Genomic DNA, 60,948 nt, shown 5'->3' with positions numbered 1-60,948 from the left:
GAGAAGTTTTTTCACTGGTCCCCCGACTAAAACTTTTTAAACGTTTTTGGTTGCTCTTATTATCCTTGACTTAATTAGGCATATTCATTCTCCAATAAGTTGTCTTGTAGGAGTTATGAGTGTGTTTTGATTGGTTAAATCCAGGATCATAAAGGGTATAAGTGTCTAGACATATCCATTAGAGGTGGGAATTTTGCCCGAGATCTAAAAACCCGGTCCGGAACACCCGGATTCGATGAAAAAATGTTCATCCAGAAGCCCGACATAGGTAATGACCCCACCCGTCTACAGATAGTGGGCGGGCTTGGGCTTTATCCTGAAATTCCTTACCTGTGTGCTAAACCCGTTTACTTAGCGAGTAACATAAACTTATAAGTTAAGGCCAAGATATTAATATATAAAATAGGGGTTCCTTCCACCCAAAATCCTAAAACGCATTCTAACATCTCCATTCTTTTCATGTTGCCGCCAGATTAGGGAGAGACAGGGAGAAAGACATCATTGGTTAGAGAGAGATTGGGGACAAAAAGATAGTGAGAGATCTAGAGGTAACAACTAGTGGGGGTCTTTATTCACTCTTCACTTTAAGATTCATCATAGATTTCGCAACCCTTTATCTCTCTCAATCGTTCTTTAAATCTGTCACAAAAGAGATCATTTTGGGTTAGATTAGTTCATGTTTCACAATATAAATGGAAGTAATGGTGTCTATCTTCTCAAAGAATTGACTGTGCATTCGATGATTATGATGATGGTGATATTGAATTTGTAACTTTTATTTTTTTTCTTCAAGTGATAATGGTGATGATAATCTCATATTTACAACCTCCTTAAATTATAAATGTACTTTTTTTCAGATATGTAAAAAACAAATTCATATATGATGTTGTTAAATTCATATCTTTGTATCATTTTAGATTCATAATCCTAAAATCTATAAAAAGATTTATGTATGTGATGATGATTATTTAGATCTGTAACTTTGTATTTCTAGATTTTGATATTTATTTTATTTTTCAGACTTTTGATGACTTACACGAAGTTTGACTCGCCTATAGCCCGAAATACCCGCCATGGGCTAGTGCACATGGTTAGCTTTGTGCAAGAGGTTTAAGTTTTTTCCCGATCTGAGCCCACCCGTTCATTTTAGTGGGATCTGACTAAAGGTACTCGAAACACCTGAGGCCGAAAGATAGGAGCCCATGGGCGTCTAAGCCAGAACCATTTCCCACCCCTAATATCTAGTGGTACAGTTTATGACTCTAGACATATAATTTTTAATGAATTAAATTTTGCTTATTCAACTATGTCTAAAAACATTTATTTATCTTCTCCCTCTAAATCGTGTGCTTCATTAATATCTTCTCTAGTTATATCTACTTCAGTCTCTTCTCCTGCTTCATTTCTTAGCCATCCTCAAACTCTACAAGCACATTCCTAAACATCTTCACCATCATCACAAACTTCACGACAATCATCATTACAACCATTACCACAACCTTCACCAATTCCCCATTCCATTACTTCATCTTCTTCCTTTTCGCATGTCAATCTACCTATTAATCATTACCCAATGCAAACAAGAGCAAAATAAGGTATTTTTAATCCAACGGAGATGCTTCTTGCCACTAAGCATCTTATTTCACCAATTCTCTTAGCTCAAGATCTTCCCCTAACACCCACATGTTTTACTCGAGCTAATAAGAATCCAAAATAGTGAGCAGTAATGAGTGAAGAATTTATTAGCTTACAAAAGGCTGAGACTTGGTCTGTAATACCTCCTCAACCAAATCGGAATTTAGTGGGATGCAAGTGAGTGTATAAGATCAAACAAAATTCAGATGGTTCCATGGAGAGGTACAAGGAAAGACTTGTTGTCAAGGGTTTTCACCAACAACAGGAGATTGATTTCACATATACTTTTAGTCCAGTAGCTAAACCTACTTCTATTAACATCTCTTAAACTTTATTGTTCAATATGACGGGATATTAGGCAATTAGATGTCAGCAATTTTTTTCTTCGTGGCACCATGAAAGAAATAGTTTATATGTCTCAACCATCTGGTTTTGAGGATCTATTGATCCTCATTATGTGTGCAAACTCCATAAGTCTTTGTATGGTCTGAAGCAAGCTTCAAAAGCTTGGTATGAAAAAATAGTTGATTCCTTGCTTAGTCTGGGTTTTCAAAATCAAATGCCGATACATTCCTTTTCATATATAAAAATGACACCAGCTTGGCTTATATGCTAGTTCATGTTGATGAGTGATGACATTTTGGTAACAGGAAATTAATTCATCCATTCTTTGCAAGCAACTCATTTTTGAGTTACGCACCAAGTTTTCTATGTAAGATCTTGACCCCTTGCATTACTTTATGTGGCTAGAGGCTCATATAGATCAGAAGGGGATTACACTTCCTCAATCTAAGTATGTTTTGGATCTGTCAGAAAAAGCTCAGGTGACAGGCGTTGAGCCTTGTTCTACTCCCAGGGTCGGCCTTACCATTTGCGAGGCCCAAGCTGTTTGTAAATTTGGGACCCCTAATAGTTCCTTGTAATGCTTTATAAAAAAAGACTAAAGAAAAATGCACTTGTGAGGACTCGAACCTGGGTCAGTTGGGACGAGTCCAACTGTGCGGACCAATCCACTAACATCTCTTCTGTGCTAATTGATGTAAGGAAATAAGTAAATAACAGATAAAAATTTAACGAGAGGCCCTTCAAAATTGGGGGCCCAAAGCCACCGCTTTGGTGGCTTTGGGCCAGGGCCCCCCTGTCTACTCCCTTAGCTGCTAAAACCAAACTTCTTCTAACTGATGTTACTCATCTTTCTGATCTTACTAGTTTCAGAAGTATTGTGGCGCTCTTCAATACGTTATTTGGACCAGGCCAGATATTAACTTTGTTGTTAGTTAAGTGTGCCAATTTATGCACAAACCTATTGATGTTCATCTTAATGCATCTAAAAGGATTCTAAGGTATCTAAAGGACACTACTGATCATGGCCTTAGAATTTCAAAGTCATCCTCTTTCGGTGTTCAAATTTATTCTGATGTTGATTGGGTTGTCAGCCCATTTGATAGTGGTGTGGGTTTGCTACCTTCTTCAAGATCTGCACTACTCACACCCTTCACCACTTCTTTCATATTGTGATAATGTATCATTACACACCTTGCTTTAGAATTTCATTTTATAAGAGAAATAGTGTGCCACCGAAATGGTTAGTCTTCATTACATTTCGACTATTGATCAGCCTGCTACCACCCTCACTAAAGCTCTTCCTGATCCTCGAGTTGGATCTCTCAAGTTCAAACTGAAGGTTTGTTCTCACACTCCTTCAACTTGAAGGGGATTATAGCAGATAAGGTGCATGGTGGTTTTATAAGAGTGCTTTGTACTGAATCATAGTGAAATGGATGAGATCATAACCCAAAGTTCGTTATAGTTTGTTAAGGTTACTTAGGAGTTAGTTAGCATTTTCATTATAAATAGTTGTAATTTCATTTCAAGATCAACGAGAATTCAGTTTTCACTGAAGCTTGTGATCATCCAACTCAAAATCAATTGGTAATGAGTGAAGAAGATCTAGACATTATATTTTTGATTACTAGATCAACTTTCTCTCATGTGGGACTATTTTCTCAGAAGCTTTAATATTTTTAATCATTCTATGTCGACGTGGACTATCACTTTGTCCCTGAGCATGTTAGTACTGGGACTTTCAATGGGACTTTACTCTGCCAAATTCATCTCAACATGGATCAATTACCCAATCTTGGCAAAAGAGACTCAACAATAGTAATATGTCAAGTCACTTAAACATCATATTTACATTCAAATCGAGGAGATATGTCAATAAAGGAAATAAGTTTGTCAATAAAGGAAATAAGTTTATGGATTTATAATACTGTATAAATTCAATTTTTATAAATGCTCTCCCCTCGATATAGTATTATCAAAGAATTCTCTCTGTTTATCTAATGTTTAATCAAACACCCATCCACATTTTTGTACTTCGTTTTTGTTTAGACCGAACAGATCTTCCGAGATAAAATACCGAGGTTCTTCGTCTGTCGAAAAATTGTACCAACATAATAACTATACTTACGCACAACATCAATTTCAACTAATCGTTTTCATAACTTCAAACTTGGCCACTTGGGGCAATGTAGTTTAAATACCAAATGCTAAGGAATTCCTAAACAGAATCTAACATAAAAACAAGTGAAAGATCTAATTACTTAACATAGACCCAAAATAAGAAGCATATAAACATATAACTTAAATGGGGTTTGGGTATTTCAGTCCTTATACACCCCCAACATATTCAATTAGGTTTTTTACTGACAAGTTTGTTTGTGTGTTCAGAAATTCAGATCTCTGTGGATTATATTATGTAACCTAGATTTATGAGTTATATGAATCTTTATATTGGATACTTTTGTTTCAGCCGACATATCAGAAATTGAATCTAAATCTAATAAGTATTGAAAAACATATTGTACTTTCTACATTAAAATACTTAGTTATCAATAGCCATAACTTTAGCATGTGAAAGGGGCTGACAAAATAGCAGTCTTTTAGAGGACTTGTCTCAAATTTATTGAGTTTAGTGGAGCACCAAAAAGTCTATTTGCCTAGTGGTCCAACTAACATTTGATCCCAAGTTCATCGTGTCCTGTTACGTACGATCTTGCTGAAACATATAAAAGAAAAATATGTAGGAGTTTGAGAAATAAAATTATAAATGTCTAAATGCAGTTTGGGTAGACGTAAACTCAAATAGAATAAAACTGTTGTTTAAGGTATTTTTTGATGAAAGGACTTGTAATCTAGTCAACAATATACGTTTCATTTTTTTATGGAAGACAAGAACCAGACAAAGTACAACATGTCAATCTTTTCTTGTACTTGACATATTTTTCAGGTCTACTAGCTATATGATGGGCAGTTAATATATGATTGGTATTTGATAACTGCATAGAATTAAATAAGGTAAGAAACTGCAAACTTACAGTACAATGTTCTATATTGAGTTAGTATTTTCTTGAAATACACGTAAAAAAAACAACTGAGCATACGATTATTTATCAAAGACTGATTGGGTTCTATTATCAACGTGGATAGTATCAGTCCTAGAGCTTCCGTCTGAATTTAGAATCCCTTCAGACATGTAGAAATGTTGAATAAGTGTCATTGTTGATACTAGTTAGTATAACTACATATGTTTTGGTTATAGGAGTGTCATGTGGATTTTAACGCAATTGGCCTTTGCGTCGACCTTTATATAGTTGTGGCACCCTTTAGACAGCATGGGAGAGCGCCCCATATTTATAAGATTTGCTTGTCTTTGTTATGATATATAATTTTGTCTTATACGAAGAAAAAGTGAGGCGCAATAGACAGTAGTAGATGACAATTGTTTTTTATCGTCTGAAATCGACTCGTCTGATTCGTTTAAGTTTGAATAGAGATTAGTTGTATAGACGAGCCAGACAAAAACAAACATTATAAAATTTCACTTAAATCAATTTGAACCTTATTAAAGAAGCAAGGAGGGAAAATATGCCAAGAAAATGGGTAGAAGACAATAGATGGTCGGTTAAGATGTCTAAGCCGACTTCAGTGACACATCTCACTCCTATCATTTTACTTTTTTTTTGTTGAACTAATTCCTATCATTTTACTTAGTATTGAATCTAGAGAGAGGGAGAGAGAAAACAAGGATATAGATAGAGGGCTTCCTGTCGGTGTCTTCTGTAAAACAATGTCTCCCAACCCACTCTTACGTCAGAGAAACAAATATTTTACCCTAATAAACAAACAATGGTCTCACTGTTTTTATTGACCATCTTCTTTCTTTTTCTTCTCACATCACATGCAACCCTTCAAACTCTATCCACCCCAAACCCTAGTTTTTCTTGTCCCTCTTCTCATATTTTTATCTCCTTATCATTCAAAGTTTCACATATACACCTCTATTTTCAGAATTTTGCAACTTCTTCCCTACTCAAATACTGTGGTTGTTTCCAAATGACTTGCATGTCCATCATTTGCAAATCCTAGCTTATATTCCTTTTTTCTTGCTTTTTCATACATTTTTTCTTCTTACCATTGACTTAATTTCAAGAGTTTTCACCAAATATTCACAAATATAAAGGAAATATAAAGGAAATACTACACAGGAATTTCCTACAAACTTTTTGTTTTGGTGAAAAAGTATTACTCATTTTTTATAGTCTTCGGCTCTTTAAGTATTTTTTGTAATTTCCAAATGTTTGTAAGTGGTTTGAATTAGCGTTTGACTTCTTGGAAAAGGATTGAGAGTAGCTTGCAAAATTGCAAAAGGGTTGCAACGGCTAATGTTACAAAAGATATTGAGTTTTTAAGTAAAAATAAATTTTTTTTTTTTACCAAACAAATAAAAATATTGTTCTCTTAACCAAACAAAATATTATATTGGTCCAAAAACAACATTGGGCTCAACAGAGACGGAATTCGTATCGAGCCTTCCTTCTATGCCCGCCTGCATACAACATGAGGTGTGTCCTTCTAGCAACCCAGCTAGCCTAGCAACAAAGCCCATCGAAAGTTCCTCACCTAGCAAGCCCAACATGCCTAGCAGGCTCAGTAAGTCTGGCGTGTTCGTCCTAGCCCACTCTCCTAACATGACAACCCTAGTCTGACGTGCCAACCCACTCAGACTCCGCACGGTCAGGCCACCACGTGGCTAGGCAGTTGAGGAATGAGTCATCTCAATTCCTAGTATTTCGCTACACGTTGGGGTCATGGTAGAAGATCGAGTCTTGCGCTACTTTAAAGGAGTAATGGACCAGTTCTACTGACAACAAGAAGACTAAGGTGTCAGGCATCGTAGGGCTACGATGCCCTATCAAGAGATCAACGGCTACGAAGGCACTCTAGTGAGATCCTACTGTTGCAGATCTAACTGACCTACGCCACAAGGGTGGTTACTCTCCTCTAAACCCTATAAAAAGCCTCACTCTTAGAAAAGGACATCAAGCTCTCACTCGAAATCACTTACTCACTCTCAACTTAGCACTCCAGAAATCATTTACTCCGATCACTTCACTCATTCTCTACTAAAAGCTCCGACTAGAATTCATCTACTCCGATAACCTCTTATCTAGGTTAGTCTAAGGAGGAGGTTCCGGCCAGAAGTTTATATTATACCTCAGCAGATCTTGCTATAGGCTCTCTGTTCTTCTTCTATCTTGCTAGTCTACTCTGCCGTGATCAGAAGTCTACTCTGTCGTGACTAGAAGTCTACTCTGTCGTAATCAGAAGTCTACTCTGCCGACCGAGTAGTCCAGAAGCTACCCCAACTCATCACTCCGTAGATCCGCGCTTCGACCACTCTAAGAGTCGTGCCACCTCCGACGCTACAACGACAATACTATCATTAGTAACACTTTATTTTATCGAACTAAGTTACTCACTTGACCGTCTGAGGGTCCTTGGCCGGCACCATCTCCGGTGCCCTTGGACTTCACGGTTTTGTTTCTCTTGTGCAGATCTACAAGTTACTAGTACTCGTTTCCTACCTAGACGTTGGTCTACCAATACCCGTTTCCTACCCGGACGTTCGCCTACCCAGCTAGCCAACAACCAGAACTGACCTTCTGCTAGTTTGCCCGTCTATTTGACAGCCTAGTTGCTGGTGCCCACCCAAACGATCTCTCTAACCATGTGATTTTCTACCCGTCCACAAATATACTATCTATTTTTAACTTCAAAAACTTAAAAAACCTGATTCCTGAATTAACGTACTAATACTGAATTACATAGACCTCCATTCTTAATTACGTAGAGTATCATTCTCAATATTTAACAATTCTATATTCTATCAGATAAACTCTCAAACAAACTACGGTAATAATTGACTAGCTACAACTATGTGTACTTTGTTATGTATTTAAATCAATTTATACAACTTTTTCTTAAGTAAAAATAGCAATGAAGTCAATAGCGAGTAAAAGCTCAAAAGAAAATCAGGAACGTTATTATGCCCAAAAATAAAGGTCGACCATGCTCGAAAACTGTGGTTGGCTCCTACTGGTCCAATTGTTTTTTCTCTCCACATGCCTGGGCCAATAGAAACCGAACACATCAAACTTACGACCTGCGCTTTGCCCCATTCTCGGGCGAAATAACATTTCTCAAAGAAAATAGGATAAATTCACAATTTTAGATATTTCCTTAGTAAAGCTAGAGGGCCTCCTCATTTCACAAATGTCTTTTATCCTCCAAAAGAAGGGCATTTAAGTAATTGTACCAGAAATACCGGCGGCAATCTCAATCTATGAGAGAGGGTATTTTAGTAATCATAAGCACAAAGCAACATTCCCTCCCCTGGCTTTAAATACCACTTTTGAACCTTTTCATTTCCATTTTGTGCGTGCCTTTCATTCTCTCACTTCCACTCTTTCTCTCTCCAACTCCTCCCTCTCTTTCTCTATTTTTTCTTCATTTTCAATTCTTATTAGGTATTTTTTGAACTTGGGTTTTTTCTTATTCTTTGATTCCACCATTAAATTTTACCCCAAACTTTATTTGATCTCTGAAAGTTTAGAGTAATGGAAGAACACCAACAAGTTAGCTCATACTCAAATAGTCCTAATAAAACTGAACAAGTTAGGTCAAGATGGACTCCAAAACCTGAACAAATCCTGATTCTTGAATCAATCTTCAATAGTGGAATGGTAAATCCACCCAAAGATGAAACAGTAAGAATTAGAAAATTGCTTGAGAAATTTGGTTCTGTGGGTGATGCAAATGTTTTCTATTGGTTTCAAAATCGTAGGTCAAGATCAAGACGTCGCCAACGTCAGATTCAAGCTGGTCTTCTTACTAATGATCATAAATCTTCATCTGGAAATCATAATACTGGTTTAATTCAATCTCATCATTATTATAATGATACCCTTAATTGTTCATCTTCAAATGATTCATATTCTTCATCATCTTCATGTTTTGCTCCTACCCATTCTTATTCTCAATCCCCATTTCTTCTTAGTTCTTCTTCTACTTCTTCTTCACCATCATCTTGTGGAGGAGGATTAGGAATTTGTGATGATGGTAGTGGTAATTGTGTTGATGATTTCTTCTCAATCTCTCAACAAATGGGTCTTTCAGAAATTGGACAAAATTCAAGTTTTTGCAACTCTAATTCTTCAAATTTGAACTATCAAACTGCAGGTAAGTTGCATGGTTAATTAACTCTTTATCACTTCAAAAATTTCTCTTTTTGTTGCTACAGTGTTCTTATTACATGCAAACAGAGGATCTTCTTTTTTGTACTATTAGGCCTAAATCTTATAATTTTTTCCCTTTTTGATCTTCCAAATTTTGGGGACCACTTAGATTTTAATCTTCTTTTATTTTCTTATACTAATTGATACAAATTTGTACTTATAATTTGATCAATTATTTTGGGGACCACTTAATTTGTTCCTTTTAGTTTTCTTAAGTTATTTAGTCATCTAGAGTTGTATTCAGTCTAGGGTTTCCTTTTTTTCTATTCAATGAGAGTAGTAATACTTCCTAAAACCCTTTTCCTCTTAGGGTTTGTTTTGCTTGAGGAATTGTTGAACATATGGTTGTATGGTGTCGACTTGTTCTTGAATATGGTTTGGGTAGAAATTAGTTGTTTTTCTTCAATACCCATGTCTTCAATATCTGAAACTTATGTTTTATATTCAATGTTGAAGGTTTAAAATAAAAAGGAGGAGAAGAAACTCTATCGATTAAGTAGATTTTATATGGCATTGGTTTTCATTATTCCCCTAATTTTTGTTTGTTTGGTTTTGGTTCTGATCTTGTTATAAGTGGTTGTTTTGATGGCTTTGGTGTTTTTATGTGAAACCCAACTTCTCAATTTCAACTTAGCATGATAAAGTTTTTTATATCTGAATGAATGTTCATATCATCAAACTATTTCGGATATGATTTTTGGGAGGAGGAATACATGGAAAAATTGTTGTTATCCTTCATGATCTTGTTTAAAACAATCTTTCATCAAGTCCCAATCAATGGGAATTTGGATAAGGACAATAGAAAGCAAAAACAATTGATATGGTGGATTTTTATTAGTTGTCATTTGCTTATAGCCCCCTTCATGCCTTATTGGTTTTTTGAATGGAAGAGTAATTGCTGATTCTTACTGGATCATTGATCTTCTCTAGTTGGTTATATTTGGTTAGGTTTGGGTAGTTTCTTAAACACCCATTTTGTAGTAGTATTGGTACAGTGACCAGTATGATGTGTTTCTTGAACACCCATCTTCCACAAGAAGCTTATTAGGTTTCTAGGTGTTTCACGAACACCCATCTTCAAGTAGAATTTGTCGTGATGAGTTGTCTCCAATCACCAAGCACAATTTTTTGTTTTATATTATTAGATAGGTAATATTATTATCCATGTCTCGAAACCGAGACCTAAAAGGTGGAAACCAACTTAGTAACCACTCCAACCAAGGGTTGTTGACAACGTAATTCTAATATCATGTTTCTTAAACTCCCATTTGTTAGAAGAAGCTTATTTGAGTTTGAGTTCCACAAAGAACCATTTTCTAGTAGAATTTGTGTTTTTCGTGAACATTGTTCTCTTAATCAAATTTGATTAGGTTATTTGTGTAGCGAGAACCAATCTTCTAGTACGATTTGAGAAGGTTTGAGTTTTATGTTTCAACACCCAGCTTTTGGTAGGATGTGAGTAAGCTTAAACACATATTTGTTTGAAGAATTCAATTGGTTTGTAATAGTCTCGCCTAAGAGGGCATCTAGAGCCAAGGATATAGGTGGGAGTTCAAGCTTAGTAAGTCTTGAGGCCTGTTGGGTGGGCTCGTGGAGCCTCTACTAAGAACAAAACCCCGTACTTTTTAGTTTGAGCATGGGTGCCAAAAGCAGGGACAACATATATAGTTAATTTGTTGGGGCTTGGGTCGTCACAGGTGGTAACGGAGCCGAAGACTACTCGTCTATGAGGCTGAAAGTCATAGTCCCACATCGTAAGGAAGGGCATCCCGAGTTTGGGCTACAGATACGAGCCCAAGCTTGGTAACTGTTGAGGCCTTGTGGGTGGGCTTGTGGAGTCTTTGCTCCTGTACCCGATGGATTTGGGCTTGTGTGTCAAAAGCGAGGACAATATTGATAAATGCAAAAACTAGACTTTTTGTTGTCTGTCAAATACTACTGTTCTAATAGGATTCAATTAGGTTTGAGTTGTTTCTCAAATACCCATCTTCTTAATACTCTTAAGTGAACTACAAGTATTACCAACTTTTTCCATTCGAGATCATTAATGAATTTCTACTTGCTTGAACTTCATAATATCATTAATGATCTTTGATGTGCTAGAAGTTTACAAGTAAACATATTATTAAACCATTATGAAACATAAAAATGATGTATATAACGGATTAACCGAATCTATTAGTTTGAGAGGTTATTAACGATTACACAGTTACGTTTGGGGGTAAATTTAATAACTTCTTGACTATACCACCCAAAAGAAAACATTCCTACTAATAATTGTTAATAGTTAACAAGCTTTATTAATTTGAGAAGATATCATCAATTATACAGTTATATCAGGGGTGTTACTAAGATAAAATCAATTTAGGCGGTTAAGTTTGGCGGTAAATGAGTAAATCAATCAAATAAATTTAAAAAACGTAACATAAAAATCAAGCGGTATCTATGAGAAAGCAAGAAGAAAATGAAGATGAAAAAGATGAAGGAAGGAGATATGTTTTTGGTTTTAGTTTCTTTGGATGTTTTGCTAGAATTCCATTATGTCGGCCAAAATTTCCAATATGCTGGCGGAATTTTTTTAATTTCCAACAATTTTGGTAGAAAATTTCCTCATGTCTGTGCAAACTATGCATGAAATAGTTGTAAGTGTGATTCCATGCGCCTAATCTGAATTTGTGAAATATTTCGCAAATTTCCACCGAAATTTGTCAAAATTCATTCCTCGGTTTCAACATTTGCATATAATTTTTATCCGTGGCTACCTTATTAGTGTGCCACTATGTAACACGGGTAGCTGTTATAGTATTTCTTTTGTCATATCAGACACTCATGTCTGACACTGGGATACTAGGAGCATATAGTTTGAGACTTCATGTACTGGTTTGTACTTGCACACAATTGTGATGGCCACAAACCACAATTCGAAGTTAACGTCTTTTATGCATAATAATAGAATAACTAATATAACAAGAAATTATATGTTTATATGCGTATCAATTTGGACATTTTTCACTCACCTTGTTCGACCCCCTTTACCAGTATTGGATCCTGATACCTGTACCTTGGTCCATGTTGCACATTTCTCTGAATTTTACATAAACAGAGAACATAATCGATTTATTGACCTCCAAATATCATGATTGCAGGGTTCATAACTGTGTTTATCAATGGAGTTCCTACTGAAGTTACTAGTGGACCACTTGACATGAGAGCGATGTTTGGTCAGGATGCAATTTTGGTGCATTCTTCTGGAATGCCAGTTCCTTGTAATGAATATGGCTTCTCGTTGCAGGGTTTGCATATGGGTGAAAGCTATTTCCTGGTAAGCTTTAGATTTTAGCATTTCTTCCCATTCTTCGGTTCTTGATGCAAATTGTCATCGGTTACTGAATTCATCTCAAAACCTTTGATGCATAATATGGTTGTATTTAGTTTCCGTGGCGGATAATAAATCCATGATGGAGTTAGTATTCTAAAAATTGAGTTCTATTTCGGTTTTAAAAGTGCTCATAGAGATGATTATAAATGTGTGAAGAAGAACGCCGAACAATCAAAGTCACAAGTGCTCCAAAAACTGCAGCAAAATACCCAAGCCTAAAGTAGAAAGGGTATCTGCTTATAAAACATCTTCGTGTCAATACTATTCGAGAGTGAGGCAGCAGATAATCAGTCGGTCCTATGTATAAGTTTGATTTGAATAATGCCATACTGGTCATGTTTTTATGTCAATGTGGTCATATTTCTGAGAGACGATGCGCGGACAATCTTTACATGTTTATACTTCTTGGAAAGAAATAACTTAATGATTTTTATAATTGGCATTTTGCAGGTATCGGGATCGATTTAAGAATAAAGAAGTTCCAAGTTTTGAACACCTACAAATAAGAGATCTTTGGATTCCATTCATTAGAGTGGAGTTTTGGGATAGAGATCACCACTTCTTGGAAGTGATACTTATGCAGAAGGAAGAGTTGCTCAAAAGTCTGACGTTTCTTTTCCTTTTCTTGATTGGTTCTTAAATTTTTCCTTTTCTTTTTCCCCTCGTTTACATTTTGTAGTTTCATATTAAGTTTGGTTAATGAATATCGACATCTTCTTCAATACATGCTCAATAAGTTTCGAGGTGGGTGACACAAATATAACATGGCATCGAAGTTATGCCTATACGTGATAGGTTTAAAAACCATGTGTACTCGATGTCACTTGAGAAAGGAAAAGAGACACGATAGGTTCAAAAAACACCACAAATTTGAACAAAATGTGATTACAAAGAATAATATCGGTCTCTTGTTCATTTGTGATTGTTCTCATATATGTCTCAACCAACTCTCCACGGCATGTATTGGGCCAAAAGTCTCAAGTCTCAACCCCATCATCTCTACTTACAAGAGAACAAAAAGGAGCTCCATTGGCAATCGAAAGCGGCAGATAAATATGTTAAGACTAAAATTCTCTTTTTGATCTATTCGTTTCCAATATATTAGTTGAAAAATGTAATTTTCAGACAGATATCCTAGCTAAAAAATCTAGGAACACACAGGGTGAGCGGACGTGGAACGTGATTTTTCATCCCGTGCTATACTACTCTAATAACTCTATGTTGTTTTTGTTTATGCAATGATCATTTCAACGTAAAAAAAACTTCAAACTAATTGATAATGAATGGGCAGGACTCACAAACTATACTTTGGTTATAAGAATATCCTCTCTTTGAATGTGAAAGTTCCCAAGTGTTTTCTTTTGATCCATTTTACGGAGGGGAATCGGACTCGGGGAATCGGACTCTAAGTTGTGAGCGTGATGGTAAAGAAGATGAAAATTTAAATGACGACGGTGCTTTTTCGAGAAAAAGAAGTCATACTAGAGACATTTCAAATGAAAATTTAAATTAAAAAACCTAAACCATCTATAAGTTAAGCTCTTTCAACAAAAAAAAAAAAAAATCTATAAGTTAAGCAACACTGCTCTCTCTACTCTGGCAAACAAGAAAGAACAGAGAAAAACCATAAAATGTATAAAATCTGAAAAGATTTCGTTGGGTCTAGAAAAGTAAACCAACTAGTTTGCACTTATGTTCTCAACTTGTATCGTAACTAATGAGATAATATCTCTATACCAAATAGAAAAACAAAAACCCTAGTTTTGGGGCTTTTTGCCATTCACTTTTGATTTTAATTTTTTGAGTTTGAGGTTGACAAATTAGATTTTAATTATTAAAGTCATTTGTCGTAATTCAAACTTCAAAAATTAGGTCATTTGTTCGCGGAGATTGGCTTGATGCCTCGTGTACTCGATGTCTCTATGATCACGTCTATTACTTGCTTCATCAACTCTAGTGCACTAGTTACTCAGATATCATGAGACTATAGGTAACAAAAATTTCTCGTGAATTTAATGATTTATTTAGTACTACATTTTATGCTTAAGGAAAATAATATAGAAAAGTGATAATCACAATGCACACACTAATCACTCTGAGTAAGCATCCACTAACATGCCATTAAGAAATTGTTAAGTGCAACACATGGCATTACAAGCGTACTTTGCGCACTATAATCAAAATGCTACGACCTTTTCGGATTTAAGTAAAACATTAAACCCTCGAAAGATTGAGAACTAACAATTATATGTCATGCTTTCTTCATTTTAAAAATTAAAGAAAATAACGAATAGCCATGTATCTGATTGATTGTTCTTCGTTACAAATAAATAAATGAAAATTAAAAAGTATAAACCTAACTTAGCTAAGAATCCATTGCTAAAAAGACATTAAAATGAGAGCCATCGGAAGGGTGGTAATGATGGAAATTATAGAACCATCAAATTGGAACTTAACCCTGGATACCCTCTTTTACTTAAAAGGGATTGGGATTTGGGATTGACAAAAAGTTAAGGGATTAGGATCAGTTATACGGCTTAATTAATAGAACTTAAAACAAAAGCAATTGATAATTATTCAATCTTGGCCTAATCTAAATGCATATCTATTTTGGTTTTAAGTGAATCATCTTGAACCCATTTCTCTTTTTATAATTGTAAGTAGGGTTATTCCCGTTTGATCCCCGAGTTTATGACCAGTTTCCTGTCCAAACTCCTATTTTCATGCATGCGAAACACTTCATCTTCATCATATGATAATTTTCTTCCATCTCCCTCTTTGTTTCCTCTATCTATCCGTTTCTCCTATATTTATTTTCTCACTCTTAGTTATCATGTCTCTCTCTCATCTCTTCGCATTTTGTATTTGTTGTTGAAGACCCTCGTTAAGATCTAGCGAGGGATTTCAGCTGAATTAAGCAAATTTACTTTGCATAACAGACTCATTTTTTCTCTCCTTTTCCTTCTCATGTTTTCATCCTCCGTTCTATGTCTCATCTATAGAAGTAGAAGAAAGATTGAAAATTCAACACCAAACCTTCTTCTTCTTGTTCTTCTTCCTCTCCTCCCACCATCTCTCTCTCTTTCTCTGGCTAATTTTTCCGACGAGAAAAAAGGGAGGAAGGATTGGAAGGAAAACTTTTCAAAATAAAGGGTAAAAACGAAATAAAACATTGGTGGTTAAGTTTGACCAACGGAAACATAATCTCAGGGCAAAATTAGAATGCTAGATTTATATGGGGGCCACATTTTCCGATTAATCACAAATTTGGGGCTAATTTGGAATTAACCCTTTAGGATAACGAGTGCCCTCTTCTGCTAGACCTTCAAAGCTAAATAATGGAGTATGATTTTCATATTTTGAGAAGAAAAATTTAGGTTATGGACTTGTGAAACCACGTACAATGCACGATTAAGTCCGATGTTTGTTAACCTGTTAGTTGATACTAAAAGAGAGGAATATAAGTAACACCTGTCACGAACTAAAACACAAGGGATGGATAGTTTCTTGACATGACATAAAGAAACAAAAAAAATTATAATTTAGCAAATTTCTATGCCACAATTCTTTAGTTTATCTGGAAAGCGCGATGTGATTGATGTTTCCGACATTCGTCTATTTCACCTTTGCAGGTTGTAGAACACTTTAAGGAGATCTATATTAACTCTCAAGGACCTCCAAAGAGTAGCAAGTGGAAACCTTCAAATAATCCATATGTTAAATTGAATGTAGATGCATCTTTTAAAAATATTGAGAAATTGACAGGTATCAACTGTATTATGCACAACAATCGAGCATATAATTCATTGAAGCAAAAACAACCCATATTTCTATCAAATTGTAGTTTGTGCTAATATTTGCAAACCGGTGTAGACCTTATCCAGGGAGCTTAAGTGTGAAACAACCATGGATAATTTCTATAAATTTTACCAATGATATTCAAATCAAATTGACATAAGCTTAAAAGTGATGCAATATTTGGGAAGTTGATCAAGTGAGGTTAATGTGTGTGTATATATATAATAAAAAATGTTACTTAACCAGATTAAAAGTGACCAAACTAGCACTATATATATATTAAATCATTAATGTTACTTGATCCGACTAAAAGTGACCCGAACATTTCAACAAGACAAATTTTACACATGACGTCAACATGACATTATGGATCATGACTTTTGAGTTCAATTGGATTGGAAATATTATAAATCAGCATACCAACCAACACCTCCTCTTTGCAATTTGCATTAATACTACAAAAACTAAGCTATTAAGCTATAACTTTTGAGCTTAACCATTGTTCATGATGGAGAGGAAGGTTTTTGTATTTGGACTTGTAATGATATTATTGGGCCTCTCCTGTATCTTGTTGTCAGCTGTAAATGGTGCATCTACTCCTCTCTCTAGTAAGTTTGGCCTTTTATTTGCTAGTAATTATGCATGTCTTATAATCTTTTTGTATGACTGTCAATTTCATCTTATAGGAAGCTTTAAGTTGATGGATAAAGGCTTGTCTCCCCAAGATCTTGAGGTGCAGGTTATTAGATTTTTTGGAGATTGATCTTGATTTAATTGTCTTCCTTTATATAGATAATATGTTTGAGTGGTATCAATCAATCCCTATCTTTAAATCTTCTAATCTATCACAAAATTTCAATATAAGGATATTGACTAATCTGTCTCAATATGTTCGAACAATAAGATTTGAACCCTGATCCCTACTAAGAGCCACATACCGTCCAACTAAAATGATTTCGATTTTAGGCAAGTCTTTCGATTTTTGAATATCTTTTAATACAATTTTCGTGATAGTATCGTCTGTGCCGAAAAGTGAGGGTTGTACCTAATATAGATAAATAAACTGAATATATATACTTTTTGTTTTTATATTTTATTTTTGTATTACAAAATCTTGAAGGATTTGATGGAAGGAGATAAAAGGTGGATGTTATTGGAGTTGGAAAACAGTGGTGACTACAGAACAGGACCAAACACACATCATGACCCTCCTCCCAAAAGTTAGAGCCTCTTGCAGCCACTAATAGTTTTCTCGGCCGGAATTAATTGTCATGGTGAGCATGAGAGAATAAAAAACAAAGAAGAAACTGTTAATTTGTGATGTTCTTCTTGGTATCAGTTTGTATTGTTGGTGAGGATTCTACTCAATCAATAAAACTATGTTTAAGAAATGCTAAAACTACTTAGTAGCCCTCCTAATTGGTTGTCTATCATCAAAAAGAATTATGATGTATATAAATTATCGCAACAACGTTTCTTTCCTTTTATAAATGATGTATGTAAATTATCGCAACAATGTTTTTTTCTCCTTTTATAAATAACATGTTTGTTCACCATTTCTTGGGTGGTTGAACACGTATCTCGCAACCTAGAGGTCCCACGTTCGATCCTATTGAAATGGAAATTCAAGGTTTATTGAACTTGAGTGTAAACAAAGTAAAGGTAGATTAGATGGGCTTTAGGCCCCTTAAGATGGCTTTACAGATTGATAAATGCCTTTAAACACTCGGAATGTCTTGAATCGTAATATTCTGTAATGACTCTTGAAGTCCATGTAAAGAAAAAAATGTCTTTATTAAATAGAATAACTACTATATATATGCTCAAATTTCAAAATTATAAAAATGATAGTATCTTATCCGAGAAACAACAAAATCACTGAGAAAAAGAAACAAAAATCCAATGAAAAATGGCAACCTCCGGGTTCTCAATTCATAAAAATTAATGTTGATGCATCTTTTATTAATGTAACATCTAATGTGGAAATCAACTTAATAGCACACAACACACAGGACCGTGTGGTGGGGGGTGCGGGCCGTGTGCCCGCACAGAGCCCCCCACCACAAGGCCTACTTTTGGAAGTTCTTTTAGTCTTGTTGGTGATACTAAGCCAAAGATGAAAGACTTAAAACAAAAAAGTAATGTAGCTCAGTTGGTTAGGCAATTAGTTGTGTAGATTTAGTAAGTGGGAGGTCTTGAGTTTGGGCTCACCGTTTGTAGAATAATTTTTTTTTTTTTTTCTAAATTTTAAAACCTTAGGGCTAAACCTCACTCTCTCTCTCTCTCTCTCTCTCTCTCTCTCTCTCTCTAAATACTAACATCTAATAAGTTCATAAAAATATTGTGTTTTTTTAATGACAAAAAATCGATTTCATGGATTTCTTTTGACGGGAGCGTAATAAAATCCTTGCCTTCAGACTTTATCCTAGAAATTAATTTCTTTTCCTCAAATTCTAAATAATACTACTATAAAGACAAAAACTTATTCAAATAAAAAATAGGGTTAATTCCGTTTTGGCCCCCGATTTGTGACCAACTGGTCGTTTTGGCCCCCAATTGTGTCCGGCAGTTCGTTTTGGCCCCAAGGACCAAATTTTTTACCAAATTATCCTCGGGGGCCAAAACGGAAATATTTCTGAAAAAAATAATAAACATACAAAAGCCACATCACCTATCTCTTTTTCCTCCACTTCACCTTATCTCTCCTCCATCACACCACCTCCTCTCCACCTCACCTTTCTTCTCCGGCGGATGGTGACCGGCCGGAATAAAAATTCCGGCCGGTCACCTTCAACATAAAAAAAAAAAAAAAAAATTTCCTTCTTCTTTCTCTCTCCTCTTCTTCTTCTTTCTCTTTCTTCTCTTCTTCTTCTTTCTTCTCTTCTTCTTCTTTCTCCCTCCTCTTCTTCTTCTTTCTCTCTCTTCTTCTTTCTCTTTCTCCTCTTCTTCTTCTTTCTCTCTCTCTTCCTCTTCTTCTTCTCTCTCTCCCTCTCTATCTACCTACTGTCCGGCGAAGGGGAGGATCCCCTTCGCCGGACGTCTGGTTTCCAGACCTTCGTCTGGATCTGGAATACTCCAGATCCAGACGAATCTGGAAAAGTCCAGATTCGTCTGGAAACCAGACCTTCACGGTCTGGTTTCCAGGCCTTCAAGTCTGGTTTCCAGACCGTGAAGGTCTGGTTTCCAGACCGTGAAGGTCTGGAAACCAGACGTCCGGCGAAGGGGATCCTCCCCTTCGCCGGACAGTAGGTAGATAGAGAGGGAGAGAGAGAAGAAGAAGAGGAAGAGAGAGAGAAAGAAGAAGAGGAAGAGAGAGAGAAAGAAGAAGAAGAGGAGGGAGAAAGAAGAAGAGAGAGAAAGAAGAAGAGAGAGAAAGGGAGTTTTTTTTTTTTTTGGTAAAGTTGGCCGGCCGGAATTTTTTTATTCCGGCCGGCAAGTTTTTGCCGGAGAAGATGGGTGAGGTGGACAGAGGTGAGGTGGACAGAGGTGAGGGTGTAATTGTTTGATGAGGTGGACAAGGAAAAAATAAATAAATAAATTACAGAAATGCCATGGGGTTAGAATTGGTAGATTGAAAAGAATTTGGGGCCAATTAGGAAATTTTTGGGGCCAAAACGAACTGCCGGACACAATTGGGGGCCAAAACGGCCAGTTGGTCACAAATCGGGGGCCAAAACGGAATTAACCCTAAAAAATAAATTGGTTGGAGAAATGTTTGGCTGATTTGTAACAGTGACATTAGTCCATTTGATTTATAATTTTATGACACAAATTACTCAAAAATGGTTAGTTATTATCTCACGTGTAGAACAATGTGAGTTCGTTCAAAGCACTCCCAATCAAAATTTTGTACTGGGCCTCTAAATTGTCAGGCACGGCCCTGACAACACAGAATCCAAATTCATTGAAGCGCAAGTGAAAACATCGAGGGCGAGAAACAGTGAAGAAAGTGAAGCTATGACAATATTACATGGTCTAGAATGGGCGAAAGAACAAAATCTAAAGTCAATAATCATCGAAAGCGACAACATCAATCTTATTAAACATTTCAACAATAAGAAGCATTCAGTCCACTGGCAATCTCTGATCCATATCAGAAAATCGCGCGAAATCAGAAGAAACTTCGAAACGGTGCAATTCAAGAACTCAACTCCTAACGCTTTTATTAATTAATGAAAAGCTTGTTCAACAAAAAAAAAAAAAAAAAAGAAAAAAAAGTCTACCGCCAAAATAGAGAGGGGCTAACGGTTAACGTCGAAAGGCGAGGAGGTTGAAAGATCCGCGGGAAACAAACAAAGGTCAGTTTAGTGAGAGAGAGACAGAGAGACGATCCGATCATGTTCAGGAAGCAGAGAGACGATTGCTGAGGAAGAGGGAGACATCGACTATGTCTGTAATGATTTTGAACTTTTATACTTCCATTTTCACATCTGCATTTTTGGATTTTAGGGCTTACTCTACCAATCATGCATTTCATTCGCACATTGTAAATATTTTAGGGCTATTGTCTTCCAGCTTAAGGTGGCTTATTGATTTAATTTTCAGAAGTTCTAATTTCATTTGGTTTAACAACAATTGGCTTCCATTAAATCTTTTTTAGGGTTTAATCTGCATTTCAGGGTTTACTTTCTTTTTTTCTTCTTTAACTATAATCCCACATTGGTTGTGGAAGGGGCAGGGAGTGATTTTATAAGTGCGGGAAAACCGTTACTCTTGAGTCTTGATCTAGCTTTTGGGGGGGGGGGGGGGGGGGTGCTCAAAACCACCCAACAAAACTGATCCTAGATATTATGTTGTTGCCATGAGATCCTTTGGTCTACTGAGACTATTGTCACATATCCCATTGGAAGTTTCTTATTTCGTTCTAACTTCTAACCGAAAACGCCATGCCCGGGTCCTTGGTAGCATACTCTAGACTATATTCTTCTTCCCTCTGAACAACTAATCCGCCCATTCCAACATTACTTTCTTCATTGAAATGTTGAGTTGTAACGCGTATGTATCTTTCCATCAGAGAGACCAGGGTTCAAATTTCACCATTACCAAAAAGAAAGAAGTCTTCATCAATAAAACTTGATCTGCTTCTTTATAAAGTGTGTTCATGGACTCCAAGCCGTCTCAGAATGGATAAATATATGGTTTACACTCTCCTAAGTCTGCTTTGGATTTCATCATTTTAAACCTCGCACTTTAGACTTTGTTTTTCTTTGTAAACAGGTAAACTACATGTATACATTCGAACCACATTTAGTTTTCATTGGACTTATTCTTCGGAATATGGATGATTTTGTTTAAGCTTCTTCTTAGTTAGTAAGTTTGTTATGTTTAATCTTTGCATAGGGGGGTACCTCTTTTAACCTTATTCATGTTAGAAATCCACAAACTTTGAGATAGTAGGATTTCATTGCAAGTGATTCCTCTTACTTACTCACTCTTACAAGTAACCAAACACATACTTACAACTTTGTGGTGTCAGTAAAACCTCAGTTTTTTCTTATTTCCTTACTTATAGTGATATTATCTGATTGTGGTTGAATTAACTGCTATGTGCTCATTTATCTGTAGTTGTTTGACAAGTTTCAGTACTACATAAATTGAGATTGAACAAAAAAGTGAAACACCACTGCTTATGGACTCTCATTTGCATCTCACTGTAGCACTGATATCTCTCAACTTCAACTGAATCCATTCAACTGATTCAAGTCAAAGTGTCTGCAATTAAGAGAATTACTTTCTTCATGGACATTCAGGTCAAGGTCTGAATTCATATATTTAAGTTCGAACTCATTTTGTTTCTTCTCATTTTCTAGTTGCATTACTGATCTAATACTGTTGGTATGGTCGAGAAAATTGTCATCCTTCTTTTTCTCTGTTCGCTTTGCGTCGTAAGATTTCCCATTTTCTCCTTGAACACTAATGCTCAAAGATACATCAGTGGAGCTTTGTTTTACTGGGAAAATCATCTCCTCTGTCACTCTTCCTGTTGGTAAACAAAATATTTTATTTCCATTTAGTTGTTCAGACCATGTTGGTTTAATAAGCTCAAGCCTAGGTTCTACTATCTCCTGTGAAACCGACTGTTTACTGTCGTTATATGGTTTTAGCCCCATAGTAATATTTTGCATCTCTTGGTCCTTTTGAGATCCGTCACACGAGGTCAAACAGCTGTCAATTGAACAATCTGCAAGCTGGGTTGTTTGTGTTTGTTGATTGCAGAAATTTGATAGTTCTTTCAACCCACCAAAGGCAGAACTTATGCATTCTGTAGATACTTTGGAGACCAGTTCAGAGAGCTGAACTTTGGCATCATCTAGACCAGCGGCACCAGTGTTTTGCCTTCCAAGTGTCTCCTGAGCTTTCTCCAGCACAGATTCTAGGTATTTTCCCTGGGCCTCTATTCGGAGCTGCAAGTGTCTTTGCACCTGGTTCAGTTCAGAAGAAGTCTTATTGAGAATGTTGATAAAAATGACCTTTGCTTATTAGAGATATTTACAAGATAACTACGGACTTTAAGTTAATCAATCGAAGAAATTATTATTATTTTTTTTAAATATTTAAACCTTGGCTCCGGTATGGCAGCCTTTAAGTAAATATGCGCTTATAGAAGAGATAAGGTTGCATAATCAATTTTAGGACACAACATTAAAAAAGCGGTCAATAACAAGGACTAAAGGAGAACACTTGTTCGTCCATAATATATATTGTAGGTAATAAAAGATCTCTGATCCATGGCCCGAGCTATACTAACTATTATGTTGTCTCATAATTCTTCAAACTTTTGATCTTAACCCTATATCTAGCTTGATTCTTATGACATTACTTTCTTGTGCAAGGTTGCAGAGGACGGTATTTGGCGAGGATGTTTTCCTCACCATGCCCACTATTCTTGACTAAATTAACCTATTCTAAATCTTCTAACTCGAAAAGTCTGAAAGAACCAATGGTGTACTCAGTTTTTATGTTAGGTAACCTCATATTCAGCTTCTGTTTCATGATGGAAGAAGTTAAATTTCAACAGTAGTAACATGTAACTTATGGTACAAAAACGTTACCGCCTGTTCAGTGCTTAAACAGACCCGTGCTCATAAACTAGTGATAACAAAATAATACCTCAAGCTGTTCATGTAATCTCCTTTGTACTTCAATTTGCACCTGCAGTGCTTCACTTATCTGCAAGTTTCTGAATTCAGAACTAACTTTAGTTTAAACTTGTCAGAGAAAACAATCAACAAATAAAGGAATTTAGTGTTCTTACTTGTTTGGTTGAGGCCCAAGAGAATTGTTGTTCATAATAGCTTCACAAACTGCAGACATCCTGTCTCCTGCTATCACATCTTTTAAATCTGCAAATTAGATTAGTTGGTGTTTCTTAGAATACTTCTATGTTATAATAAACCTTAACAGAAGTCTTGCCTGATAGATTTCTCATTATACTTGTATAAATAATGTGGAAAATGATTGTGATGTTCTCTTACCGTTCTTGTTGATCCCGGAACTAGCTTGACCATGGGCATTTTTACTGAGCCGATACTTCTGCAAGAAGAAGTTGAACTCATTTTAGCAAGAAGAGTAACTTGCATTTTCCTTCTGCCAGTTTGTAATAGCCGGTAGTTAGTGTCGCAAATAATAAGCAGGGCGTTGGTGATATACCTGAAGATGGCTCTTTAGGTGGTACAAGGTAAGTCCTGGAATTCCCATTAGCTTCATAACTGTCTTCGGTGTAGCTTCTGTAACATAGTAAAATCACATGTTAGGGGCATCGCTTAATGTACATTTTCTTATATGTTAGAGTAGACGGGACACTTTCCCGACATTGTAGTGGTTACTTGTCTATTTTACTTGTCCCTTTATATAATTCTAGAGTTGTTTTTTTTCTTTTAAAATTTAATTTTGCACTACTCTTTCAAAAGTAAGGTCACGATTTTGGTTTTATCATATTTCAATCAATATTTCTCCTCGTTACTCATGTTTTGTGTAGATGATCATTATAATGGTATAGGTTAGTATTTTGTGGATTATGTTCCATTATCAGGTCCAATAAAAGCCTGTAATTGAAACATAAACAGCATAATACTTGATAAAAGAATTCCAGTGACAAGACTCTTCTTCTCTACTGATTAAGATAGATTGTGTTTATATACTCACTGTCTGACCCTCCAAGCTGATTGACTGCTTCTATAAAGCGTTCGTGAAGCTCAGGCGTCCATTTTAATCGAGGCTTAGCATCAGTTGAGAGAACTAGCCCTGTCTCTACCCGTTCGTTCCCACTTTGCAGAAACATCCTTGATGAAGGTAAGTTGTTCTTTACTTGATGATGTTGATATTCATGCGGACTATACATTGCCTATTGGTAAGATCATAATCAGCGTTAGGTCGATATTATCTGTGTCATAATTATGACTAGTACTAAATAATTCCTTACCTTGTTCTCTTTGTTGTTAATCCTCCCTACTACTTAACTGGAAGTTGAAACCTGTCAACACTTGCAGAAAGTTAACTTAAAAATTCCTGCTTGTGTTGCTTCTCTTTCTCGACCAGTTCTTACAAAAAATATGGTGCCTGAGACTACATTATAAAGATGAAAAACCTGAAGGTAAGGAATAGAATCTTGGACAAATTTTTTGTTGATGGAAACTTGATTCTATCCAATCTTCATAGCGACTCGAAAAGCGATTTATGCTTTGGGTATCTGTGGGCCCTTTTGAGAAACTTCACTTTCCATTTTCAGGAGGCAATAAATACATTCAATTTCTGCACTATAACTTTTTGGAACACCTTGCAATGTACAAGAATAGATCCATCAAACTTGTGTTATTCATTGGTCTTTCTAGAAAAAAAAGCAGGAACCTTATTCTATGGTGAAAGATAGGAATTTTCTGACCCGTTTTCGAATCTGTCGTTTTCTCTTTCCTTTAACCTACTTGTAAGTCTCATGGGATTCTTAAAACTTTATATATAGAAAGACCCACATCTGTCCTATAAGAATTATGCTTTTGGGGGGGTCTTCTACAGTAGTTATCTTCAAAAAGGTTAAGTCAGATTTGGACTAGTTAAATGGGTTTAAATTACAGCTGAAGCTATAGAAGAATCATAGTTCCTCTGTTTTATAATTGGTGGAAGGCTAAAGATATGGAAGATGATTCTATTGACTTAAAGCATCTAAGAACAAGGGAATTAGATACATGTAAACGATAGAAAGAAAATCAATATTATAAAGAGATGCTTCACCCCTTGGGAACTGTTTGGAAGCAAGGAATAGAATATAAAATACAATTCTTTCTTGCCTCCTTGTGTAAGTTTGGTACTTATTCAACTTTTAAAATGTCTTATAGAGGAGCAAAACATCTTCCCGTTGCCCGCTTGATAATTGGTCCCACGCCCACATGAATTAAGGATTCGAGCCGAAAGTAGAAGATTTGTACTTCTTCCATACTTGCTTGGGTCAAATGAGAGGACATGTCCTAGCCTTGGCAAGGACCATTTCTTCCTTTCCTTGCCCTTGTCTCGTCTTTATCAGTTCTCTTTCTTTAATCTGTGTCATTTATATTTTAGTAGTACTTTCTCCTGTGCCTTAATGCTCTAGTTGATGATTTTGGAAGAATATGGACTACAGTAAAAAGTTATATGCAATACTAAACCTTATAATCCGACTTGAGTTTATATATAACTATATGTTAGACGACACTAGACGTATTAGTAGTAGTAGTAGTATACAATTAATTCATGAATCTCTGTCATCGTTCAAGTTTCATACTGAAAAAAATCAGATAAAGAAAGATCATCAATTTTAGTAGTTTATTTCATTGAACACAGACTACGTGATGGGAGGAATCTTGTCATTTTATGAAACTTTATCATTGATAGATTCATTTGCTTGAGTATATTTAGCAACAGAATTAGTATTTATATGATATTATGATCAACAGATAACTGGGAATTTAGTCTATACAGAGGATTGTTTAAATTGTAAATTTGAGAGAACCTCATTTTGTAGATTTATATTCTTTAGACTTACTTTTAAAGCCTCACTCGTAAAGGGAAACCACTTGAAACGTATTTTCTCTTGAACAAATTTAAGTTTAGGACGAATACGGGTAACAGGTGTTTATAATAGATAAAATGGCATGATAATATCAATCTAGTTACGAATTTTATATTGCAGCTTCAGATATCTTTATGTTTATCAACATGAAGATGAAATAACATTGCTAACATCTCTCATGCAGATGGATAATGCGACTCACAGCGTTAACGGCCATATATGGAAGGTAATGGCTGTACCGTGTTGAAAGATTTTTTATCATTACATTAGAATACATATCTCGGTAAGTTTTCTATCTATTAGCATGGCATAAGCTTGAGAGCCTATCAGAGTCAAGCGCGGCGCTTAGGAGTTCCTTGTTGGGGCCCTATACTCAACTAAGAAGGGCTACCTTTAGATAAGATAGGGGATTGAAGTTGCTTTAAGTGAACGGCCCGCGTATTCCTAAGTCTTTTCCCTACTTGTATTCATGGTCTCATGATACTACAAATGAAAATGGATGACTTCCCCAGAACTATGCCTCTCACCCTTCTCCCGGTCCATAAAGAACTACTCCTCCCTCAACTGATTGAAAACCGTTTTCAATTTTGGTTGGTCGTGGACTCGCGGTACGTTGAACTAGTACTTTAACTTGTCATTGGTTGAAGAAAAGTAAGAAATGATCACAGAATATTGTTCCATTTGAAAAAGGAAAGAAAAAAAAAAAAGTTATAAAATTCCATTTTGAAGAATGGAATTTAAGAACCTCTCCTATTCTACAACACATATCACAGATGGGCCATATTCCTCACTAGTCAAGAATTATGTTTATTCTTCTGCCCCAAAAACCACAAAAAATGGGTTCCCCTTCAACCTTTTGCTTTATCTATTTTAGATAGATGCTTTTGCCTTCCCATTTTTAACTGGAGAAGCTAACTTACTGTTGATTCAGATCTTATTATTATTCTGACTAAGCTATAAAGCATAAAATCATGGCTTTTGAAGTTCCAAATGAGTAATCTGAGTTCGATTTGATTAAAAAAATTAAAACATTCTCTGTTCAGAATTGTTTAGTTGAATTTATGATCACCTTGTCTGGCTGTTTTTGATTAGTCATGTTATTTGCAGAGACATTCATTTTTTTGAGGTAGTGGGAAACAAATCTTGATTAGAATCTATCAACTTGAGTTTCTGATTAGATCTATTTTTTTTTTCTTTGCAGCTTTTAAGCCTGGCAATCGGGTACCAAACTTGAAAATTAACAATTGTGAATTGAAAGTGAGAATCCTGACCTTTGATCCCCTAAACTGTTGTGACGGTGAATTATGTTAGTTCATCCCTACAGAAGTGATAGAACATTTGTGAAATGTAAGTTAATTCAGAATTCAGGGAATCCGTTTGGGGTGGAGGACTAAATTTGTATAAAGTGGAGGGTTAGAAATGATAAGCTTTAATTATGTGGACTAGATTAAGAAATTATTTGATTTTTATGGGGTTAATTCCGTTTTGGCCTTCAAAATGTGGCCTACAGGCTGATTTGGCCCCCACAAGAGACTGGGCTTCCCGTTTAGCTTCCAATTGTGTCTCGGAGTTCGATTTGGCTCCCAAATTTTGTCTATCCTTCCAATCCTACTCTCACGGTATTCTCGTAATTTATTTTTTTCCTTTTTGTCCACCTCACCTCTACTTCATCGGTCTATATTGCACCTCACATTTTTTAACATCAGAAAGTTTTTGGCTTGGGGCCAAATCGAACTCTCAGACACAAGTGGGGGCCAAACAGGGAGCTCGAACACTTATGGAAGTTAAATCGGCAAGTTGGTCACAAATTGGAGGTCAAGACAAAATTAACTCATTTTTATGGGCTCTTTTCAAACTTCGGAATGATTCAGGTGGTTTTAATAGGTTTTGTTGTTCCGACTCTAAATGCTGAAGAGTGTGAATTTAGAGCTATTATTCGTGCAATGCAATGGGCTGAAGAATATCAAATACACCAACTGCATATAGAGAGCGACAACCAAAATCTTATAAGACATATCAATGATGGTGATCCAACTATATATTGGCAATCAGGAACCCATATGAATCGTATCTATCTCCTGAAGGAAAAGTTTGATGACGTCATTTTCACTTTCACTCCGAGGCAAAATAATTCTAAGGCGGACAAGTTAGCTAAACGGGGACGAAGAAACGGTAGCAAACGTCTTTGGTTCTCGGTCCGCGATCTTCCTTTGGATGCAGATTAGTCTTTTAAGTTGTTTTTGTTTTTAGTTTTTGTTTGTTGTTTTTTTCTCTTCAACAAAAAAAAACTCTAAATGCTTAACCAATTTTGGCCATTCAATGTAATGAATCTAGGAACGATGTCAAAAATAAAAAAAACTCTGCAAGGATTATTAGCATTCAGTTTGCAACATTAAGCGGATCTGAAACCCCTCTTTCGCCATTGCCCTTACAATCTAGAATACAAACAGGACCACAAGAAATGACTTAGAGCCCAACCTATTTTTTTTTTGTTTAAAGCGCCCAGCCTAATTTCTGACGACTTTCACTTCGTGTCTCTCTCCACCTCATCATCTTCCGCGACCAAGGTTGCCGGTCGACCAAAATTTCCGACGACCTTCAAACTTAAAAAAAATGATTTCTTCTTCTTCTTCCTTCTTCTTCCCTCTTTCTTCTTTCTCCTCTCTGATCTCTATACTCTACTCTCTCTCTCTCTCTCTCTCTCTCTATCTATCTCAAGGTCTGGTGACCAGACCTTTGTTTGTATCTGGAACTCTAGATCCAGCGAAGGCACGGTTGTATGACCTTCCCGCTCTGGAAACCAGACCTTCGGCGAAGGGGCTGCTCCCCTTCGTTTAGACATATATAGATAGAGAGAAGGAAAAAGTAAAAGAAGAAAAAGAAGAAGAAAAAGAAGAGAGAGAGAAAGAAGAAATTAATTTTTTTGAGGTTTGCAGGTCGTTGAAAATTTTACCTGGCATGCGACTTTTGTTAGCGAAGATGATGAGGTGGCAAAAGAAATGAAGTGGAGGAGAGAGCCAAGAGGTGGTGAAATGGATGAAAGGGAGGGAGAGATGAGGTGGCTTTAATGTTTTAATGTTTTTGACAATTACTCTCCGTCCCAAAATGAATGACCTGTTTTGAAAACCCAACTTTTTAAGGGAACATCATTGATTAGAATTTGACTTTAAAAAATAACATGATTTTCCAATTGTACCCTCATTAAATTTTTTACAATAAAATGAAAAAGTTTAACTTACTTTAAATATAAAGTTGTCATTAAATTTATAGTAATTATTTTTTAGTCCCCAAGGGTACTTCTGGAGAAAGTTGGAATTTTTTTGGCCCTTGAGGAAAATTGAATTGTCGGACACTTACGGAGGCCAAAACGGTGAGTTGGTGATAAGAACCTTCAAAACCTTCTCTAGGCTAGCCAAAGATAAACGTAATACGAATATAAAACTTTATTAATAACTTCAAGATTAATATCTAAACTACTATGAACTCATCCATATATATAGGTCACAACTAAACAATTTAGACTTCAACTAGGACTCCTAATTAGACTTCAACTAGGACTAAATATTTAGAAATATAGAAGCTCTTAATATTAAATAGAAACTCCAAAATATTGAAACTCCTGATACTAAATAACTATATAATATCTAATTAGACTTCAACAATGACCCTAATACTTCAAAACATAAAAACTCCTAATTTTAAATAACTATAGAATATCTTTCTCTATCATTCCTCCTCCCTTGACGACATCATTGTCCTCAAGGATGGTCTCGATCATAGTTAACACTGGGTCTCCCTCATCTTCCACACTTGGTATTTCATCATCAATCACAGTATCGAGGATAAGTGTCTTCTTCAAAATAGAAACATGAAAATCCAAACGATACGCCACTGGATCGATTCTTTCCAGTATTTTATATGGACCATAGTACTTTGGAGATAACTTCAGAGACACCCTTCTTACGGTTGTAACTTTAAATACACGTACTCTCCTAATTGAAATACTACATCTCTCTGCTCTTTATCAGCATATTGTTTCATCTTATTTTGGATAGTATGAAGACGACTCTTTAGAAAGAATTTGACACAAAACTCACAATGACCCTTGCTTGAGGAGTCGTTGCATGACATGGCTGCTAGCGATCTTCACCTGTCCTTCCTCTTACACCTTCTAAACTAAATTTTTTTACCTTGTATTAGGGGTGTACTCGAGCCGAGCCGAGTAGTAAGATGTTCAAGCTCGGTTTGTGTATTTGACTGTCGAGCTCGAGCTCAAACTCGAGCTCGTTCGAGTAATTGTCCACTTGTTCATGCTCGGTTCGTATAAGTTTAAAAGAGCTCGAGCTCGAGCTCGAGCTTGCATTGTTTTAAGTTCGTTTATCAAAATACTTCAAATTAAAACTTTCTAAATTATCAAAACACTTTAATGATCATTTGTCACATACAATAATAATGATTAATAATTCATATTCCGACAATTTTTTAATGGTTAATATTTCATGTACGAGTTTTAATACTAATACATAATTATGTGCTACACAATTATAAGAGTATGTTAAACGAGTTGTTCACGACTAGCTCGTGATACATTAAAGAATGATCAAGCTCGACTCGTTTACATAAACGAGCTCGATTTTGAGCTCGTGTTAAGCTCATGCTCGTTAATCTTCGAGTCGAGCACGAGCAATAGTCGAGCCGAGCTCGAGTAGCTCGTTAAGAGCTCGGCTCGTGTACACCCCTACCTTGTATAGTGAATTTCATTGTTAAGTACTTGAAATTCCAAGTTATTGGCCCACGTATTTGTAGCCAACTTACTCTCAATACCATATCACAACCACCAAGTTTCAATATATAAAAATTTTCCGTGGACGCATACTAATTAATCTTATACTCTAGGTTAACACATTTCCCTTTACAAGCAATTCTTGATCCATATGCTACAATAACTTCAAAAGAGTTGTCAAGTACAATTTTAATACCTAGCCTCTTAGGAATGAAAGCGTTAATAAAATTATGTGTACTACCTGAATCAATTAAAACGATAACTTGAGCTCTTTTAATTTCTCCTTGGACCTTTATGGTTTGTGGTGCAGGGGAGTTGTCCAATGCATGCATAATATCCACATGTTCTTATTCTTGTGTCTGCATCTCTTCATCAACTCTCTCAGTTTTAGTCTGGTTTGCATCGTTATTCTCTTCTTCTTTCTCAATGAGGAATAAAGTTTGTGTTTTACATCGATAGCAACGATGCCACTTCTCATCACAATTGTAGCACAACTGTTTGTTTCCTTCTTCTTCGACCTCAGCTGATGTGAGTCGGCGAATTACTGGTGGTTGATTATTAATCTGGTTTAGTATTGCTGGTGATCTTGAGTTCAGTGGTTCTGCGTTGATAAAGGGTTTGGTCTTGTAATATTTATATAACTTTGGCGCCTCAAAGAGACTTTTTCATCTTGTAATCTAGCTATAGGCATTGCATGATGTAAGTTTACTGGGCTAAAGGATTTAGTTTCTAGTCTAACCTCATCTTCCAATCCACTCATGAAGCAACTCATTACAAAATTTCCTGGTAAATTATTAACCGTGTTTGAAAGACGTTCAAACCCTTCTTGATATTCAAAGTAGGACCCTATCTGTCGTTATTTTGCTAGTGCAGTCCCGCATCTTCATACGTCCTTCTCCCGAAGCGACCTACAACTGCTTCAACAAACTCTTCTCATGAACGAAAGTAGTTACCTCTTTTAGCCCAACGATACTATTGTAATGCTTTTCCATCCAAGTAACTGATTGCAAACTGAATCTTCTGGTCTTGTGCAGTGTTATAGAATTCAAAATATTATTCAGCCTGAAAAATCCATCCTTCCACATCTGATCCGTTAAACCGTGTAAAATATAACCTTTCACCTTTAAAACGATCACCTCTCTGAGACACAATCTCTCTATTTTCGACCAATCGACCAATCGACCAATCGACCAATCGACCAATCTTCTTAATCAATAATGTTTGATTTACCGTCATCTCAGTCATCTTCTCCACCAATTCACCTAATTGCTTCTCCGTTCTTCATTTTTTTGTCTTTTCGAATTTGTACCATAAACGAGGTTCTCTAACGAAGATGAAAGTAGTGCGAAAGCGAATGATATGAGCGTCTACTCTAGACACCAATTGATAAGAACCTTCAAGTCCTTCTCTAGGCCAGTCAAAGATAAACGTAATACGAATGGAAAACTTTATTAATAACTTCAAGATTAATATTTTAACTACTATGAACTCAACCATATATAGGACTCCAACTAGGACTCCTAATTAGACTTCAACTAAGACTCAATATTAAGAAATATGCAAACTCCTAATATTCAATAGAAACTCCAAAATATAAAAACTCCTAATATTAAACAACTATTAAATTTCTAATCAGACTTCAAAAATGACCATAATATTTCAAACTATAGAAACTCCTAATTTTAAATAACTATGGAATATCTTTCTCTATCAGTTTGTCACAAATTGGGAGCCATAACAGAATTAACCTTTATCTTTCTCAAACCCAAATCCTTAAAAGTGCTCTATAATCCGAGCTTTTGAATCATCTCCAAATTACAAACCAGAACGCACCTAAGAATGAAGAAAACATAACTGAAACTGAATTAAGAGTTTAGAAGTAAATGAACGACTGAAAGGGAATATCAATGATGAATACCCGTAAATTTGATTTCTAAGAAAGAGAGAGTAGTACAGTTCTCCAATGAGATTTTCCAATTAGAATTGGAAATGAAGGTGGTATGTGAATAAATTGACGACATCTGTACTACAATACGAAAAACATTTGATGTGTGAGTGGCCAAAGTATCCAGTTGCAATCCTTTCCCAAGCAGTTGCAACTCTTTTGCAAGCAGTTGTAAATCACAAAAATACTTAGGGAGTTAAAGAATTAAAAGAAAAATTAGTGATTCTTTTTTGCGGGACCAGAAAAGGTTAGGGTTTTAGCAAAATTTCCCAATACCAAGTTTTACTTGGGCAATTCCCTATCTGTACCAATTCCCTTTCTTCAAATTTCCTCTCTAAGAAAAAAGAAAAAAGAAAAAAGAAAAGAAAAGAAAAGTTGAAGTGTTGACCAAATGGAAAACAGGGTTGCCTTTACAATTCTAGATACGGAACCTTAGGTATTCTTAATTTTCACTACAACAAGTGAATGGTCAGTTTACACCTCTTCTTTTAGACCATAGCATTTGGACGATGATTCTCCTGGAGTCCAATAAAAACTACCCCTAAAGGTAATTTGAAAGCATATTTAATGGCCGCCGCTCTAGGCAATAAAGAAAAATTTTCGAGGAATAAAGTTTTTGAGGAATCAATGTTTCTTTGTAAAACTTTTGGGAGAAAAATTTACAATTTACAAAATAGTCCAGTGTTTGTTAATATAAATATTATATTTCTTTGTAAATTTTTCGGGGAATCAACGTTTCTAGAATAATCATATTTACAGCACCTAGTCGAGAATATAAATGATTACGACACCAATTACCTAGTCGTTCAAAAAAGATTGTAGCACATACCAATTATCTAGTCGTTTAAAAGATTGTAGCAAATACCATACGTAACCCAATTATCTAGTCGTTTAAAAAAGATTGTAGCAAATACAATACGACACCAATTGTTCAGTAAGTGTTAGTATAGCTTAGGAAATAGAATTTTATGTCATTCAAGAAAAAGATTGTAGCAGATACCATAAGCAACGTCTAGGACAATCATCTTTACAGTACTTCCGGTTGAGTGAGCTCCATCAGACGTCGTGATGCGAAGTGCCCCAACTCAGTTTTTGAAAACTAATTATTGAGCAATTAACTGTAACGACTAGATAATTGCTCAATAATTTCTTTAACATTTACTGATAGTATTTGTTTTTGAAAACTAATTTCAACTCAGTTATCCTAACACTTTTACTGAAGCTGTGAAGTGAAGCCAAGGAAGGCTGTAACACTGCAGGAGCCATGGTATGGGACGGGAATCCGGCCCGACCACATGACCCATATTAGGAAGTCAAATTCTACACTCACAACAGCCAGCCTATTGATTCTGGCTAATTGTTCAACCACTTTAATGCCCCCACATGGGTTACAAACTCGCGTTACGGAGCTCAGCAATTGAATAGGTATGTCTCGGGCTCAATAAAGAACCTGATATTATTAAGGTCTACCCGTGTGGGACTAAATTAAGAGTGAAAAAGAGTTATTTGGTCACTTAAACTAACCCATCCCAATCCAACTTTGGGAAGTTTTATATTCCCCAACAGAAACAAGGGTGTGGCTTTTTGAAATACTGTGTTCTATACTATCTTCTCGGTACTTAAACAAGTGTTGAGATGGCCGAGTTGGTCTAAGGCGCCAGATTAAGGTTCTGGTCCGAAAGGGCGTGGGTTCAAATCCCACTCTCAACATTCCATTTTTTTTCTTTTCAGTTTTTCAACTTCACACGTTAGTAGCGGCCGGTCTATTTATGATGATTTTCTACGGATGTTGTCAAATTTTACGGGATATCAAATTTATTCTTCTTCCTCATCTCCGGACACCGGCCACCACCAACACAATTTTCCCTCCTCTCTTTGCCCCTTTCTTCTTCCTCCACTCCTTCCACCGCTACTTATCTTCTCTCTCTCTCTCTCCCTCCTATTCCCTCTTTCTCTACCTGTTTCGCGAAGAAAATGAGCCCCTTCGCAGAAACAAATAGAAGGAGATGAAGGAAAGAGCGGAAGACAAGAGAGATGGTGGTAGAAGGTAACGGTCAGAGAAGAAGAGGGAAAGATTAGGAAACACAATAAAAAATTGTCGATAATGGTTGTTTGCCGACGAATATTACCAAGTGGAGAAGAAATGGTTGTGGGGGAAACAAAATAAAAGACCGAAAAAATCACTCAAAATTTATACTCCGAAAAATTTCCTTCAATAAAAACTTTGCCGACGACTATTACGAAGTGAGAAGAAATGGTGGTGGGGAAACAAAATAATCGACCGAAAAATTCACTCAGAGTTATCGACCAAAAAATTCACTCAGAGTTATAAATTTCCTTACATAAAAACTTTCTTAACACACCGTAATTGAAAGAGATTGCAAAAAAGTGGTTGTCCAATTGAGTCCGCCAACCAACCATGTTCACTTGAAGGTGCATCTGAAGGAGTTGAAGGAGATGTCCTTCGACCAAGATGGCAATGCGAGCAATATGTCGGCTAGGACAATTGATGAAGAAGATCATCAAGTCCGATTGATTTAGGGGTCGTAGCGTTTAGCTAGAAACCAACTACGATCGTCGAATTACGAAGTAATTCGCGGCTAACTTCGATCGGATCCTACATCGGGTTACACATAAGAATGGGTATTTAATCGGATGATATGACTAGTGGGAGTGTGATATAACATTGGGAATGTCCCATAAACATATCTCACAGGCCTAAATAGAATTTGGGCAAAAGATAGCAAAAAGGCCCGAAATAAGGGTTTTGGGCCTAGGCCGATTCGGGCACTTTTAGGGCTCGGGTTGGGCTGATTTTTGGAGGGACGTTTCCTTATGTTATGAACATTAAATCTGCCAATTTTGGCTGGGTTTGGACGTCATCTCCTTAGAGAATTGAGAAAATATCAACTAGTTGCTATTTTCGACTATTTCCCTAAATCTTATTCTAAAGGGTGTTTTAGGAAACCTAAAAGGAGGTGGATTCTTATTAGGGTTCTATATAAACACTCTTAGGGCAGAGAATAAGGTGTGGAATTTCTCTCTAAGCTTTCTTACTCTACCACATCAAGTAGAGAGGAGAAAGTGAGCTAATTCCCAAGCTATCTTCTTGTCAAGCAAGAAGAAGGTCTTCTTATTATCAAACCACCATTGGAGTTCTAGCGAGCTTTCAAGGAGGGAGATTAAATACACTATTCGGTGTCCCAAGTAGAGGAGCTACACTTGAAGCTCTCGGTCTTCTTTAATCAATTCAACTAGTTCGAGGGAAAAGCGATTAAGGTAATCTACTATCTCCATTAGTTTAATTACTAGTTTTGCATGATGATCTTGGGGATACTAGTGTTAGACATTAGATGTCGTTATCCGCTATAAACACTAATATAAGGGTTTAATTCCCTTCAGTGGCGTCAGAGCCTCTTGCAATTAACTAGTTTTTGCTAAGAGTCGAACTAATTCATATTTGATATACTTGATAGTTTGAAAATTGAGTTTATAAAAGTATTTTAAAAGTGTTTTAAAAGTATTTTAAACTCATAATTTGATATTATTGAATGGGATTCAATAAAAATTTCAAATTGAGAATCAAATTGATGATTGAAATTGTTTTAAAAACTCAATTTGATTGAATTTCGAACTAATCCATGCTTGATTAAGTTGATAGTTATGTTTAAAAGAGTTTTAAACATAAGAATTTGATTGATTTTGAATGGGATTCAAGAATTTTTCAAATAGATTTCAAAATTTGTTCTTGAAAAGTTTCAAAAACATAGATTTTGATCCAAAATTGGTTTGATTAAGAGTTGTTTTTTAAGTTTTGGAAACTTTTGAAAAACAAAAATTTGGAATTTTAGAAGTGTTCTAAAAAGAGTTGTTTTGAGTTTAGGAAACTCCCAAAACAAATTTGGAAAATTTTAAAAGTTTCTAAAAGTTTTAAAAGAATTTTAGAAGTGTTCTAAAAGGAATTTCAAAATTTTAGAAAACTTTTAAAATTGGAAAATAGCAACTTAGAGATGCATAAGAAAAAAAAAATTTGGAAACTAGGGTTTTGAAAAACCCTAGTGTCCGGCCAGGAAGCTTCTTGGCCGGACCGGAAGCTCCTGGACGCGTCTTCTGGACGCGTCCAGAGCAGCTGCAACCAGAAGCTCCTGGACGCGTCTTCTGGACGCGTCTAGAGCAGCTACTGGGGACGCGTCTTGGAGACGCGTCTAGGTCGCGTCTAAGACGCGATCAACAGCTGCAAGGGAGCTTCCTGGACGCGTCTGAGACGAGTCCAGAGCTCTCAACCAGACGCGTCTTGGAGATGCGTCTGGGAGGTTCTGGGTGTCTCGGACAAGGTCTGAGACACCTAATGCTGGTCCGGTCCAGCACCAGACACGTCTAGGACGCGTCTGGTACATGGACTAGCGTCCTGTCTCCGGCCAGGACGAGACCAGGCCTTGATAGGCCTCGGCCAGGACATGCACACAAGAGTTAGAATCTTCGATTCAAAAGGCAATCAAAGAAGTTTGATTCCTGAGGAATGAAGATAATCTTGAATCACGAGTTTCAAGAAGGTAAGTGGGAGAAACAAACCTTCCGGGTCGGTATGCTGAGTACATACAAAAGATTGAGTACGACATAAGATGTTGTGTAACAGTGAACACACTGACTTAATAAAAGGACCACACACAAGGATGAAATGTCATTTTGGGCATCTGAAGATCTATTAGCATAGATCAAAAGGATGATAGGTTTGGAGAGACTCAGTACGCTGAGATGCTTGAGATCCGAAACAGAAAATCTAAGACTCGAAAAGTCTAAAAGAATTTCGACCCAAAACTCATGACCAAGAGCGTTGCTAAATCGGAGTTTGAAAAGACACCGATGTAGCAAACAAGCATGAGAGAGAGATTTATGTTCGAATACATAAAGTCAATCATATTGGATATGATTAGCATTTGAATATCCAAATTCGGATTTGAAAACCGAAACACTACTTAGAAACATCCTAGAAGGCTAAAGGATGAAGTAGTACAAAAGTTGAACATGTCATCGTAGCAAACTTCCAGACATGGAAGGAAAGTAGGCTAAAAGTATTTTAAGCCGGGAACTATTGCAAATACTACATAAAGAATTAAAAGCCTTAACTCTAGTAAAAGTTACTAGAAATTATCAAGGTTGAAGATAACGGTCTTCAAATTAATTGATAATTAGCAAAGTTTAAATGGATTACATCCGTAGTCAAACTAAACTGTCACCTAAGACAAAGTATGAGAGTCATACACGAGTCTAAGGCATGAGGTATAATTTTAAACCTCGACAAGTAAAACTGAGTGGGTAAAAAGAGTTTTACGGAAGAGGCTCAGATTTACAACTCTCGTTATCAGAAATAATAGAGTTATTTCACCAGTCGTCTAAATTTGGTTTAGTGTTTAAACGACAGTCCATTGATGATAAAACATTCCGAATAGGTTTGTCAAATACGTGATCTGATGAATGAAACCCTATTAAGTGAACTTGGAATATTTATTATCAAATCCCTGGTCCAGGTCATTGCGTGGACAACAATGACTCACGAAGACTAGCACGGGAGTCGATGGGATAGCGCAGTTTCATGGTCTATAGGAATACTATATTCTATTCGACTACGTGGGTGTATAAAAGGTTTATACACTGGATAACCCTCAAATGAGAAGTACATCACTCTGAAGGAGTTGAAGGAGATGTCCTTCGACCAAGGTGACAATGCGAACAATTTGTCGGATAGGACAATTGATGTGGAAGATCATCAAGTCCGATTGATTTAGGGATCGTAGAGTTGTAGCTAGAGACCAACTACGATCGTCGAATTACGAAGTAATTCGCGGCTAACTTCGATCGGATCCTACAACGGGTTACACATAAGAGTGACAAATTGATCTAGGATATGACTAGTGGGAGTGAGATATAATCATGGGAGTGTCCCATAAACATATCTCATAGGCCAAAAAAGGAATTAGGCAAAGATAGTACAAAAAGGCCAAAAACAGGGTTTTTGGGCCTTAGTCGATTCGAGCACTTCTACGGCTCGGATTGGGCTGATTTTTGGAGGGACGTTTCCTTATGTTATGAACATTAAATCTGCCAATTTTGGCTGGGTTTGGACGTCATCTCCTTAGGGAATTGAGAAAATACCAATAGTTGCTATTTTCGACTATTTCCCTAAATCTTATCCTAAAGGGTGTTTTAGAAAACCTAAAAGGAGGTGGATTCTTATTAGGGTTCTATATAAACACTCTTAGGGCAGAGAATAAGGTGTGGAATTTCTCTCTAAGCTTTCTTACTCTACCACATCAAGTAGAGAGGAGAAAGTGAGCTAATTCCCATTACTATCAATCTAATCAAAGAAGAAGGTGTTCTTCTATCCAACCACCATTGGTGTGCTAGCTATACAACAAGGTGGGAGATCAAGTTGATTACTCGTGTCCCAAGTAGAGGAGCTACACTTGAAGCTCTAGGTCTTCTTTAATCAATTCAACTAGTTCGAGGGAAAAGCGATTAAGGTAATCTACTATCTCCATTAGTTTAATTACTAGTTTTGCATGATGATCTTGGGGATACTAGTGTTAGACATTAGATGTCGTTATCCGCTATAAACACTAGTATAAGGGTTTAAATCCCTACAGTGGTATCAGAGCCTCTTGCAATGAACTTGTTTTTGCTAAGAATCGAACTAGTTCATATTAGATATGATTAATAGTTTGATAAATTGAGTTTATAAAAGTATTTTAAAAGTGTTTTAAAATTATTTAAACTCACAATTTGATATTATTGAATGGGATTTAATGAATTTCAAATTGAGAATCAAATTGATGATTAAAAGTGTTTTAAAAACTCAATTTGATTGAATTTCAAACTAATCCGTGCTTGATTAAGTTGATAGTTATGTTTAAAAGGTTTTAAACATAAAATTTGATTAATTTTGAATTGGATTCAAAGATTTTTCAAATTGATTTCAAAATTGTTATTTGAAAAGGTTTCAAAAACCTAGGCTTTGATCCAAAATTGGTTTGATTAAGAGTTGTTTTTGAGTTTTGGAAACTTTTGAAAAACAAAAAATTTGGAATTTAGAAGTGTTCTAAAAGAAGTGTTTTGAGTTTTAGGAAACTCTCAAAACAAAATTTGGAAAATTTTAAAAGTTTCTACAAGTTTTGTAAAATTTTAGAAGTGTTCTATAAGATTTCAAAATTTAGAAAGAGTTTTAAAATTGGAAGTTAGCAAATAAGATTTGCACAACAAAAAAAAAAAAAAATTTGGAAACTAGGGTTTTGGAAACCCTAGTGTCCGGCCAGGAAGCTGCTGGTCGCGTCCACTGGACGCGTCCAGAGCAGCTGTTGAGACACGTCCAGGAGACGCGTCCAGCAGCTGCAACCAGATTGCCACTGGTCGCGTCTAGGACGCGTCCAGAGCAGCTGGGACGCGTCTTGGAGACACGTCCAGGTCGAGTCTAGGACTCGACCACCAGCTGTAATGGAAGCATCTGGACGCGTCTTGGAGACGCGTCTGGGAGGTTCTGGGTGTCTCGGACTAGTCCGAGACACCTAGTGCTGGTCAGGTCCAGCACCAGACACGTCTAGGACGCGTTCGGTGCATGGACTAGCGTCCTGGCTCCGGCCAGGACGAGACCAGGCCTTGATAGGCCTCGACCAGGACATGCCGGCCTATGGGCCGTGCTATGTCCGGACCTTGTCCGAGCCCTTTGGCTTGGGTCGGGACTTGTCTAGGACTTGACCCGGGCTTTTTCGAGGCTTTTCGGACCACAAAAAGGGACCATCATTCGAGTGGGAGTTTTTGCCAAAATTTCTTCCGATTCCAACCAAATAATTCCAAAATCAATCCGGGCCATCCAGAAGGCCAAGACGGATTTCTCTTTAAATTGATTTATGAAATCATTAAGAATCGAACCAATATTTTTCCGAAATTGACCCGGGCTTTCTCGAGCCCAAAATGGAGTTTTTCTTAAAGTTGATTTTAGAAATCATAAAAGATAAAATCGGAACGCACCATTAGTTGAATTCTTCGAATTTAGACTTAAGGTCCGTAATGTGACATGTGATGTCAACAAAGGTATCTCCCAAGATAATCATGCATATATAGTTCTTAGCCTTGATATATTATATGATTGCATGTGATGTGAATGCGGGAAACTAGTATGGCTATAGATTTATATCTTTATTCTTGTTTTAAGCACGGATGGGTGCATGCTTTGTAATTAATTTTAATTTCAAGTTTATACGATCTGCGAATCGTTAGAGTCTTGTAATTAGAGTTTAAGGGTCTATAAGTCCATTGAAGAAACTCGAGGATGAAATCCAAAGGCGAGTGGGAGAAATCAATGGAGGTTCAAAGATGGCGATCTAAGACGAACCGAAAGGCGAAACAAGAAGAAAACCAAAGGAGATTAGATCTTCTAGGTTAGGGGCCATACTAGGATCCATGTCTGCTTGATTTACTTTCTCGCGCGCATTTACTTACTTTTTACGCTTTATGTCGTGGATGTTAGTTAGGCTAAATAGTTCACTATAACAAACGCCAGACTAGCGTAAAAGTCCCCAAAACGTAATCTTGAGTAATCGCCTATCCAGATTAAGACACTCGTTGCGCCCTTGTTCGAGGAAGGTGGGTCGGCCTTCGCAGAGTACCTCCTCTACCTTGGGACAATGCGGGTAGGTCTATAGAAGAGGCATACACGTCTAAATGGTTCTACTTAACGAGATCAGCAAGAGAGTCTTGGATACCCGAGGCAAAAGGATAGATTAGTCATTTATTAATGAAATCTATCAACCAAGAGTCATAAGGTATGATCAGTGAAGTAGTTCACTCACCCGGAACGACGGAGTCAAAGGGTAGGGCCTTCGTCCGCTTTACTCCGAAGAACTAGGGTCTTGGAATCACTTATTCAATCGGGGACGATTTTTATTGAATAATGTGGGAAAACTAAGTTTTTCAAAAACGATAACGAGTTTTAAAACTTTGCCATTTCTTTATGTAGTTTTAAGATGACACAAACGATTTCAACATTGAATCACACCTAAGGGAGGTGTTGATCCACTTCCTAGAATGGAAGAATGAATCCGAGAATAGTTTTCAGATTCAAAAGGAAGGTCACTAGAATACCCAATCCCAATGTTGACTCATACAAGAGAAGGTCAAAAGCCATTTGCAAGCAATCGTATAACATTCTCTTTGGAAGAGTAATGAATGCTAGCATAACCATTAAGACAAACTAAGGAAGAAATTCCTACAGAAGTCATAAATGGAGAGGTACGAGACCTCCAAGGTAATCTGAAAGTCATCCTAAGGGAAGACAACAGAATACATCTATCACCCAATTCAATATCGATTGAACAAAGATTGATAAAGACCTTAGATGAGTCACTCAGGTTGTTACAGACAAACTGAGCAGAACATACGGGAATATCTAGTCTAAGAAAGGTTCTTGAGATTTGGTACAAAGAATCTAAGAAAGAGATCTTGAGATTCAAAAGGGCAAAAGGATCAGTCAAGTGAGACAAACATTTGATCAAAGAAAAGCAGTTGCCGAGTACATGATCAAGAGTATTCCTCATTACTGTGAATGTTTCTAAAACAATAGCTAGACCATTTAAAAGGAAACTACCTTTAGCACCTGGAGGACAAAAGGAATGGAATTATGAATTCCGGTTCCGTATCCTTGCTAACAAAGTTAAAAACAAGTATCGTAAAATTCCTTCATCAGGTATTTAAGACCAGATGAGCGGCTCAGTGGGAGCTTAAGGGAATTACATACTTGACTAAAAGAAGTAAAGATCCAAGAGGGAGCAGAAGCAGTAATGCTAGGGATGCTGAAAGGGATCAAAGTCTTCTTTTAGACACTGATCTAGCTTAGAACTTAATTGTGATTATTTTGTTCTTCTAGAAACCTATGATGTTTTAAACCAGTGGTAAAATTAACTGAAGGTTAACATTGATAATGGCTAAAATCAAGAGATTCAAACTCATTAAACTTCAGCATTGTCAATTAGGTCTTAAGAACTGAATTGACAAAGTCACCCTTTTCAAAAGGCATAGAGACTGGTAATCTATTAGGACTCATACAGTGTTATGCAGACCTATAAGTTTATTTGCAGAAGCTAAGGAGAGAAACTTCAAATACGTACTCTGACAACTCCATGAAGTATGGAAACGTACAAATCATAAAGTATAAGTCGGAATGTTTGAAAGGTTCAAACAAAGTACAAACCGGAGTAAAAGAATCATTTTGACAAGAGAGTTTAAGTCATCCGATTAGATTGGAGTGATAAAAACTTGAGTCAAATACTAAATAACCATCAAAGGAGTTGAGAAAACGTTTCCCAACTCGCTCCATGGAGCACATCTGAGGGATGATGGATTCAGTGGGAGTAATCGAACATTGCTATGCATAATTTGATCAAAGATGGGTTTAAGCCAGTCTTCCGAATATTTTGGGACATATTCTATAAACGATTGTTTTCACACTTACCAAAGTCCGTCTAACAGCTAAGCTTGTAAAAGCATTACAAAATTAGCTAAAGTCTGACGCAATTTCTTTAGAAGAAATTTGGGCTTTTTCCACAAGCAATCAAGAGAACAAAGTGTTTGTTGCTCATGATAGTATTCTTCTAATAATTAGCACACCTAGTAGTCTGGGAGAAAAGCACTAATTATTACAAGAATAAGTGGGAGAAAAGTACAAGTCGATTTAATTCGATCATGAGAAAAATCATGAAGAGTCATGAAGAACAATCATGAAAACTTGTACAAGACGATTAAATTCAACCAAGAGCAACAAACTGCGGCTCCTCGGAAAAGGAAAGGTTAAAGATATGATCTTGTAAACCCACCGCACAAAAGCGAATGTCATTCGCAGGAGAACTCTCAAAGCGAGTGAAAGTGTCTCTAAAGGAATATCTCAAAGTAGTTGAGAAAATTCCAAATTGTTGTTCAAAAGCCCTAGAAAGGTCAAAATAAAATCTTAAAGACTCAGAAAATAAAGGTTATTTCTGAAGAGATAAAAGACCTGCGCAGAAACGGAAACTGACTCTAGATTTTGGCTAGAAGCCAAAATCATTGTGGAATCCATATCTCGTCAAGACATGAAGCTTGATAATTTAAGTCAACAGAAGACCTAAATTGGTTTTCCAAAATAGAAAACTGAGAAGGATGGAAACATTTATGTTTCCCGAAACTAGACAAGAAGAATAAGATTCTTCCAATCAAGTTATGTCCATAGGCATGCTTCAGAAATCTATTGACGGATTAAAAGCACACAAGAGTTAGAATCTTCGATTCAAAAGGCAATCAAAGAAGTTTGATTCCTGAGGAATGAAGATAATCTTGAATCACGAGTTTCAAGAAGGTAAGTGGGAGAAACAAACCTTCCGGGTCGGTATGCTGAGTACATACAAAAGATTGAGTACGACATAAGATGTTGTGTAACAGTGAACACACTGACTTAATAAAAGGACCACACACAAGGATGAAATGTCATTTTGGGCATCTGAAGATCTATTAGCATAGATCAAAAGGATGATAGGATTGGAGAGACTCAGTACGCTGAGATGCTTGAGATCCGAAACAGAAAATCTAAGACTCGGAAAGTCTAAAAGAATTTCGACCCAAAAGCTCATGACAGAGGGCGTTGCAAAACTCGGAGTCTGAAAAAACACCGATGAGCAAGCAAGCATGAGAGAGACATTTATGTTCGAATACATAAAGTCAATCATATTGGATATGATTAGCATTTGAATATCCAAATTCGGATTTGAAAAACGAAACACTACTTAGAAACATCCTAGAAGGCTAAAGGATGAAGTAGTACAAAATTGAACATGTCATCATAGCAAACTTCCAGACATGGAAGGAAAGTGGGCTAAAAGTGTTTTAAGCCGGGAACTGTTGCAAAAACTACATAAAGAATTAAAAACCTTAACTCTAGTAAAAGTTACTAGAAATTATCAAGGTTGAAGTAAGCAATCTTCAAATTAATTGATAATTAGTAAAGTTTAAAACGGACTACATACGTAGTCAAACTAAACTGTCACCTAAGACATAGTATGAGACTCATACACAGTCTAAGGCATGAGGTAAATTTGGAATAAACCTCGACGAGTAAAACTGAGTGGGTAAAAGAGTTTTACGGAAGAGGCTCAGATTTACAAATCTCGTTATCGGAAATAATAGAGTTATTTCACAAGTCGTCTAAATTTGGTTTAGTATTTAAACGACAGTCCATCGATAATAAAACGTTCCGAATAGGTTTGTCAGATACGTGATCTGATGAATGAAACCCTATTAAGTGAACTTGGAATATTTATTATCAAAAATCCCTGGTCCAGGTCATTGCATGGACAACAATGACTCACGAAGACTAGCACGGGAGTCGATGGGATAGCGCAGTTTCATGGGCTATAGGAATAGTATATTCTATTCGACTACGTGGGTGTGTAAAAGGTTTATACACTGGATAACCCTCAAATGAGAAGTACATCACTCGTGATGAACGTCAATACTTCTCATAAAGACAATTGGAGAGATTCCTCAAAACATGAGTGCTCCACTCATCTTATGAAAGGAATGTCCGACTTTGGTTCCGTCAAACGCCGCGCCGTAAAAGGAGGTTATAAAGACGGATACTGGGAAGGACAGGATAGACATGAAGTTAAGTGGGAGCGCAAGAATGGATTGTGTCACCCTAATCACATTAGGTACAAAGTGTCTCAAGGCCACTTGATGAGTAGCAACTGAAAATGCGTGGCCGCGCTCAAACGGATTAAAAGTTAATCGTTTGTCTTTTACAGTTGTACTCGGATATCAAGAAAGTCTGAATGACGTGACGTATCAGATGGGATACTAAATAAACACGGGAATCGAGGCATTGCACTTGTTCTAAGTCCAAGTGGGAGTCTGAAGGAGTTGAAGGAGATGTCCTTCGACCAAGGTGACAATGCGAACAATTTGTCGGATAGGACAATTGATGTGGAAGATCATCAAGTCCGATTGATTTAGGGATCGTAGAGTTGTAGCTAGAGACCAACTACGATCGTCGAATTACGAAGTAATTCGCGGCTAACTTCGATCGGATCCTACAACGGGTTACACATAAGAGTGACAAATTGATCTAGGATATGACTAGTGGGAGTGAGATATAATCATGGAAGTGTCCCATAAACATATCTCATAGGCCTAAAAAGGAATTAGGCAAAGATAGTACAAAAAGGCCAAAAACAGGGTTTCTGGGCCTTAGCCGATTCGGACACTTCTAGGGCTCGGATTGGGCTGATTTTTGGAGGGACGTTTCCTTATGTTATGAAAATTGAATTTGCCAATTTTGGCTGGGTTTGGACGTCATCTCCTTAGGGAATTGAGAAATTACCAATAGTTGCTATTTTCGACTATTTCCCTAAATCTTATTCTAAAGGGTGTTTTAGGAAACCTAAAAGGAGGTGGATTCTTATTAGGGTTCTATATAAACACTCTTAGGGCAGAGAATAAGGTGTGGAATTTCTCTCTAAGCTTTCTTACTCTACCACATCAAGTAGAGAGGAGAAAGTGAGCTAATTCCCATTACTATCAATCTAATCAAAGAAGAAGGTGTTCTTCTATCCAACCACCATTGGTGTGCTAGCTATACAACAAGGTGGGAGATCAAGTGGATTACTCGTGTCCCAAGTAGAGGAGCTACACTTGAAGCTCTAGGTCTTCTTTAATCAATTCAACTAGTTCGAGGGAAAAGCGATTAAGGTAATCTACTATCTCCATTAGTTTAATTACTAGTTTTGCATGATGATCTTGGGGATACTAGTGTTAGACATTAGATGTCGTTATCTGCTATAAACACTAGTATAAGGGTTTAAATCCCTACACACTCGTGATGAACGTCAATACTTCTCATAAAGACAATTGGAGAGATTCCTCAAAACATGAGTGCTCCACTCATCTTATGAAAGGAATGTCCGACTTTGGTTCCGTCAAACGCCGCACCGTAAAAGGAGGTTATAAAGACGGATACTGGGAAGGACAGGATAGACATGAAGTTAAGTGGGAGCGCAAGAATGGATTGTGTCAACCTAATCACATTAGGTACAAAGTGTCTCAAGGCCACTTGATGAGTAGCAACTGAAAATGCGTGGTCACGCTCAAACGGATTAGGAGTTAATCGTTTGTATTTTACAGTTGTACTCGGATATCATGAAAGTCTGAATGACGTGACGTATCAGATGGGATACTAAATTGACACGGGAATCGAGGCATTGCACTTGTTCTAAGTCCAAGTGGGAGTCTGAAGGAGTTGAAGGAGATGTCCTTCGACCAAGATGGCAATGCGAGCAATATGTCGTCTAGGACAATTGATGAAGAAGATCATCAAGTCCGATTGATTTAGGGGTCGTAGCGTTTAGCTAGAAACCAACTACGATCGTCGAATTACGAAGTAATTCGCGGCTAACTTCGATCGGATCCTACATCGGGTTACACATAAGAATGGGTATTTAATCGGATGATATGACTAGTGGGAGTGTGATATAACATTGGGAATGTCCCATAAACATATGTCACAGGCCTAAATAGAATTTGGGCAAAAGATAGCAAAAAGGCCCGAAATAAGGGTTTTGGGCCTAGGCCGATTCGGGCACTTTTTCGGCTCGGATTGAGCTGATTTTTGGAGGGGCGTTTCCTTATGTTATGAAAATTAAATCTGCCAATTTTGGCTGGGTTTGGACGTCATCTCCTTTGGGAATTGAGAAAATATCAACTAGTTGCTATTTTCGACTATTTCCCTAAATCTTATTCTAAAGGGTGTTTTAGGAAACCTAAAAAGAGGTGGATTCTTATTAGGGTTCTATATAAACACTCTTAGGGCAGAGAATAAAGTGTGGAATTTCTCTTTAAGCTTTCTTACTCTACCACATCAAGTAGAGAGGAGAAAGTGAGCTAATTCCCAAGCTATCTTCTAGTGAAGCAAGAAGAAGGTCTTCTTATTATCAAACCACCATTGGAGTTCTAGCGAGCTTTCAAGGAGGGAGATTAAATACACTATTTGGTGTCCCAAGTAGAGGAGCTACACTTGAAGCTCTCGATCTTCTTTAATCAATTCAACTAGTTCGAGGGAAAAGCGATTAAGGTAATCTACTATTTCCATTAGTTTAATTACTAGTTTTGCATGATGATCTTGGGGATACTAGTGTTAGACATTAGATGTCGTTATCCTCTATAAACACTAGTATAAGGGTTTAATTCCCTTCAGCATCAACTCATTATCCTTCCACTATCAGGGGAGAAAAGTTTTCGCTACTCTGCGAAGCCATATTAACGTTGTACCCTCCACACTAGGAGCCAAGAGATTCAGACCTACTTCCAAATCACATGGGCCAACCCCCAACTTAAAATGGGCAAATCAATTTCTGCACCAATCCGACTCTGCCTAGTGAAACTGATTCGCTATTCAACCACTTTCACTCCCCCACATGGGTTTTGGCTCGAGATGAAGCCGAACCAATAAGTGGCGGTTTGATTAAATCGTCGGCCGAAGTCGAGCCGATCATTCGGCCGACCGACATGGTTCGACTCGATTTGGTTCGGTTCGGTTGAGTTTGATTGATCGTTTAACCGAACACAATTTAGAGAAAATAGTAAGCTAATGTTATTCATTTATTGCATATGCCGAAAATAAAAATTAAGAATCCATCGTACTTTTCTGCCATTACATATGCCTCTAATTTTTTTCCCTTTTTAGTTTAACAATTTCTAACTTTACAAAATTATTATTTCATTTTTCTTTAGGATTTGGTCGGTTTGGTTTGGGTGGTTTTTGGAAACTCAAGTCGAGGCCAAACCAGATCGAGTTTGGGTTGTTCGGTTTTTCAGCAGAACCGAGCCGAAAAGTGACCGGTTCGGCCTAAAAACCGATCGGTGCGGTTCGACTTGGTTTGGTTTTTGCTCACACCTAGAATCCATGTTTCTTTGTAAAATCTCCAGGGCATATTTTCCTATAGGGAATACAGAAAAAATTTACAAAATTAATTTTAAGTCCTTCCCCCCTCTTTCTTCTTCCCCCCCCCCCCCCCCCCTTCCCCTCTTTCTTCTTCTCTAGAGAAAAACTCATCCCTCTCATCTCCTCCATAAGTTCTAGCCAAACGTTTGGTTCTTCCTTCTCTTACTTATCTTCCCAAATCTCCAACCCATACTACCCTTACTTCTCTAAAACCAGAAACAAAGTTAGAGAGATAAAGAGGGAAAACACTTTCTAAACCCTGGAAATCATCAAACAAAATCTCTTGAAGCTCTTAATACATCTTTCATGGGAAGTCCAAAGCAAGTTTTTTCATCCACTAATCCTCCCCCTGAGAGGTAAATACTTTCTAAACCCTAGAAATCAATTAATTTTGAGCCCTAAAGCATATTTTTCATCACTTCTAAACATTAGGTTTGTTGCCCATGTTTTTAAGGTTTAGTGATTAGAAAAAAAACCTTTGGAGAAGAAGATGAAGAAAACAAGTAACACTTGGAAAGAGCTTATGGTTTAGATCCTTAGAAAGATTTTGTTTAAGTTTATAAAAGTTCATTCTAAATGATTTTATGAGATCTTCTAAAGATTAATTTTTTTAATTCCTAAAATTAGAAGCCCTATAACACCAAATAGAAATAAAAAAGTCAATTTCAATTCACCAATTTTATAGAAACTTGTTATTCCCCGGCTCGGAGATTTTTTTTTTTTGCTCTCTACCGTCGCGGCCTATTTAATTTGAGTAATTTTACTATCATTTGTTGTTTTTGGAAATGGACTAAGCCCCTAAGTAAGTTAACACTAATCTTTTTTTTTTTGAAGTAAACCTTGCATTCAAAAATAGAAATACATAAACAACCCACTTAGTTTATAAAGGGACTGAAAAGTAAAAGAAGTTAACAGAAGGCTATAAGTAGCATTTCGCTAATTATAAGGACTAGATGAGGATGCCAAGACATGTGCCAACTGGTTGCATGATCTGTGACAATATTTGACCAACACGTGCCGCTGAGATATCTTATCACGTACGTCCAGGACTTCATCTAGCATCCTCCAAGGGATGTGATCTAGTCCGTCTGTTAAGTATCGAACGATCAGGATTGAATCCCCTTCCACTATATACCCGTCCAACCCTAAATCTTTGCCTAATTCAACGCCCAACCTAGACGCCTCCAGTTCACTGTGGAGAGGGGAGAGGGGAGTGATAGTTTTGATTCTTTGAGCTACAATATCTCTTATTTTTTAATCTTGCTAATGGACTTGCTGAAGCTTTATTTGTTGTGAATGCTCCATCGACATTTATGTTCGTCGTTCCTGTTGGAGGTGGTTCCCAGTTTCTTACCTGCACTAAATCGTTAGTGTAATGGGGGTTAGAAGTTTGAGAGAGGCAATACCTTAGAGAGATGGATGTTTGATGAAGAATCGTGGAGATCTCTATCTGTTTAGAATTAAAATGTCTCTCATTCCTTGCCTTCCACCAGAACCAGAGGAGATATGTATAATCTAACCAAATCTCTTTATTATTATCTCCTAGATCTAGTAAAAGATGTAGAGTAGCAATAGGATTTGTAGTTGCGTGGATTCTGATATCATTGCTTGCCTGTTGAATTAATAATCTGAATTTATTGCATTCCCCAAATAGATGAATAATAGTTTCATCTTCATTCTGGCATAAAATACATGTCTGATTTATAGATTGGATTCGTTTAGCTATATTATGAAGTACTGCCAATCCATCTTGTATGAGACGCCAAATGAAGAGTTGTATTTTCGGTTCCATACCCTTTTTGTTCCAAATTTTTTTTCATGGAAAACTGATATTGTTGTGATTGATAGTATGGTTGGAAAGCATAGTAGTGTAAAAGGATTTAGTCGAAAACTTACTTGTAGGAGTATTTTTCCAAACTAACTTGTCACTATTTCGAGCATAAGGTATACTTATCTCTGAAATTGCCTGTGAGGTTGGTTGATCAAAGTACTGATTGATTAATTCAGATTTCCAAGTCTTTGTGTCTTGGTTGATCAAGTCTAAAACCCTTTGAATATGTAAAGGAAGATTCATTATTAAATTTGGTATTTGATGGTAATATTGAAGACCCATGGGTCTGATTTGATATTGATGCTTGTACCATCTCCTACCAACCATAAACTGTTATTATGAATAACATCCTTGACCTGTAATATAGAGTTCCAGAAAGGTGTATGAGGTTTAGTATTGTTGCTTGACCAAAAATCTTGTTTATTGTAGTACTTGCCCTTGATGATTTGAGCCCATATAGCATTTGGGTTTTTAATGAGTCTCCACACTGTTTTGGCTAGAAGAGAGTCGTCAACATATTCTAATTTCCTGATACCTATTCCACCTTGGTCTTTAGGACAACTGATTAAATTCCAATGTAAGAAACGGATTTTATGTTCTTCTGAATAATGACCCCACCAGAAATCACGTTCTAATTTTTCGAGTTGGTTTATGACATGTTTTGGAATCTTCTGAATGTGAAATGGATAAGAACAATAAGAATTAAGAACTGATTTGATGAACACTGTTCGACCTGATTGTGATACCAATGTTTGCTTCCGGCTAGATAAAGTTTTATTGAATATGTCTATGATCCAATTATATGAGTTGATTCTGTTCCCTCATTTAAGGATGAATGCCCCTAAATATTTTGCCTGATCTTCCATTATAGGTGTTTGGAGTGTAGAAGTGAATAAGTTGATCATATCTTGAGGCACATGCTTACCAAAGTAAATAGATGACTTGTTGAAGTTGATCGTCTGACCCGAGAAGGAGGTATTAGTACCAAGGAGATCTTTGATAGAGTCAATAGAGGAGATCGTCGAATAGCCGAATAAGATCGGATCATCCGCAAATAACAGATGGGAAATCGAAGGACAATTTTTGTTAGCTTTGTAACCTTTATATTTTCCTTGTATCTCGTAACTATTGATCAAGTAGGAAAGAGACTGAGCCATAAGAATAAACAGGTAGGGTGACAGAGGGCACCCTTGCCTGAGACCACGGGATGACGTAAAGTCCCCAAAAAGACTCCCATTGACAGAGATGTTGAATCTTGGTGTGGTCACACATTGCATAATAAGGTGTAATATCAGACCATTAAAACCCGTGGCCTTGAGTACCTTCTCAAGAAAAGACCAGCTAACTCGGTCATATGCCTTGGTCGTATCCATTTTCAGAACAAATCCTCCTTTTTTGCATGTGAATTATTCATCGAGTGGAGTAATTCTAGGGTAATAATAATATTATCCAAAATTTGCCTTTCTGGAACAAAATCATTCTGGTTCCAAGATATACACTCTTCTAGAAAAGGTCTAATTCTATTGGCTATAATCTTCGAGATGAATATGTAAACGGAATTACACAGAGCGATCGGTCAAAAATCTGAGGTTGTACTCGGAGATCTGACTTTGGGAATGAGGGGTATGGTTGTGTGGTTCAAACTAGTATCAAAAAAGCCAGTAGTAAAAATTTGCTGAATATAACTTACCAATTATGTCCCAATTGTGTTGGAAAAAATGACAAGAAAGACCGTCCGACCCTGGACTTTTGGAAGTGCCCATAGCCATTATAACCTGCTTGATTTCCTCCGAGTCTGGTTTCCTTGAGATGTGGTCAAGATTTTGATTCATGATGATTCTGTAAGCATTTAATACATCCGTTGGTGGAGAATCTACTGGTTCTTCTTCAAATAAATTCTGAAAGTGAGCCTGAAGTTCGTCGCTTATTTCCTTTTCTGGGGTTACTTCGTGGCCCATCGAGGTTTTCAGATGAGTGATAGTATTTTTTTTCCTCCGTTTCGACATAGAAACATGGAAGGCTTTAGTATTTCTGTCACCATTTTTTGCCCATTTCAATCGCGACCTTTGTTCCGCTTTAATACGTTGTGTTTCCTCCGTTTCGACATAGAAACATAGGATAAATCTTGATGGCAAACTGCTTCCACCGAGACCCGATCCCACAACCTCATGAGCTTAAAAGGGGTGTCCAACCGTTGCATCAAAGAGTGATGGACTACTTGCCCAATTGTTGAGATGGCCTATTTGGTCTAAGGCGCCATATTTAGATCTTCGTCTCAAAGGGTGTGGGTTCAAATTCCACTCTGAACATTCTAATTTTTTTTTAAATTTCCCACTCGAACGTTCAGAGCTGAGCAGCGGTAGGTCGATTTATGATGATTTGGTTTAAGCTAAAGTCAAACCTACTAATGGAGGTTTGACTAAATTCTCATTCGAAGCCATGCCTGTCGAGAGACTGATTGACGAAGTTCGACTTAGTTTGTGATTTGGTTCGATTGAGTTCAATTTTTTTTTTGAAATTTAACTTCATTGATAACCTGATATTACAGAAAGTGCAAAACTTAACGTAAATAAGTTAAAACAGAAGATTACATGAAAAAAGATGGCACAAATTAACTTTGAATTCACCGATGCATTTAATGTTGGGCCAACAAGTGCCTTTTGGTTAGCCTAGCGGTGGCAGTAGATAAGTTGGTTGTTGGGTTGGGCCTTGAATAGATCTCTAGCCTCTTCATTCTCCACGGTGTGATGGCACGTGTAACGAGCTTGCGATCGCCTTATATATAAGGGTGGGAATTTAGCCCGGGAGCCCGAAACCCGGCCCGGAACCCCCGAGTCCGACGAAGAAACGTTCAGCCCGAAGCCCGAGATGGGCTTTGCCCGCCCGGTCTGTTAAGTTTTAGTGGGCGGGCTTGGGCTCTACTAAAAAATCTCTTGCCCGAGTGCATTATCCGAGTACATAGCCCGAATCTCGTGCCCGACTCATAAGGTCCGTTAGATCAGAGATGAATGGACAGATATAGATTTCTAATCTTAGGGTTTTGTAGGTATAAACACCTATATTTGCCTCTTCATTCTCCACTGGCCAAAGTGAGAAAGGAAAAGAGGGACATGCAGAGAGAGAGAGGGAGAGAGAGAGAGAAAACGAGAGTGAGAAAGAAAGACAAAGAAAGATCGATAGAAACAGGGAGAAATGAAGATTGAAGCGAAAAAAACGAAGATACTAAGTTGTTGATTGAAAACAAGCTATGAAGAGTGAAGAGTAAAATCATGGAAGATCTTCAGGAAATAATTTTCTTTTTCTCTTTTCTGCAAATAATCTCTATATTCTTATCTTTTTTCCGTAAATATTTTATTTTCAAGTAGATCTGTATATTTATTTTTGGGTAAATCTAACTATCTAACAAGAAACAACAAGTAGACTTTTTAGAAAGTTTTGATATAGATCTGTAAAAATAATTTCATGTATATAGATCTGTATACATATCTATCTTGCTCTCTCTGTCTCTCTTTCTCTAAAGATGAAGTTGCAGAAGATTATTATTTTTGTTCATGTCTCATATTTTTTTAGATCTGTATTTTGTTGTTCATGTTGATGTTAATCTATAAAAGGTTTGGGATCTTCCTATGAATAAGTTTAACAAACTTAGGGTTCATAGTGATATCTGTGTTCTACCAAAAAAAATTAAAAAATTGGATATTTGAAGATGGTTAGTCCGTTACTCGGCCCGTCCGATGCCCTTTATGCCCGTGATGGGCTGGTACCCATGGCGTGCTTTGTGCAAGAAAGTCTGACTTTTACCCGGCCCGAGCCCGCCCGAGAAGTCAATTGTTCATTAGTACATGGTACTCGAAACGTCCGAACCCGGAATAAAGATGCCCACGGGTATCCGAGCCCGGCCCGTTTCCCACCCCTACTCATATATAATGTCATGTTGCTCTAATGATGCCCCAAGTGCTGTATGCTATCTTTCACTTCCCTTTCCATGGGCGATCCAAAACTAATGGTTTTTCCTTCCCTTCTTGTGATTTACTGTTGATGATTCCTTACTATTACTCCAACGGCATTTTTGTCCTCGATTGAGTTTAATTGATCGGTCCTACTAATCTCAATCAACCAAAAGTTCGACCACAAAAACAAAAATATTCGACCAAATTTGTGGTTTGGTTCAATTGAGTGCAGCTGATCGGTCTAACTAAACTAAATGAACCAAGCCAAACACATGAGTTTTTAAACATTAATTAGATTCTACATTAGTTTTATTGTTTTTTTACTTTGGTAATTTCATTTTTCATTAAATTGACTTTTGGGCAAAAAAAAAGTTATGAAGTAAAATGTAGAGGTAAAATTCACAACGTCCTTATTTTGAATCTTAGAAAAATATTTTTCTTTTCATTCAACAGTATTATGTAATATACATAAATTATCAATATTTTGTTAGGAGGTTTCCGAAAATTCAAATCGAAACAAAACTAAATCTATTTTGATTGATCGATTTGTAATGGGAAACAAGAAAGTATTTTTGGTATAAAATTTTAAAGGGAAATTGTGGATTTTGTCAAATTTTACGGGATAACAAAACTTCTTATTCTTCCTCAGTTCTGGGCTCCGGCCACCACCAACACAATTTCCCTCCTCTATTTGCCCCTTTCTTCTTCCTCCACTCGTTCCACCACTACTTTTTTTTCTCTCTCTGTGTGTCTCTCTCTCTACCTGTTTTGGCGAAGGACGGGGACCCCTTCGCCCGAACAAATAGAAGGAGAGAGAGGAAGACAAGAGATATGATGGCTGTAGAAGGTAATGGTAGGAGAAGAAGAGAGAACTGTTAGGAGAACAATTAAAAATTGTTGATAATGGTTGTTTGCCGACAACCATTACCAAGAGGAGATGAAATGGTGGTGGGGGAAACAAAATAATCGACCGAAAATTCGCTCAAAGTTATTGACCAAAAAATCACTCAAAATTTATACTCTGAAAAATTCCCTTAAATAAAAACTTTGCCGACGACCATTACGAAGTGAGAAGAAATGGTGGTGGGGGAAACAAAACAATCGACCGAAAAATTCACCTAAAATTAATATTCTGAAAAATATAACTCACGCAATTTTACTACCTCATAAAGCAGGGATTCAATGGTAAAAATGTCACTGTTCTATCTAATGGCACACAACTTATTCACAACTGAATTTAGTTTCCAATTGTCATCACACCTTATTCACAAATTTTAATTTTGTTTCTCTATTTTTTTTTTTCTGAAAGGCATTCATTATATAATGATTGTGGTTAAAATTAAAATATAGTTATTACAAAGTTCTTTGATCTCAAATATTTCAAAAATACAAGAAACAATAGAAATAGAAAATAATACTTTATGTCATTTAAAAAAGATTGTAGCAAATACAATGCGTAACGTCTAGAACAATGATCTTCACAGTACTTCCTGTAGAATACAGTAGAATACAGATGAATACGACACCAATTATCTAGTCGTTACAGTTAATTGTTCAATAATTTTTTGAACATTTATTAATAGTATTTGCTCAGAAAACTAATTTCAACAAAAAATTATAAAAAGTGGCGGTCCAATTAAGTCAGCTCCCATCAGGCCTGTTGATGCGAAGTGCCCCAACTCGTTATCCTAACACTTTTACTTACGGAAAGTTGTAGCTGCTTTGTGAAAGCCAACAATGCTTTGTGAACCCAACGCGCTGATCGGGTGTAACACTGCAGGAGCCATGAGATCATACCGCAACACGGTCTGATCGACATGGAGTGTTAGGCAAGTCAACTTCTACACTCACAACAGCCAGCCTATTGAATCCGATAAATTGTTCAACCACTTTAATGCCCCCACCTGGGTTACAAACTCACGTAACTGAGCTCGGCAATAGAATAGGTATGTCTAGCTATTGATAAAGAAATTGATATAATTAAGGTTTTCCCGTGTGGGACTAAATTAAGAGTGAAAAAAGAGTTATTTCGTATTTTACATTAACCCAACCCAATCCAACTTTAGGATGTTCGATAGGGACAGACAAAATCAACTTCGGCTTCGCAAAAAATGGTAGTGCCGACAGGGCTTTTTGTATTTTGGATATACTAGTCTTCTATAAAATCTTCACCTTGCTTAACCAACTGTGTTATGGATATACTAAATCTAAGGTTCTTGTCGGAAAGGGCGTCGGTTCAAATCCCACTCTTAACATTCCCATTGTTTTTTCAATTTTCCCACATCAAACGTTGAGAGCTGAGCAGCGGTCGGTCGGTTTATGATGACTTGGATTGAGTTTATTGACCAAATTCGACCCAATTTGTGGTTTGGTTCGATTGAGTTCAGTTGATCGGTCCAACTAAACTCAATCAACAAAAAGTTCGACCGAATTTTTGGTTTGGTTTGCAGTTCAGTTGGTCGGTCCAACTAAACTCAATCAACAGAAGTTCAACCCCGTTTTCATTAAATTGACTTTGGACAAAAAAAAAAGTTATGAAGTAAAATGTAGAGCCAAAACTCACAACGTTCTAATTCTGAATCTCGAACAAATATCTTTTTTCATTCTATAGTATTATATAATATAATATACATAAATTATCAATATTTTGTTGGGAGGTTTCCAAAAATTCAAACGGAAACAAAACTAAATCCATTTTGATTGATTTTCTAATGGGGGAAACAAGAAACTTTTTCTCGTATAAAATTTTAACACAAAATTGAAGATTTTGTCAAATTTTACAGGATAACAATACTTCTTCTTCTTCCTCATCTACGGGCTCCAGCCACCACCAACACAATTTCCCTCCTTTCTCTGTCTCCTTTCTTCATCCGCTTCTCTCTCTCTCTCTCTACCTGTTTTGACAAAGGAAATGGGCCCCTTTGCGGGAACAAATAGAAGGAGATGAAGGAGAGAGAGGAAGACAAGAGAGATGACGGTGGTAGAAGGTAGTGGTTGGAGAAGAAAAGAGAAAAATTATGAAACAATTAAAAATTGTCGATAATGGTCTTTTGCCGACAACCATTACCAACTGGAGAAGAAATGGTGGTGGCGGAAACAAAATAATCGACCGAAAAAATCACTCAAAGTTATCGACCGAAAAAATCACTCAAAATTTATACTCCGAAAAATTTCCTTCAATAAAAACTTTGCCGATGACCATTACGAAGTGAGAAGAAATGTTGGTGGGGGAAACAAAATAATCGACCGAAAAATTCACTAAAAGTTATCGACCAAAAAATTTCCTTCAATAAAAACCTTCAACACACTGTAATTGAAAGAGATTGCAAAAAAGTGGTTGTCCAATTTAGTCCGCCAACCAGCTTTGTTGACTCGGAGGTGCATCAACTCGTTAACCTTCCACGGTTAGGGGAGGAAAGTTTTCGTTGCTCTGTGAAGCCAGACTTCCGTTGTACCGTCCTCTCTAGGAGCCATGAGATCCAAACCTACGTCCAAATTGTTAGAGAATAGAGTGTTAGAGAATAGAGTGTCATATGAGTCATGTTAGATAGTCCCACATTGGATGGGCTATTATTAGTGTTGGTTCCTTGAGCCTATATAAAGTCTTCATATGTAATAGCTAAGAATTCAACTCACTATCAATACAACACTTCTCCCTAAAGAGTTCGATCCTTGGGTTTCCGATTAACCGGCGGCGGTAGTCCGTCAATGACTACCGTCCGCCGGAGTATCACCGGAATAGTTTTCTAGTTTACTTTTCAATCTAAATAAGTTAAATCTTTTTTTTAGGAGTCAAGTTTTCAAAGATTTTGAGTCTTCATGTAAGTCTTCAACAATGGTTTTCACCATTAAAGTTTGAAAGATTGAAGATCAATCTCTAACTCTTAGATTTATCAATCCTTACCTCTTAATAGTAAGAGATGATGATCTAAAAGAGTAAAGCAAACAACTATTTTTTGTTCAACTTTCACGGTGGTCTTCTTTCCAAACCCACAATGTCAAAAATCAAACTCTACCATATGAACTTCTTCTTGGTGGTTGTTTTTCATAAAATATTGTTCTTCTATCTTCAAGAAAACTCAAAATTAAGAAGTGAACCATGTTAAAACTCAGATTTTGTAATGGCCACTTTCTTTACTTCACTTTTTCTAAAAACCCTTTCTTCTACAACCTTTTCTCTACCACCAAAATATTTGCTTTCTCCACAATAGAAGCAAACAGTGAGGATTCTGATCACTCATGATACCCATTGTTATCTAAGACACCATTTAATGGATGTTGTTCAATTTCTCTCTCTCTCTTCATTAAATCTCTCTATTAAAATTATGAAAACCACATCCTCCTACAATATTCTCCACTCAAAGTCCCAACAGTGAACTGTTACTATCTATCATTATCCATATTTCACTTATCTTTTCATCTCTCTCATCTTCTCTTCTCTTATTATTTTTTCAAAGTTATTATCCAACATTGAATGTTGATAAGGGCATGAGGTTGATCGAAGAGGAACCGTGTAGTAATGAAATGGTTGTTTGATCTTTCTTTTTGTCATATATTTGCAAGAAAAACGGATTGAAAGTGTCCTATTCGGTTGAACATGAAGCCATGATTTAGTGAACTTTTAGAAAGAGAAAGTGAGAGGGAAGAAGAAGGCAGCTGCTGTCCTTGAATCAGAGAAAGAAGAAACTAAAAATGGACATAGGGTTTCAACTTCTATTTACGTGGGTGCCTATAAAATTTTGGTTGACTAAGTTTCAAATGGTTTGGCCTCTTCCCTGGTGTGCTCTCAAGAATTATATTAATACTTTGGTGCTTTCAAAAAAAAAAAAGGGTTATTTCCCTAATGGCCCCCAACTTTGTGACCAGCTTCCCGCCTGGCCCCCTACTTTACGAGAAATACCCATATGGCCCCCTTCCGTTATAACACCGTTACTCTCTCTCTTCCATTTCTTTTCTCTCTCCTCCAACATGTTTTCTCTTTCTGCCACCTCGTTAAAACCAGCCAACTCATCATCTTCTCCGGGAAGGTCGTCGGCCGATCAATTTTCCTGTCGGCGACCTTCAAACCTAAAATTTTTTTTTTTCTTTTTTTTATTTCATCTCTCCTCTCTCTCTCTCAAAAAAAAAATTTGAGCAGATCTGGCCTTCAAGGTCCTCCGGCGAAAGGTAACCCCCTTCGCCGGAGTTTAGAGAGAGAGGGAGGTGAAAAAAAAAATTTTTTTGAGAGAGAGAGAGAGAGGAGAGGTTTAGGTTTGAAGGTCCCGGCCGGAAAATTGGTCGAAAAATATCTTTTTAATAAGAACACACATACACGTAAGAACTACAACTACTAGAGACATAAAATGAAATTACAACTACTAGAGACATAAAATGAAATTACAACTACTAGAAAACATAACAACTGAAATAGACATGACACGTCATTAAGACCTAATTTTAAATTTTTTGAGTGAAAGTTGTTTAAGTGAAAGTTGTTTGAGTGAAAGTTGTTGATGGTAGGGGTGAAGTTTGTAGGGTGGTTTCATGGGTTTAAATAGAAAAAAATAAGGCTCAAAAAGGTGTAAAACGGTCATAATTTTGTGTCATCTTGACCCTCCATTTTGATTTTCTCCATTCATTTCAAATAGTTGGGGGGTTTCAGTAATTACTAATAAAAGTGGGGGGTTTCATTAAACGCATTATCAGAAGTGGGGGTAAAACGTAAGAGGACAAGAAAGTAATATTGAAAAGGGAAATTTGGCCAAAACTCCCTAAAAACTTTAGCCTTTGGTTAAAAAGGATTGGACAATTTTTTATGGGCTTCAGCTCCCTGTGGCATTTTTGTAAATTATCTAATATAGGGAAAAGACAAAACTGACCTTATTGCAAACTAGTTTGCAAGGCAAACCAGATTGCAAACTAGTGCAAACCAGTTTGCAAACCAGTTTGCAAATCAG

The 60,948-nt window shown here is 36.7% G+C and overlaps 2 protein-coding genes, 2 long non-coding RNA genes and 1 other non-coding gene across 8 annotated transcripts; 4 read left to right on the top strand and 1 right to left on the bottom strand.

Moving 5' to 3' along the window:
• Positions 1-8,411: 8,411 nt before the first annotated feature.
• LOC147558863 (WUSCHEL-related homeobox 11-like) lies at positions 8,412-13,376 on the top strand. The gene is made up of 3 exons (XM_086657668.1): positions 8,412-9,219; positions 12,422-12,597; positions 13,105-13,376. Exons 1-3 carry the CDS (start codon positions 8,598-8,600, stop codon positions 13,120-13,122), a joined length of 816 nt encoding a protein of 271 aa, XP_086513794.1. The 5' UTR covers positions 8,412-8,597; the 3' UTR covers positions 13,123-13,376.
• A 3,515-nt stretch (positions 13,377-16,891) lies between these two features.
• LOC147558862 (uncharacterized) lies at positions 16,892-17,843 on the top strand. The gene is made up of 3 exons (XR_015233543.1): positions 16,892-17,060; positions 17,139-17,191; positions 17,573-17,843. It is a non-coding gene; the product is annotated as an uncharacterized LOC147558862 (long non-coding RNA).
• Positions 17,844-20,673: 2,830 nt separating this feature from the next.
• LOC147558860 (uncharacterized) lies at positions 20,674-27,972 on the top strand. Of its 4 annotated transcripts, XR_015234449.1 has the most exons (8): positions 20,709-20,845; positions 22,018-22,208; positions 22,669-22,829; positions 23,293-23,417; positions 24,047-24,130; positions 24,636-24,744; positions 26,679-26,720; positions 27,696-27,972. It is a non-coding gene; the product is annotated as an uncharacterized LOC147558860 (long non-coding RNA). The 4 variants fall into 4 exon arrangements; XR_015234451.1 differs by lacking the exons at positions 22,669-22,829; positions 23,293-23,417 and having other exon boundaries at positions 20,674-20,845; positions 22,110-22,208; XR_015234450.1 differs by lacking the exons at positions 22,669-22,829; positions 23,293-23,417 and having other exon boundaries at positions 20,762-20,845.
• LOC147558861 (myb-related protein 2-like) lies at positions 21,923-25,099 on the bottom strand. The gene is made up of 7 exons (XM_086660586.1): positions 24,875-25,099; positions 24,598-24,796; positions 24,103-24,179; positions 23,928-23,985; positions 23,708-23,795; positions 23,563-23,632; positions 21,923-22,874 (listed from the first exon to the last, which is right to left on the bottom strand). The coding sequence occupies exons 2-7, from the start codon at positions 24,791-24,793 to the stop codon at positions 22,128-22,130; spliced, it is 1,236 nt and encodes a 411-aa protein (XP_086516712.1). The 5' UTR covers positions 24,794-24,796; positions 24,875-25,099; the 3' UTR covers positions 21,923-22,127.
• Positions 27,973-34,851: 6,879 nt separating the features above from the next.
• TRNAL-AAG (transfer RNA leucine (anticodon AAG)) lies at positions 34,852-34,932 on the top strand. Its single transcript has one exon. It is a non-coding gene; the product is annotated as a tRNA-Leu (tRNA).
• The last annotated feature ends 26,016 nt before the right edge of the window (positions 34,933-60,948 follow it).

This window comes from Eschscholzia californica, unplaced genomic scaffold (genome assembly GCF_041429995.1).
Source record: "Eschscholzia californica isolate CP2 unplaced genomic scaffold, dmEscCali1.0.p SCAF_2, whole genome shotgun sequence".
NCBI lineage: Eukaryota > Viridiplantae > Streptophyta > Magnoliopsida > Ranunculales > Papaveraceae > Eschscholzia > Eschscholzia californica.
This window is presented reverse-complemented; position numbering and strand designations above follow the sequence as displayed.

Bases quoted from the DNA above. Each gene is read 5' to 3' on its own strand.
- LOC147558863 (XM_086657668.1), top strand. From the start codon at position 8,598: ATGGAAGAACACCAACAAGTTAGCTCATACTCAAATAGTCCTAATAAA. The intron at 9,220-12,421 runs GTAAGTTGCATG...TCATGATTGCAG, and splicing joins TTTGAACTATCAAACTGCAG to GGTTCATAACTGTGTTTATC.
- LOC147558861 (XM_086660586.1), bottom strand. From the start codon at position 24,793: ATGTATAGTCCGCATGAATATCAACATCATCAAGTAAAGAACAACTTA. The intron at 24,180-24,597 runs GTGAGTATATAA...ACTATGTTACAG, and splicing joins TCAGCTTGGAGGGTCAGACA to AAGCTACACCGAAGACAGTT. The intron at 22,875-23,562 runs GTATTATTTTGT...GAACTGAACCAG, and splicing joins GATTACATGAACAGCTTGAG to GTGCAAAGACACTTGCAGCT.